General features: G+C 47.3%; 5 protein-coding genes across 10 annotated transcripts; all 5 read right to left on the bottom strand.

Annotated features, from left to right (window-relative positions):
- Positions 1 to 13392: 13392 nt before the first annotated feature.
- On the bottom strand, positions 13393 to 23236 carry CCR7 (C-C motif chemokine receptor 7). The gene is made up of 3 exons (XM_039697304.1): positions 23159 to 23236; positions 17939 to 17988; positions 13393 to 16641 (listed from the first exon to the last, which is right to left on the bottom strand). The coding sequence occupies exons 1-3, from the start codon at positions 23166 to 23168 to the stop codon at positions 15577 to 15579; spliced, it is 1125 nt and encodes a 374-aa protein (XP_039553238.1). The 5' UTR covers positions 23169 to 23236; the 3' UTR covers positions 13393 to 15576.
- A 7167-nt stretch (positions 23237 to 30403) lies between these two features.
- On the bottom strand, positions 30404 to 46005 carry SMARCE1 (SWI/SNF related, matrix associated, actin dependent regulator of chromatin, subfamily e, member 1). Of its 4 annotated transcripts, none has more exons than XM_039697300.1 (11): positions 45910 to 46005; positions 45131 to 45181; positions 44569 to 44612; positions 41564 to 41668; positions 39231 to 39311; positions 37997 to 38128; positions 36326 to 36497; positions 34486 to 34658; positions 33386 to 33487; positions 32648 to 32858; positions 30404 to 31913 (listed from the first exon to the last, which is right to left on the bottom strand). In XM_039697300.1, exons 2-11 carry the CDS (start codon positions 45135 to 45137, stop codon positions 31705 to 31707), a joined length of 1236 nt encoding a protein of 411 aa, XP_039553234.1. In that variant the 5' UTR covers positions 45138 to 45181; positions 45910 to 46005; the 3' UTR covers positions 30404 to 31704. The 4 variants fall into 4 exon arrangements, with proteins under 4 accessions (XP_039553234.1, XP_039553232.1, XP_039553233.1 ...); XM_039697298.1 differs by having other exon boundaries at positions 30404 to 31916; positions 45910 to 45997; XM_039697299.1 differs by lacking the exon at positions 45910 to 46005 and adding an exon at positions 45590 to 45870 and having other exon boundaries at positions 30404 to 31916.
- Positions 46006 to 48981: 2976 nt separating this feature from the next.
- On the bottom strand, positions 48982 to 55595 carry KRT222 (keratin 222). 2 transcript variants are annotated; one of them, XM_039697296.1, is made up of 6 exons: positions 55487 to 55595; positions 53731 to 53859; positions 52804 to 53024; positions 52472 to 52548; positions 52191 to 52296; positions 48982 to 50858 (listed from the first exon to the last, which is right to left on the bottom strand). In XM_039697296.1, exons 1-6 carry the CDS (start codon positions 55580 to 55582, stop codon positions 50645 to 50647), a joined length of 843 nt encoding a protein of 280 aa, XP_039553230.1. In that variant the 5' UTR covers positions 55583 to 55595; the 3' UTR covers positions 48982 to 50644. The 2 variants fall into 2 exon arrangements, with proteins under 2 accessions (XP_039553230.1, XP_039553231.1); XM_039697297.1 differs by having other exon boundaries at positions 55405 to 55533.
- A 1959-nt stretch (positions 55596 to 57554) lies between these two features.
- LOC120496630 (keratin, type I cytoskeletal 12-like) lies at positions 57555 to 60986 on the bottom strand. Of its 2 annotated transcripts, none has more exons than XM_039697264.1 (8): positions 60354 to 60986; positions 59932 to 60014; positions 59555 to 59711; positions 59120 to 59281; positions 58896 to 59021; positions 58224 to 58441; positions 57879 to 57961; positions 57555 to 57670 (listed from the first exon to the last, which is right to left on the bottom strand). In XM_039697264.1, the coding sequence occupies exons 1-8, from the start codon at positions 60984 to 60986 to the stop codon at positions 57573 to 57575; spliced, it is 1560 nt and encodes a 519-aa protein (XP_039553198.1). In that variant the 3' UTR covers positions 57555 to 57572. The 2 variants fall into 2 exon arrangements, with proteins under 2 accessions (XP_039553198.1, XP_039553199.1); XM_039697265.1 differs by having other exon boundaries at positions 58230 to 58441.
- A 1805-nt stretch (positions 60987 to 62791) lies between these two features.
- LOC120496633 (keratin, type I cytoskeletal 20-like) lies at positions 62792 to 68326 on the bottom strand. Its single transcript, XM_039697269.1, has 8 exons — positions 67904 to 68326; positions 67063 to 67145; positions 66701 to 66857; positions 66036 to 66197; positions 65829 to 65954; positions 65443 to 65663; positions 64826 to 64860; positions 62792 to 62959 (listed from the first exon to the last, which is right to left on the bottom strand). The coding sequence occupies exons 1-8, from the start codon at positions 68324 to 68326 to the stop codon at positions 62862 to 62864; spliced, it is 1305 nt and encodes a 434-aa protein (XP_039553203.1). The 3' UTR covers positions 62792 to 62861.
- Positions 68327 to 68552: the final 226 nt, after the last annotated feature.

Raw genomic sequence — 68552 nt, 5'->3', positions numbered from 1 at the left:
AATGCCAGGGCAGGAACGAGCCAGGGGCGTGGGCAGGGCTGAGCACGGCTCCAGGTCTGTGCCTGCACACGCCGGGCGCTGCCAGGGGAAAACCACTGACGTCAAGGACACAGGATGGGGCCCTGCATGGCACAGCACCTGGGGGCTCCTGCTGCTGCTCCCACCAGGAGTTACCTGGCTGTGAGAAAACGCCAGTTCTGGAGGGAGCTGTGTGACACTGGCTGTTGAGGATGTGCCAAAAAGCTCATCCTGGCATCCCCAGGCTCCCTGCCCCAAGGGGATGTTGATGCTCAGCACTGTCCTGAGGAAGTGTCCCCCAGGATGAACGCCTTGGATTTCCCTGGGGGGTTTCCCAGAGGTTTAAAGCAAGCACAGCTCTCCACTGCCTGCATCTGTAGGTGCATTTTGCCTCAGAACCTCAAAGAGTTAGAGACTGAGCTCTTCTCTCCTTAGCCACAAGCCCTTTTCCCTGCAGCAGCTTTGGATGGATCATTTCCAGTGAGGAAACCTCACATGTGGAGTACCTGCCTCCCAATTGCTGTGGGAAGGCAGGAAAAGGCAGCACGGGTTGTCCCACGTGGCATCATCCTCTGTCAGAAGCTGGGACGTCATTGTCCAAAACTTTCCTCAGAAAAATGCTTTCAGGATCCACCCCGGGCCCAGCCATGAGCCATTTCTCACTGATGTCATGTTCAGTGAATCACAAAGCCTCTGGCTCCCCACCACAGACGTATTTCAGCCTGTGCCAAGTGACACCATCCCCTTGCGGAGTCACCAGAGCCCCCCGGAGCCAGCAGAGCCCTGGGGACCCTCAGCTGGGTGGTTTGAGGGGGGTTTGCAAACTGGGGGTTCCCAGGAACCAGAGGATCTCCCCAGTGCCTGCTCCAGGCCCCTGACAGGGTGTGAGGGGTGTGCAGGCACAGCCCCTGGAGCCATCCGGGTGGGAAGGGTTTCCAGGGGAGCAGCAGCACTCCTGCTGCTGTGGGGGAGCCCCTGGGAGCTCTTTCTCCATCCTCTGGTCTCCAGGCACTGCCAGAACACCTCAGACCCCTCCAAAGAGCACGTTAGCCGTGGATCAGGGAGCACTTCCACACTCCTGCTGTACGTGACCAGTGACACAGGGCTCTGGAGATGCTGCCTGAAAAAACCCCACACTTGGAGCCCTTCCAGCAACTATCAGCACTAAATCCCAGGGATTTTTGGAGGAGGCTGTCCTGGTCACTCCCAGGCTGAGCTGCTGGGCAGCAGGACTTGCCCAACCCAGTAAGCCAGCAGCAGTTTCATCATTAAATCCATAAGCTGGCTCAGACTCACTGGCCACTGGCTATTCCAGGGGAGCTGTGTGCTGGGAGAAGCCTCCAGAGCTCCTCAGCAATGGGGGGCTCTCCTAGAGGAGAAAGTCAGGAGGAGAAAATCAGGAGGGAAAACCCTGGAGGAGAAAATCAGGAGGAGAAATCCTGGAGGGGAAATCCAGGATGAGAAACCCTGGAGGAGAAAATCAGGAGGAGAAATCCTGGAGGGGAAATTGCATCAGGAAATCCAGGAGGAGAAACCCTGGAGGAGAAAATCAGGAGGAGAAATCCTGGAGGGGAAAATCAGCAGGAGAAATCCTGGAGGGGAAATCCTGGAGGTGTTTGTGTTTGTGTGCACCCACGGATAACAGAGGCTTCTCCTCTGCAGAGTGAGATCCTCAGGGGTTTGTTTCCCATCAGTGCAAGGCTGGGCTGTTCCTGCTGCTCCTGCTGTAAGGAAACCTGGCCCTGAATCCTGCTGGCAGCTGGGCTGACGGTGCAGGTGCACAGGTGGGGATGGGGTGAGATGGAGCCATCACACCTGTCCTTGTTTGCGCTCCAGTGACCTCTCAGCAGAAGCATTTCTGCACACCCTGACAGCTCGGCGATGGGAGAGACATTAACCTCTGAACTACAGCTGCTGACAGCTCCCAAACAAATAACCCTGGTGAAGTTCTCTTCTCCGGGCTGGCGAGTTGCTGGAGGTTTCAGGGTGGTGGAAGAAGAAAAGGGAATGAAGCTCAGCTCTTCTCACCCTGCCTGCTCTCTCCCTCCCACCTCTGAGCTGTGCTTTTAACCAACACCACCATTCTTTCCTTTTTCAGGAGTGAGACTCCTGCAACCCCAGGGCATGGAACCGTGAAACAGCTTTTGTCCTGGAGCTGGCGTCTCTGTTATCAAGGTGAACCCAAGGAGAACAATTGCTTTCCACACTCACTTTTCCCCTCCACAATCAGCTCTGTTTGCTCTAGCTGCGGTGCCCCACACCAGCACTGATAGGGATTGGCAATTCAGGGGAATTGCTCCCATATTTGTCCAACGGAAAAACCGTAAACCCTGCGAGGAGGGAAGGGAGAGGGTTCTGGGCACAGCCAGAATGTTAATTACAGCTCCAGCTGCTAATTGCGGGGGTGAGGAGGAACGAGCAGGGACGGCAGGAAGGGGAAAGGTAGAGCCAAGGTGTGCTGAGGGCCCCCGGATGGGTGCAGCAACAAAGGGCTGGAGAAGAATAGGCTGATTATTCTGGGTTTACTGGGATAAAGTGGGCAAGGATGGTGAGGATCATTCAGTGCTGGAGGGCTGCCAGGGCCTGTGAGTGGGACAGGGAAGTGCTGAGGGCTGCAGCTCCCCCCCTGCAGCCCTGCAGGGACAGGCACATGCACGTTTCCATCTCACAATGCCTCAGCCCCACTGAAATCCGCAGCAGCCTTTGAGGGACTGAGGATCAAGCACTCTCCCAGCAGCTGTTCCTAGATTTTTCCTGGGAGAAGAGCTTGGGACAAGCTCTCAGGATCCATTTTCCCCACTCAATCCCACACTGGCCGTGCACAAAGTGCTTCTTGGGAAGCGACACCTTCCCTCGGATCCCTGCAGCCCGGGCATCACTGCACGGGGAGCCGCAAGGTGTGACTGCAGCCCGGGGGAGTGGGCTGCACACTCCAGGGGACCCCCGGCAGTGGGAGCACGCCTGGTGGCTGCAGGCAGTGCCAAGGGCTGACTCACAGCTGCTGACACTTGTCACGCTGCAAGCATTTTGGTATTTATGGAGGCTGTTTCCAGCCGCAGTGCGGGCACAGCGGGGCCAAAGGCTCCCGCCTTCCCCGCCCTCGGCCCAGCCCGGCTGCTGAAGGCTGCAGGGAGGGAAGGGCACTGGATCCCCCTCGGCCTCAGGCCAGCCAGGGAAGAGGCAGCTTTGTCCTGGCCACAGCTCTCCTGTGAGTCCATCCACTGCTGTCCCACACGGTCCCCAGTTCTTCCTTTGCAGCCTTTGCCCTTTGCCCAGGGATGCAAAGGGCTCTCCCGGTGGGATGGTAAGGCCATGGCATGGGAAAATCTGGGAAAGCTGCTGGAAGAGTGCTTGATCCTCAGTCCCTTAAAGGTTGCTGCGGATTTCAGTGGGGCTGAGCCATTGTGAGGTGGAAACGTGCATGTGCCTGTCCCTGCAGGGCTGCAGGGAGGGAGCTGCACTTCCCTGTCCCACTCACAGGCCCTGGCAGCCCTCCAGCACTGAGTGATCCTTGCCTATCTCACCATCCTTGCCCACTTTATCAATAATAACAAACAAACAAACAAACAAATTATTATTATTAATAATAATAATAACAACAACAATAACAATAATAGTAATAGTAATGGTAATAATAATAGCCCCATATAACCTGATAGCAGGGACATTCCATAGCCAAGAACCAGCGCCCTGAAACCCCTCCAGGGGACAAAAACGAAGTGGTGTCTCTTTATCAAATAGTTGTTTTGGGGAAGCCAGTGCTCCATCCCTTTGCAGCCCTTGCCCTGCTATTGTCCGAGGTGCAGGAAAAGGAAGGAGCGGAGCCTCCCGCGGTTCCTTCCTGCTCCGGCAGCCCCCGGGACCACCGCGATGCCAACTTCCACAGGACCGCACTCCCTGCCAGGCGAAGGAGGGGAAGCTGCTAATGGGCGCTAATGGAGCTGCGAGGATCCTCCCGGGAGGCAGAGAGGTTCACTGGCACTTCCAGGGCTGCCCTGGCATCCCTCGGGGTGACAGCTTCCACAGGTTAGGGCACAGGAAGATTTGTAGCTCCAGGCAAACCACGGAGGCAGGTGGGTTGGGAGATGTGAGGCTGCAGAGGGTTTTGGGGGTCTCACCTCTGCCTCAGCAGCATCCCATTTCCGCCAGGTAACACCGGCATCCTCCTCCGAGGAGCTCTGAGGTGAAGGAAATACTGCCGGGGCTGGATCCTGAGCACAGGGATGAGCCTGACCCAGTGCCAGGAGTGCCACACCGGCCTCTTTCATTCTTATTTTTGCCATTAGGAACTTTCAGGACTTTTCTCACGACAAAAAAAAAAAACCAAAAAAACGCGCCGTGGGAAAACAGAACAAAGCAGAAAGAATTTGCAAGAACAAGACGGTTTTGCCCCTGGTTTTTGCTGCTTTCCTGAGTGTTTGTGGGTTGGCACTCGTGCTCCCTCTGCCTCTCCCGGGGGATCACCCGCGGTGTCCGGGCACGAGGAAGGGATCAGCTCCGGGAGGAAGGGATCAGCTCTGGGAGGAAGGGATCAGCTCCGGGAGGAAGGGATCAGCTCCGGGAGGAAGGGATCAGCTCCGGGAGGAAGGGATCAGCTCCAAGAGGAAGGGATCAGCTCCGGGAGGAAGGGATCAGCTCCCCGAGGAAGGGATCAGCTCTGGGAGGAAGGGATCAGCTCCAAGAGGAAGGGATCAGCTCCGGGAGGAAGGGATCAGCTCCAAGAGGAAGGGATCAGCTCCAAGAGGAAGGGATCAGCTCCCAGACCGTCCCCGCTGCAGTGCCCTTCCCCTGCTCCGCAGGTCATGCTCTATTTATCGGCTCATTTCCATACCCGAGTGCTGCAGTGCTGCTTCCTCCAGCCCTGCAAATCCAGTGCCAGCAAATGGGGACCGGGGGGGAGCTCGTGACACTGGGAGCAGCTCTGCTCACAGCCCGAGCATCACCCTGGGCTCGCTTCTCTCCCTCTGTGCCACGCACTGGGAGCTTGGCTCCCGTCTCCAAAGGGCCCTGAGACCCCCAAGAGGTGCCAGAGTGATAAAATGTGTGGTTCTCCTGCCTGGTTTCCAGCTGGGCTTTGCCACTGTGTTGCTCAAGGTTTGGAGGAGTGGGAATTGTGCTGGGTGGCACTGACAGAGGCACCAGGGTTCACCTGGTGTGAGGCTGTGCTGGAAGGAGAAGCTGCCAGCTGCAGCCAGGAATGGTTTTTGTGGATTTTCTGGGCATCACCTGCTCCCTGTGGCAGTGATGAGAAGGGAAGTGGGAACAGCATCTGCTAGGGAGGCACGAGCACATCTGAGCACCAAACTGAGCTTTTAGACCCTTAATGAAAACACTGAAGGGCACCAGCTGCTCCCCGTGGCCCTGACTGACACTGCACACAGCTCTGAGACATTGAGAAACTTTCCTGGGAGGTGACACAGGGCAGAAAAACCACACAAGGTTAATTGAGGCTCGATCCTGGTGGCATCTGCAGCTCCTGCACCCTGCTGCAGTTCCACTCCTGCATCCTGCTGCAGTTCCACTCCTGCAGCACTGCCCCGCAGTGACAATGTGTTGATAAAATCACAGCTGGAATCACACCATGGCACAGTCTGGGCTGCAAGGAGCCTCAACGCCCACCTTGTCCATGGGCAGGGGCTCCAGCCTGGCCTTGGGCACTGCCAGGGATGGGGCAGCCGCATCTGCTCTGGGCACCTGTGCCAGGGATGGTTCTGCTGGTGGCTCGGGGGGTCTCCGGTTCTCCCAGTGGCTGTATTGGCTCAGGGGGTCTCTGGTGGGCCCGGTTCTCCTGGTAGATGCGGTGACTCGGGGGGGGTCTCTGGTTCTCCCGGTGGATCTGGTGGTTTGGGGGTCTCCGGTTCTCCCAGTGGCTGTATTGGCTCAGGGGGTCTCTGGTGGGCCCGGTTCTCCTGGTAGATGCGGTGACTCGGGGGGGGTCTCTGGTTCTCCCGGTGGATCTGGTGGTTTGGGGGTCTCCGGTTCTCCCAGTGGCTGTATTGGCTCAGGGGGTCTCTGGTGGGCCCGGTTCTCCTGGTAGATGCGGTGACTCGGGGGGGGTCTCTGGTTCTCCCGGTGGATCTGGTGGCTGTGGTGGCTCAGGGGGGTCTCCGCTGGGTCCGGTTCTCCCACTGGGTCTGGTGGCTCAGGGGTTCTCTGGTTCTCCCGGTTCTCCCGGTGGATCCGGTGTCTCGAGGGTCTCTGGTTCTCCTGGTGGCTGTGGTGGCTCGGGGGGGGTCGGGGGTCTCCGTTGGGTCCGGCTCTCCTGGTGGATCCGGTGGCTCGGGGGGCGTCTCCGGTTCTCTCGGTGGTTCCAGTGGCTGGGGCGGTCTCCGATTCTCCCGGTGGCTGTGTGGGCTGGGGTGGGGGGGTCTCCGGTTCTCCCGGTTCTCCCGGTGGATCCGGTGGCTGGGGGGCTGTCTCCGGTTCTCCCGGTGACTGTATTGGCTATGGGGGGGTCTCCGGTGGGCCCGGTTCTCCCAGTGGATGGGGTAGCTCGGGGGTCTCCGGTTCTCCCGGTGTCTCGGGGGGGGTCTCGGGCTCTCCCGGTGCATCCGGCGGTCTCCGGTTCCCCCCAGCGGCGGCGGGAGCCGCGCGGGGCTCGGGGCCGCCAGGGGGCGCTGCAGGGGCACGGGAGTGCGCGCGCGCAGGTGAGGGGGGGACAGGAGGGGACAGGAGGGGACAGGAGAGCACGGGGAGAACGGCTGGGGACAGGCAGGGACAGGCGAGGACAGGTGGGGACAGCTGGGGACAGGTGAGGGCAGGTGAGGACAGGTGGGGACACGTGGGGACAGTTGGGGACAGGAGAGCGCAGGGACAGTTGGGGACAGGTGGGGACAGGTGAGCGGGGGGCAGGAGGGGACAGGTGAGCACAGCAGGGAGGCAGGTGAGGGTTCCCGTGCTGCGCCGTGCAGGGGACACACACGGACACATTTCAGGGGAAAAAAAACGCCCAAACCTGAAATGTTCTGTAAGGGGGTGTGGGAACTTTTCCTTGAAAACAGATTTGCTGTCCCCCAGTGTTTGTTTCCATCGGCTCTGAGGGGGTGGGCTCTGGGCTCTGGGCTCTGGCCCCCGCAGATAAAAGCTGGAGGCATAGGTGGGGAGAGCGGGGTTGTTTTTGTTCCTCTGTCTTGTGCAGAAGCCACAAGAAAGGTTGGTTGGTTGGGGTTTTTTTCCCTTTCTATGCAAACAAGGGGGAAAAGACAAAACGCGGGTGGATAAACTGTGTGGAGCTAGGGAGGTTTCAGTTTGCAGGGAGTGGGTTTGGGGGGAAATGGGGGGGTTCAGCTGTTCCTCACACATACAGGAGGGGCTGGGAGAGTGGCTGAGGGGTTTGGGCACCCCCTGGAAACCGAGCCTGAAATCAGCATGTTTCTGCACTAAAAACTGTTAATTTTCATGTGCATCTTTGCTGATGAAGACAGAATCAGGGAATATCCTGAGTTGGAAGGGACCCTCAAGGATCATCCACTCCAGATCTTGTCCCTGCACAGGCACCCCAACAATCCCACTGTGTGCTGAGAGTGCTGTCCAAGCACTCGTGGAGCTGTGCCAGCCTTGGGCTATGACCATTCCTGGGGAGTGTTCAGTGCCTGAGCACCCTCTGGGATAAGAACCTTTCCCAAAATCCAACCTAAACCCCCCTGGCACAGCTCCAGCTGCTCCCTCTGGTCACCAGAGCAGAGATCAGAGCTGCCCACCAGGAGGATGCTGAAGAGCCCAGTGCCCTTCCCTTCCCTTCCCTTCCCTTCCCTTCCCTTCCCTTCCCTTCCCTGTCCTCCCCCACCCTCACAGCCCCTTTGGATGCTCTCAAATGACTCGAGATCTTTATTTTTTTACCCAGGAATGACTCCAGAGCAGTTTGTGTGCAGGGTGGGGTTTCAGGGTGGCAGAACCTCCCGGCAGAGGAGCCATTTACTGTCAGGGTTTCTGTCCCAGCCTCTTCACCTCGGTGCAGAATTCACACCTCTGCAACGTTCCTTGTCACCTGAATAACGGTGAGAAGCCTTCGAGTCACTCATGGCTGAGGTGACAGTGTTTTTTTTTCTCGGTTCAGCTACAAATTCAGAAGCTGAAGCCACCAGTTTTTGTGTGGTGAGACACTGAAAAGCACAAGGAGGCCTCGTGGGGAGGAGGGTGTGTGTAGAGCTTGCAAAAAGCATCTTCTGCTGCCTGACAAATCCCATTTTCCAGGCTGGGATTTTTCCAGAGCAGCTGCACTGGAGTTTCTCCACGGGGTCCCACGTGGTAGGAGGTGGCTGGAAAAGGCCATTTGTGCTTTTCAGGGTTTTCTAGGAAATTTGGGCACAAAGCCAGCGGAAGGTGAGCTGTGGGGGATGTCATTTTTTGGGAGGAAACAGCACGGAGTTCAGCACTGAGAATGGATTATTGAAGTCCCATGGAAGAGGGAAAAGTCAAGAGAATCAAAACCATTTAAAACCACTTCCAACAGATTTAAATGAAACCAAAGGAGAGCAACTCCACTTTTTATCCTGATTGCTGACAGGGATTCCATGTGGTATCAGCGGCACGATCTGAACCCACTCCTTCACTTCAGGGAAAGTTTTCCCGAGTTTTTCCCGAGTCCTGGCTCGGAGGGCAGGTGTGTGTGGATCATTTCCCAGCCGTTCCCACACGGTGTCAGCAGCTCTCCAGGAGAGCTCCTGGTGGGGAGCTCAGCTGGGAGCCCTCTGCAGGAACAGGGAACTCCTGACCCAAGGCCAGAGGAGACCATGTCCCTGCTGTCCCCTGTCCCAGCTTTCTGTCTCTGCTGGCTGCAGGCAAAGGGGGATGGTGACCACGGACTCATCCTGGACGTGCTGTGGGTCACTCAGAGCCTGTCTGGGCTGTCCTGTCTTTCCTGAGGTCACTCAGGCCCTGAGGAGGGGAGCAGCACTTTGGGAGGCTCTTTCTGTGCTGGGCTTTTCCTATAATCTCTATTTTTTTTTTTGTTTCAGAAGTATTTCCATCCCATGGTGTGTTTCAGGCCATGTGCCATGACCACCCCTTGGCTGCAGGAGGAAATTCCCTGGCAGGAAAGGCTCTTTCTGTACTGGTGATTGTAGAGGGGGCTCCTTTCCCTGCTGGAGCTCAGGAGCAGGTCCTTGGTGGGGTGGGAGATGTGCCAGAAGTCCCTTGGGAGGAGCAGCTTTTGTGCAGAGCTGGTGTCTCACTGGAGCATCACCTCCATGCCCTGGGGCAGCTGGGACAGGACCTGTGGCACTGTGGGGCTGCTCCTGGTGCCTCAGGTTTTAGTTTTTGTGTTTTTCAGGCTCTGTGCTGCTTTAGTGTGTGGGTCTGTGCTTCATATTGAGGGATGGTGAGCTCTCTGCACAGAGTGGGGAGACAGAACAATTCCTTCTCCAGCTGGGGACAAAATGATCCAAATCTCAGGCCCAAGAGCCTGAGACAACGTGGGCTGAAGAGAGAAAAACAAGAAGGATGGGATTTCATGGAGCTGTAATTGGATAATTGAGTCCTCTGTGCAAATGGAGCAGAACTTATAAAAGTGAGAGACCTTGTGACCAGTGGGCATTTTGTGACCTTTTTGGTTCATTTTGTGACCATTTTGGGTTCACCTGAGCTGTACCCCTGGCTGGGCTCTTGTGCTGCCCAAGGTGGATCTGTTGAGGCCTCCTAATAAATCCCTGCTTTACTCTTGAGCCCTGCCCAGTCTCTGTTCCAGCCCAGCCTTCCCAAGGCACCACTCCCCATCCTGAGTTCCTCCCACCCAAACCATTCCGTGATTCCATGATGACCTCCCCTGGCCCGGCAGCCCCACCTGGGCAGTGCCTGGACCAGGCAGCCCCGTGGAGGAGGCAGGAGGCTCTGGCAGCTTTTTCAGGGCTTGTTTGTGCTCTTGGGGAGAGCTTTTCTGCCCGTTGTTCTCTGCAGCTCCACAGCAGCCTCACGCCTCGGGCAGCGCTGGCACAGGAGGGGAGGGTGTGGGGGCCTGCAGGAGCTGCTGCCAACACAGCTGGATGAGTCTTGTACAGCTCTGGTGCCTTCCCAGGCCTGCTGGAAGCCTCCAGAGCCTGGTGGGAGCCACGTCTGTGGGGGCCCAGCCCTGCTGTGCTCCCCTCTGCGCACAGCCCAGGGGTGACGCCTGAGCAGGAGCTTGGTCCCCACCTGTGTCCCCCTGGCGAGGCAGAACCAGGAGCTGCAAAAGTGTGAAACTCTTCAAAGGGACTCGTGCAACACAGCCCAGGAGCTGAGCCTGGGTTAGTCATCCATAAAGGGCTTTGTTTTTTAACTCTCCCACTCCCCGCCCTGGCACGGGGGTTGAAGCTCTTCCGCGCTGCTTGGTGTGGTCAAAACTTAGGAAAAAACAGATTATCTCCCAGGGAATCAGTCAACTCTGCCCTGAAAACAGGAGTTTCTCTCTGTGCAGCCCCAGCAGCTGGGTTTTGCCCCAGTGGGGTTGGATTCTGCTGAAGCCAGGGCTGCTGGGACACGTGTGTGTGCTGCTGAGCTCCAGGTGGAGGTGGGACCTTCCCTGCTGAGGAGACAAAGCCGTGGGGAAAACCTGCAGGACCCAGCAACTGCAGCTGCTGAGAGAAGTTCTGATTTCAGTCCACAGCACACACAGACTCCAAATCCTGGAAGGCCTTTTTGTCTATTTGACTGGAAATTACTTGGTCTTTTCCTCTCCTGCAGGATGATTCTGGACATCAGTGTTGTCCTTCAGTCACAGAAATTTCCCAATAAAGCCCCTGATTTCTTGACAATAATTTTTGTGCCAGCACTCAGCAGCACAGAAAGGAAAGTAGCTTGGTTTTTTTTTTTTTTTTTAAAGACAATTGATTTAAAAACAAAGCAGCAGGAAGGGAAGTTTCAGTTCCTGCACATGAGGAGCTTCAGGGGCTCAGCAGTGACAAATGCCTGGGCTGGCTCTGCAGCTGCCCTGCACGTGGAGCCGAAGGCTCCTTATCTGTTCAGACCTGAATAAGGTTTGTACAACAAGCTGGGGCAGTGACAGGTGGTGATTGAACACCAACACTTGACTCTCTGCTGGTTTGGTATCAATCCTCTGCTCTGCAGAGCTGGGGTCTTAGTGAAAGTGAAAAAAAAAAACTTTCATTTTGGGCAGGTCAGTGGCTGCCACAGCTGGGCTTGAAATCTGCAGATTTCTGCTAAATCTGAACGTGTGAGATTGTGCTCATTTCAGCCAGGGGCTGTGAGGGCTCCCTCGTGTGGGATGAGCACAGAGCCAGGGATATTCTGCCTGGTTTTAGGGCCTGGGGAAGAGGCAGGATGGGCTGGGCTCTGTGAGGAGGAGGGCTGGGGACACGACCCCCACTGGATTGTGCTGCTGTCACTGAGTGCAGCACAATCTGCTGATTATCTGGTTAATTTTCCTTATATCTCTACTGCATGTTCTTGTCCTCTTCTTGGTGCCAACAGTTGGCTCTGAGCTGATCCTGCCACCTTCTAATCCATAAAAATTCCTGGTCAGACTCTTTGATTCACTTGCTTTGAGGTCATGAAGCTGCTTGGGGTGACACCAACAAAGGGCAGGTGACGTCTCAGCTGCCTCAGTTTCCCCAGATCTCTTTTACAGTGGCCCAGGGATGGATGAAACCCCACAGTGGGATGGATAAAATCTTCCCCACACCTCCCCACTGTGCCCCAGGCCAGGCAGCTCTGCCAACAAGGACAGTTGGCTGTGCTCCCCTGAGATGTGACACCTCCACCCCCAGAACAGGAGTTTGGGGTTTTTTTTCCCTACCAAAGAAGCCTTGAGGAGGAAGCCATGGCCTGCTCTCAGCTATTCTGCCTGGTGCAGTGTGCCCCCACCCTTCCCCATCACCCACGGGCATTATTTTTAGGGTTTGTTTACCTCACTGGGCTCCAGCTCATTCTTTTTTAGGGTGACAAGGACTTCCCTCACGCAGCTGCCCAGGTGGCACACGAGAAACCACAGCCCTGCCTGGAGAACTTTCCTCTTCTCTAATGAGGGCCAGGTTTTTTATTGGCTTTTTAAAGAAGATTTGGAGCTGTGGAAGGAAATAGGCAGCTCTTGCTGGTGAAAGGTACTAAAATAGGTTAAATCCATCCAAGCAATACACTCTTTTTTTTTTTGGTAGCACATTCTGTGTGACTTGGCTGCAGTACTAGGCAGCTCTTGCTGGTGAAAGGTACTAAAATAGGTTAAATCCATCCAAGCAATACACTCTTTTTTTTTTGGTGGCACGTTCTGTGTGACTTGGCTGCAGTATTTGTGGCCCAAGTTGTGATTTTGTGTGGTTGCTTGGTGGGTTAAGTTTTACTGGTTTAAGTTAGGGCTTCAAGATAGAGTCTGCTTTCTTAATCAAGAAAGTTCCTGAACATTAAGAGTTTGGCTCACAGTCACCTCAGAGGAGCAGGGGAATGGTTAAGGTGCTGTGGCTCTCTGCAGATCTCCAGTTCTTGCTCCAAAACTGATCAACCTTGTGCACAAACGAGCTCTTGGGGCTGCTGAGGACCTCGCTGTGGTGAGACCCAGTGTTTGTTTAAGGATCCCTGGGTCTGAGGTTCTGCATCTTAAGCTGTCTTGTGCTGCTGTTGAGATGCTTCTTGAGCCTCTGGGCCAGATGCTGAAACTCACCTTGTCCTTTCTCTTTTGGGAGAAAACGTGAGACTTTCAGCACTCAGTGAAAGCAGAAATGAGCCTTAGCCCCGGCGCTCGGTGTCAGGCTTCTGTCTCCTCGTGTTCTTTGAGCTTTCCTCTTTGACTCCGTGGTTACAATTACAAGGCACTTTTTGTGAAGGATATGGGTCCCCCCTCGCTCCCCCCTGTGTGCTTTGGGGCACAAATTAACTGGGGAGGCCAGGCAGGAGCGCTGTGGTCATTGTTTTCCTTGCAGTTCCCACTCTCACCCTGGATGTGGCTGGGGGTTATGGTGCCCAGAGCTGCTGCCTCTCCCCTGAGCAATTCCCACAGGAATGTGGTGGTTTATTACTGTATTTTAATTAAATGTGAACAATAAAATGCTACAGCTCAAAGAATTTTCACTTAAAGGTTGGTGAGTGGCCGTTAGGTAAATCCAGCTGTGGAGCAGCATCAAGACATGTGGGTTAATAGTTAAAATAAAATCTCCTTAATGGGCTGCTGACTTGTTTCTTTTGTAATCCATCTGCTGACTTGTTTCTTTTATAATCCATCAGCAGATGAAGTAAAACAACATTTTTCTATTTCATTTATTTTCCACGCTCTCTTTCCTGCAGGGCAGCACTGGTATGAAGCTGAGCTGATCAAACAGCTCCTGGGAGGACAGGAGGATTGACAAGGACTGGACAAGGATGGAGAAAACACAAAGGAAAACCAGAAGTATTTTGTTTAAATCGTTATAATTTATTTTTCTCAAATAGCAACATACAGTCCGTTTTTAGATATCAGTGGGGAACCACAGGTTGGGATCTTAGGCCAACGTTAACATGACTCACCTAAATGAGATGCAAATTTGTTCTGTCCGTTAAATTTAAGCAGGGAAAGCCAGGCACTCTGACATCAGCCCTGCCTCACTGAGGCACAGCTGCAGCTGTCCCAGAGGTGCCTCTGCATCTCATTTCTGAGGTGTGTGATCCCTTTTGGAATTCATCTGGTCTGTAAGGACCTGAAGACTCCTTCATTTGCAGGAGGGGAATGGCTTTTGTCACAGGACACAAGTGCAGCTCCATGTGCTGGTGGAGCAGTGTCTTGGGTGGGATAAGGGGAATGGTTCTGCATGAAAAGGTTCCATGGAGGCAGAGTGTTCTCAGGGTACATTCATGAACAGATTGAACTTTGTGTAAAGCAGCTTGACATATTGAATATACATTAACAATATATTGTTACTGATGAGGGGAACTGCAAATACCCTGTGCTGGGGGTGTCCCTGGCTCTGGCCAAGACCATGATAGCTGTGTCTTGCCCAAATAAGGATGAGAAAGAAACCAAGGGCAAATAGCTCTTCAGTGTCTGTTATCACCCCTTGTTTCATGTGACAGAGAAGCAGCACTTCTGTACAGTTACCTGGGCACTGTAAATGAAAATGAGTTCAACAGTTGAGCACAGATAGGTAACACAAAGCAGGATCCTCTCTTTCCAAATCCCAGCCCCTGATAAAAATCCCATACACCAGAGGTCAATGGTTTATGGAGAATTTATTTCGATTTGGTGGCAGCCAGGTAAATAACTGGCAGTGCTGTCTCAGACCCAGCCAGTGAATTCTGTCTTGGAAGTTTAACCCTCAATTCTCTAAAGCAATGCTCTCCAACCCATGAACCAGGGAGTTCTCTGTGCCACTCCTGATGGATCCATGTGTTGAAGAAAAGGACAAATGTCTGTTTAGTGAGTGTTTTGCTGCTCGTGGCTCTGTGTGTTCAGGGGAACATGGACACATCTCCCCTGGGAGCAGCTCCAGGCTGAGACCTCTCTCCACTGGCGATGGCTCTGGGAGAGCTGGGTGCTGTGGGATCTGAGCACAGGACAAGGACAGGGACAGGAGCACAGGACAAGGACAGGGACAGCTGCACAGGCCAGGCAGCAGCTCCTCCCAGCTGGTGCTCAGCTGTCCCACGTCAGCGGTTCCCAGAGCGTTCATCTGTCATCAGGAATCTTCGCTCTTCCTGTAAAAGCACCCACTGGAATTGCAGTCTGGGCTCCTCCAAGGCCTGGTTTTCCATGACAACAGTCTGCTGTTCAGCTGCTGTGGCCTGGCAGAGGTGGGACAGTGCTCAGATCAAACCTCAGCGAGCCGTGTCTTTGTTGGTGCCGACAGCACTGATGCAAAACACGCCCCAGTAGCTTATGAGTGAAATCCAGCTCTGACTTCAAAGGCAGCTGAAGTCCTGCTGGAAGGGCTGGGCAGGGAGGAGAAAACCCACATTCATATTTATCTCAAGGTCAGCAGGTGATAGCCCAGAAAGAGGATACAGGCAGAAGTAAAGTAGAATTTGTACTTTTCCTGACAGAGCTACGAGTGGCTACAATGTTATAAAAAGTAATTGAAATTATGGCTAGAGTTTGTATGGATTTTGCATTAGCTGTGGTCATGTCTCACGTTTCATGGGGGAAGGCAGAGCAGTTGTGTGCTCGGGTACTCCACAGCTGGGTTTGTGTGTTGGATCCAGCCCGAGGCTGCGGGTTGGCCTCGGACTGACTCAGCAAGGGCATTTCTGTGAGGTTGCAGAGCTGTTGTCTCGTTAAAAGCAACATCCAAAGCAAGGGTGATGCTCCCAGACAGTTCTGCTGCACCAACGTCTGTTTTCTCTTGGTGCTTGTCGCTTTTCGGGTAAATGTTCTGTTTTGAGCATTTCTCATTTTGACAGGGAAAGACTAAACTGAAGGTGAAATGACAGGAGGAATTGCAGGCTCACCACCTCTCCCTTGCTTTGCTGTTAGTGACAGCTCTGTTGTAAAGTCTCTCCACCCATGGGATATTGGCCAGCAGCCCTTGCTGCTTGAAACAGGAGGAGGCTTCTGGATTTCCCCCTCGACTTCTCTGCAGTGTAGCAGTCCTTGCTCTGCCAGGAGTTCAGACCAGAGAGAACGTCCAGAACCATTTCAGCTCCACCGAGGCGTGCCCGGAGCTGGGCTCAGGGGGAGAAGGTGGTGGTGGTCTCTGTCTCCATGGCGAAGGAGGTCCTCTTGCTGTCGCGGCAGGTGGTGAGCCGCAAGAGGCGCTCCTGGCTCAGGCAGCCCAGCTCCTTCAGCAGCTTGAAGAGGTCCGTGCGGAATTTGACGCCGATGAAGGCGTAGAGGAAGGGGTTGAGGCAGCATCGGAAGCAGGCCAGGGTGTAGGTCACGTCATCTGCCACGTCCAGCTTCTTGCTCTCCTCACATGAGCTGGTCTGGTTGAAGACTGAGATGGTCTTGACCAGCATGACGCCGTTGTAGGGCAGCTGGAAGACGACAAAGACGATGACCACGGCGATGATGACCTTGATGGCTTTGTTCTTCTCAAAGTTGCGGGCCTGGAGCAACGTTTTGATGATGATGAGGTAGCAGAAAGACATGACCAGCAGGGGAATTAAGAAGCCGAACACCATTTGGGACACTTTGATGCCGGTGTTGAAGGTCTGCAAGTCATTAGCAAAGACGGAACACCGGGAATTGCTCCCTGAGTTGTTCACACCACTGTGAACCAGCTCAGGGATGGAGAGGATGAAGGCCAGGAGCCAGATGAGGCTGCAGGTCAGCTTGCTGATGAATATCATGCGGGGGCGCAGGCGATGGGCTGAGGCTGCCTGGACGATGGCGAAGTACCTGTCGATGCTGATGGACAGGAGGAGCAGCATCCCGCTGAAGAAACTCATTTTGCAGATGCAGTAGACAGCTTTGCAGGCAAAGTTCCCAAAAAGCCAGCTTGTGGCCGCGCTCGTGGCCCAGAAGGGAAGGGTCAGCAGGAAGAGGATGTCTGCCACAGCCAGGTTCAGCAGGTAGATGTCTGTCATGGTCTTCAGCCTCTTGAAGTAGATGTAGGTGAGCACGACCAGCCCGTTCCCCAGCAGCCCCGTGAAGCAGATGATGCTGTACATGGCTGGGAGGAAGGCAGCACGGAAGTTCCGGACCTCCTCCTTCTCACACAGGGACTCAAACATGCCGTAGTCAATGGTGCTGTTGGAGTCGTAGTAATCAGTGACATTGTCCCCGGCACAGAACTAGAACAGGAAAGAGAAGCAGAGTGTGTTGGGACAAGGACTGTGTGGCTGTGCAAGGAAAGGAGCCTGGAGAGAAGTCCCAGGGAGTTCCCAAGTTCTGTCTCATACCAACATCACAAACAGAGCTGACACAACCTCGTGGCTGAAAGTGTTTCCTATAAATATGTGAGGTTTGGGGCTTTTTTGGGGGGCTCCAAGTGGGAATTCCACCAGAAACGTTTTGTGCTCAGCCAAAGTAACATCTGCAAGCCCTCAGATGTGTGGCAGCTTTCCAGAGTGACCCACCTCCAGCTGCGTGTGCACAGCCAGCTGTCAGATAAACTGTGAGAAACAAAACATCCTAGAGCTAAATGGAAAATCAACGAAGGTGCTGGTGAGCCCGTGAGGAAGCGCAGTGAGTGCAGCAGGAAGCTGTTTCCGTGTCAGGCCGGCATCTCATTCAGGCCCTCGATTTCAGTTCTGATTATTCTTGTTTCATCTTCCTACACTGCCATAACCTGCGGGGCAGACAGAGCCTGCGGTATCTGTGCCCTGCTTTTTGTCACTTATTAATCTCCAGAACCTTCTCCCCATCGCTCAGACATGAAAGGTTTCCCCTGGATACCCCCACCCTTTATCGGAGAGCATCTCGGTGCTCTCCATCTCAGCAGGTTTGGCTTTCACCACATCCTGCTGGGTTGCCAGCAGTGAAAGGGAAAAGCAGGGGCTGCTCGGCTCTGTCCCAGGGAGCCCCACAGGCTGGGGGTGGCCACTGCAGCCAGGAGACCTCGGGCACCAGGACCAGCCCCTGGGGTTGGGAGCAGGTCATGGCACAGCTCCGTGCTTGGGGTCCTCCTTGCTGGGCCAGGGCACTCTGAGCACCAGGCAGGGGAAGATGATGAACTCTTCCTCCTTGGCTGCATCCTTCTCCAGCTCTGGGCTTGATCAGAGCCCAGCACCTTGACCAGGAATTTGTAGGGAGCAGGAACCAGCTGCTTCCTGTGGTCAATGTGGTGCACTCCTGTCTGCCCTGGAAATGCTCATTTGGGTCTCATTTTGTAGACTCACACAGCCCAGGCCATCTGAAATTCACTCCGTTTTTCACCATTTTTCTCGGCTTGGTTTTGTTTCTCTTGTTTGTTTTTCTGTAGCTGGGCTCTGCTCTCACCTCCCACCTCCCACAGCTGGATCCTGGGGTGAGCAGCTGAGTCCCCGCACATTTCTGGGACTGTGGGTGGCTGCCCTGAGTTTTTGAGATCTCCCTTTACCCACAGCACAAAGCAGCTGGATTTCAACAATGTTGTTGAAAACATCTTACCTGAAAAACCAACGGCAGGCTGAAAACAAGGGTGACCTTTAGCTGCTTGCCTAGGGAAGAAGGAGATGTGTTAGTGGCTGAGTGGGGGTTTCCACATGGTTCTTACTTTGAAAAGTAGTGGGTAATGCTGTCCATGGCACTGTGAACCCTGCAGAACCCTCACCACTGAGGAAACCAGAAGCTGGAAAGATGCCAGGGAGATAACCCAGGGTCATGAGCGTTGCTGTCAGAGCACTGGAGGAGTCTCAGCAGTCTGGCCCCTTTGGCTTCACAGATCCATGGAACACTTTGGGTTGGGAGGGGTCTCTAAAGGTCATTCAGTCCAACCCCCTGCAGTGAGCAGGGATGTCTTCACCCAGCCCAGGCTGCCCAGGACCCTGTGCAGTGAAGGCTGAGAGCTGAGGACTCTAAACTCAGGCACTGTGCACTCTTATTTTGATTTTATTTTGATTTTATCCTTTACTTTTCCCTGCAGGCAGCCAGCAGCTTTTTCCCTGGTGTCTGAGCAGTGAGGGTGCAGCCTCATCCATGCAAATGCCCAGCTGTGAGGGCCATAAATCTGTGGCAGCTGTGCCCGTGTGGTGCCTGGGCTGTGGAGAGGAGCGCTCAGCTCCCCGTGGGACAGACAGAACTGGAACTGGCTGAAATTTATTGCTTGTCTCTAAATGTCAAGAATTGGCTTCTGCTGCCTTGGGATGTGGAAATATAGGATGCTGACAGCTGGGAGGAAAAACTGAATTTAGAGCCAGGTATGATGGTGGTGAGAGCAATCTCAGCCGAGCAGCGCTTCCTGCTGTGGTTAGCAGGGCAGGGGCCAGGGAAAGCTTTCTCCTCACTGGTTTTACAGCTCGTACCAGCAGCTGCCTCAGGCAGCTGCTGCTGAAAGCTGCTCAGGTGGAAGGTGGCAGTGAGACAGCCCCGAGCTCCACTCTGGTGTGAGGAGGAGATGTGTCCCTCCCTGAGGGTGCCTTGGCCCAGGATGTCCCTCCAGGCACTGGGTGGTCCCTGCAGCCCCTCACTCCCTGTGGGTTTCTGCTCTGGGGGTGCTCAGCAAGGGGACACCTTTGGCTTTCAGCTGCCTGCTCCTCCTAGAACTGTGCCTTGCTCCTCATGGCCCGGTTGTTCATGAATGTGGCTGATTCCTGTGCTTAGTGTCTGCTGGACTCAGCTCTGCTTGGTTTCAGTTCTGTGCCAGGCTCCTGCTCGTGGTGTGCTGCACTAGGATGATGAACTTCCACTACAGCAACTGCACCAAGTCCCTGTGGACTTGCAACAGCCTCACTAATATCAGATAATTACCTGTGAGTGGGGATGTTTTTAGTGCCTGAGGGTGATGTGTGGGGCAGAGAGATCCTCAGCCTGGGAAATTCATAGTGCTCATCCCCAGGCCTGTGTGAGTGCCTCCCCTGAGGTCTCCTAGAAGCTCTGTCTCACTTTCCCCCCTTATTTTCATCTTTGATGCTCATGCAGCTGTGTGCTCAGTTGTGTTCATCCTCTCTTTTCCTTCTCCAAACCCTCCTGGGGATGTCTGAGGGGTTCCCATGGGTCCCCTTAGTGCAGGTGACTCAGGAATGGAGGCATGCAAGGCAGGGACTGAGGGTGAAGCTTCTTCTGCTCTCTCCAACCAGTCACTTTCCCTCTGACCAGTCCCAGGATGCAGGAAGAGGTTTGGTGTCTGCCATGGTGTCACCTCTTCAAACTGCTACCCCTCATTTGGTATATGACACAGAAAATACTCCAAAAGCCCCAAGGACTGGGACTCACTAGGTGGCTTTAAGCAAGCTGTTACTCCCTTCCTGCCTGGGATACAGAGTCCCTGTCTCTGCAAAAACCACAGCATCCTTCATCATTCTGCTGCACCTTTGAGGTAGCTAGCCTGGTTTCCCTGGGACTGCTGGGGCTCCTGGCTGCCTGTGGATGGGTGATGAGTACCTGTGCTGGAAACTCAGCCCCACCAGGAAATTGCCCTGTGGCAGAGAAGAACCACCCTCATTCCATGGAGGAAAAGCACCCATGTAAACCAGACTCCAGCAGCCCTCTGTGGCTTGGTTTGCAGACTCCAGGTCCAGCCCTGATTTCACCTGACCAGCCCCAGCCCTGGTGAGGGCTCCTTTGCTCTGTTCTGTTTTCTTATCACCCTGTGACAGTCTAGAAAAACAGGACTGAGAACGTGACTCAACCAACTCCTGAAACAGTTCAGCCCATATCATTCCTTTGAAGATCATCATAGGTTTCTTTTCTCTCCCCCTTCTCAGTTGCTGTTTCAACTGTCTTAAATGTCAAATGACTTTTCAATATGAAGAAAGCCCGTGCTGTTTCTGCCCCTCTTCTGTGCCCCCACCTCAGATTACACATTTGCAAAAGCACAACCAGAGAGGCCCTGCTGCCTCCTGCTCCCTCTGTGCCAGTTTGAGCATGTTTGTGTCACTGGTTTCAGTCAGACTGGACAGGGCTTGCATGTCCCCAACTTGTCTTGTGGTCTGGGGCAGTGGGCAGAAGCAATTATCATGACACGATCCTTGCTCTGAAGTTTATCAGGAGTTTAGGTACATTTCTTTACTTTTTCTTTCCTTTTTACACCTCCTGGCAGTTGGCTGCTGTGGGTATTTTCTTAAAGTTTTTAAAAGTTTTGTTCCTCAAAATTTTGAGGAAAAAAAAAAACCCTCTCAAAAGTCCCTGCAGCCAGTTGAACTAGAAACCTCATTTATAAATATACACCAAAAGCCCACCACAGCAAGTGAGTCAGCCTGGCCCTACAGCCCCGTGGCAGCCCCGGTGTGTCTCAGCCTGGGAGGTGCTGCTTTGAGGCCATTCCTGTCCTGGAGGACCTGGAAACAGCTGGAAAGGGGAATTCCTCCATGGGAGTGAAGGAAGGAAGGGGTCTGTTCCTGACAGGGCATGGGAATCCCTCAGTTTTACACTCTGCCTCCACAGACTAAGCCCAAGGGGGGATTCATCCCTTGACAGATGTTGAGCTGTTCGGGATCTCTCAATAGCAAAGAGAAAGAAACAGATGTTTTTAAGCCCAGTTCAGGTGCCTGGGGTGGGCACCTGGGGCACAGCTCAGGCCATGCTGGGGCACAAGGGGGTGAGTTTGGACAGGCAGATCCCTCCCAGCTCATCTGGATCTCCCTCAGCACCAGCTGCTAAAAGTGAGCAAGGCAAGAGCAGCTGCAGGAGCAGAGAATCCCATCAGGTGCACCCAGAAAGGCCTCTGACAGTGCAAGAATTTGGTGTCAGGACATCTGCCTGGAAGAGGAGGGAGACACAGCCCCGAGGGTGATTAATCAGATCACACAAATGACCAGGGCAGCTCCTGAGGGTCTGGCTGCTGCTGCAGCTGAGGGATGAGGAGAGCAGAGCAGGAGCTGGGAATGATTTAAGGATGAGATTCAGGAGGGCAAAGCAGGAGCTGGGAATGCTTTAGGGATTCAGGAGAGAAAAGCAGGAGCTGGGAATGATTTAGGGATTCAGGAGAGCAAAGCAGGAGCTGGGAATGCTTTAGGGATAAGATTCAGGAGAGCAAAGCAGGAGCTGGGAATGCTTTAGGGATCAGATTCAGGAGGGCAAAGCAGGAGTTTGCTTTAGGGAGCACTGGCAAAGCTGAGCAAACCTGCTCTGGCCAAACCCTCGTGGTGAATGAATTTTTTTTGGCCACCTGGGATTGCAAAGCAAAAGTTCTGGCCTCAGCACACGTGCAGGCAGTGATTAACGTGCTCTCTGTATGTTACACATGTACCAGCTTCTGGTGCCCCTTCTCCAGCAGCACAGGAGGCTTTTGGGGGAAGAACCAGATATTTCTGAGAAAAGTTAATCATACTTAAGTGATCTAATGACTATTGGCAGTTACCAGCCATAACTGGCAGAGGAAAGGCACTGTCATCTCAGGAGTGAGTGGAGCCAGTGAAACTCAGTCATGCTCTTATTTCGTGTGTTCACTGATCTATCACAGAAAAAAGTTAATGATTATCAACCTCTACTCCTTTCAGGAAACTGTGAATCAAAAGACGAGATAAGCAGAGAGAAGCAAATAAAAAATTTCCTGCAGAAGTGAGCCAGGTGTGTTTTAAAGAAAGCACCGCAGTGGTGTGTCTTCCAGGAAAATGAAATATTCCTCTGAAACGCAATAGTAGAACAAAAAACCCAAAGCAGGAACATTATCATAATCTGGTCAGGTCCTCATTAACTCTTTCTTTTCCCTGTCCTGATTAACCTTTCCCAGGAGCTGAGTTCAGCTGCCCCCAGACACTGAACCCCTTGGAACAAGCAGCCCACAAAGCACCCACAGGATGATGCAGAGTTTAAACAAGAAGAATGATGTGTGGTGGGCAGGTGCACTTTGGTGTTTGTTTGGATGCAGGGATTCCAAAATCCAGGAATTTCCTAAGCCACTGATTGCCAGAGGCTCTGAGGAGAAAGAAAACTCCCTTGACTCATTCACTGCTCCTGCCTGGAGGATCCTGGAGGACCTTCCCCCTCTTTTCCCTGCATCTCCATCTCTGGAGCATCCTGCATCCCTGGAGCATCCCCAGATCCTCCTTTATTCCCCAGAACTTCTTGCATCCATCCTCCCGACCATCTCCAGAACCTCCTGCATCTCCAATGCATCCTGCTTCCCCCAGTGCTCCTGCAGATATTTTAAAATAGAAATAACTTGCAAAAGACTGGATGGACTTCATGAACGATCTCAGCTCTTCTCCAAATTCCTCAATTGATTCACTGAATTAAAATGTTGCCAGGGAGCGTGTTCTCTCTCTCTCTCTCTCTTTTTTTTTTTTTTTTTTTTAAAGAACACAGAAGAAAAAGTGTGAATTATGCAAGATTCCATTTGCTTGAGAACAAAAAGAATTAAAATGTTGCCAGGGAGCGTGTTCTCTCTCTCTCTCTCTCTTTTTTTATTTTTTTCTTTTTTTTTTTTAATTAAGAACACAGAAGAAAAGGTGTGAATTATGCAAGATTCCATTTGCTTCAGAACAAAAAGGCCCCTTAAAATTGCCTCCCAACCTCTTTTTGGTATTTGTTTCTGAAGTGATTTGAGGTTTTTGAGCTTCTAAAATAGAAGCATGCTTTTTTTTTAATAATAAAAATGAGGAAGATGAAAGTCTTTTATGTTGTCTAAATACTCTAATAGAAGTGCTCCACTCCTGTGTCACAGGACAGGGACTGGGCATCATTAATAAAGCTGAAGACACAGCCCAAGGCTGCAGCCCAGGTACTCACCCCCATCCATGGTGTGGTTCCAGAGGATCCAGTCACAGAGGTAAGGAGAGCATCACCCACCCCAGCACTGCCTCCCCAGCTCCTGCCAGGGACCCTCCTCGGGGAACTCTGCTTTTATACTTCCTGCACCCCTGTGAGCAGCTCACAGCCACCCTGATGTCACTGTAGACCCTCCTCCTCCTCCTCCTCCTCCTCTTGTGTTCAGGGCTGTGCTGAGCTCTCGGGGTGCTCAGGTGCTGCCTCGGGGTGTTCTGCACACCCAGAGCTGTCACTGACACTTGGGGAAGTGCAGAGGGCTCTGCTTTTGGGCTGACACATGAGGAATGGTCTGTGGTGAAGGAAACAGGGGAAGGAGGGTCTTTCTTATCTCCCCACTCCAGCAAATCCTGCTTCACCTGTGGAGCCCTTAGTGATGGAGGGAACAGAGCATCCCATCCCATCCCATCCCATCCCATCCCATCCCATCCCATCCCATCCCATCCCCAGACCTGGAAAGGTGTCCAGGATGAAAATCTCAGTGCACAGGACTGCCCATGGCCAACAGCCCATTGTCCTCCTCCCTCCCCACGCTGTCATCAGCTCGGTGACTTCCCCCCTTTCTCCTTCTGGGTATTTTTGTCTTCCCCAAAAGGCTCTGCACTGTCAGTGTCATGCCTTCCCCCAAGGCAAAGCAGTGGTTTTGTTTTGTGGGTGTCAGGGCTTTGCTCTTGAAACAGACCTTTCAGACAGAAATGTCTCCAGCTCCTCACAATCTCTCTTTTTCCCTGAGCCAGGGTCCTCTAGAACTGATGCCTTTGGCATCTTGTCCTCTCTGTCTTATGCTATGTCAGCGCTGTTACTGCAGCCAGGTGGAAAAATCGGGCACAACAGGATGGAATCCCAGCTCAAATTAAATATACATGAAGCTGAGGGTCATTTTGAGGCTCCTGTGTGCTGTCTTAGGTCCTTTTTGAAGACTCAGATCCAATTTCAGACCCTCCCTGGACACGGTCCCAGCCTGACTCCAAATCCTTCCCAGTGCTGGTGTGGTTCTGAGCCCATTCTGGGGTGCTCAGGGAACAGCTGGGGTACTCAGGATCAGGATTTTGGGGTTTTTGGGGGCAGGAGAGCTGTGACAGTTTTCCTCTGCTCTCTCTGAGTGCGCGGCACCGACTCCTCCGCGCCTCGCCCGGCGCTTTATCTCAGCCAGCAGGTGCTGTTCACATCTCTGCAGCTATTTATTGCTCTGTTTGCCTTTGCTCGTCAGGTATCCAGGCAGGTACGCTGCCTCGAGAGCTCTATCTCATAACCACTTCCTCCAAAAGGGACCTGAGATGAAAGACTTCCCTTGGGTAGCGGCAGAATACCCGGAATCAAGGGGTGTAACAGAGGCTTCACACGAGGTCACAGCTCTGCCTGGCGAGCTGTGGATGTGCAGGGGGGCCCCTCGAGGTGCTCTGTGCTCCCCCTGCTCCAGGGAGAGGCAGCAGGCAGAGCTCTGGTGGATCCATCCCCATGTCCACGCTGGCTGAAGCCAAAGAGAGAGGGGAGGCAGGCAGGTGGTTTGCAGATTGTTTTCTGCACGTGGTCCCAAGATTCAGCTTCAAAGTTTTGGTACGTGCCAAGTTCTGTGGTGTTAGAGTCCATTCAAGCAAACTGTTTTTCTTAAAAAGAGTGGGAATATTTAAAATGGGAATGTTTTAAGTGGGAATATTTAAAATAAACTATTTGTGTATGACACCGAACTTCTTGTACAGTCATGTTTTATACCCAGGGAGTTCTCAGAACATTTATTAAATCTTTGCTTAATTTGATTGTGTATATTTGGAGCCTATTGCCTGAGTGATTCCATCTCTTTGACACATTGCCTGAACTTGGGTGCCCCATGAGCTGCTCTTCACAAAACTGTGATCCAAACTCAGACAGTGCCAGGCCTGAGCTGGGCCCGTGGAAGCCATTGCACTGTGCTACTAGAACCTATTTGTTATTCCAAAGTTAATTAACTGCATAAAAATAATCAAATTACCAGACATTCCAGTCTCTGGGTGCCTTTGTTCCCTTCCAGCACCCGGGAGAGTGGAGGTCAGTGATTTAAACCTGCTGCCCAGGCTGCAGCAGGAGCTGGGTGCCAGCTTTCAGCCATAAACTTCTCTAAGAAAATGCAGCTCCTGATAAATTCCACAGGAAGTAGCTCAGGGAGATTTTGGTTCAGTTCTCATTGGTTCCACTTGAACTGAAATATTGAGCTGAACTGAATTGAACTGTGCAATCCTGAATTGTCCTGATGTTAAATTGCAACTCACTCAGCAGTGGAACATCACAAGGAAGTCAGCTCTGAGTTTCCCATCCCTGGCCTGTGTGTAAAACTGGAATTCCTGTGGGATGTCCAGGAATTCAACACAGTCTCACAGACATCCTGAGGTGGGAAAGATCCCAGAGCTCCAGGAGAGGATTCCCAGGGACCACGTCCAGGCTGGGGGACCTTGGAAATCAGAACTCAGGGCTTTGCCCAAGGAGATGGAATTCTGCCTGATAGAAGCACAACATGGGATGTTCTGAGATCCTGGATTCAAAACCTTTTCATATTTTCCACCGGTTTTGCTTCAGCTGATTTGGGATGGAAGCACCAGCTCTGTCCCCCTGTTCCACCCTTGGGCTGCCATGAGCCATGGAAGGTTTGTCCCCATGGCTGGAGGAAGCCAGGGGTGCCCAGACAGAAGCGTTGCTGAGTTCAGGGTGGCCCTTTCCCAGCTGTACTTCCCAGTCACATCCCTGAAGTGACATCAGGGAGGGACCCTGACGTCTGTCCTGCTGCTCCCTCTGCCTGGCAATGCCAACCTGGGGTGCCTGGGATCTCCCAGCCCCTGCCCAGACCCCTCCTCTGACGTTTGGGGACATCCAGGGGGGGTTGTGGTGGAAGTCAGCAGGGTCACTCCAGGGGGGTGCTGACGTTGTTGTTCCTCAGGCAAATATAAAATAGCAGAAGTGAAATCATGAGTAAATTCCTGACCTTCAGAGTGGCACCAAGCTGGGATTCCTCACCCAGCAGAGTTCTTTGAGCAGGTGTGGGGGGTGCCCTGAGAAACGTCTCATGATTTTGATCTCGCCACCAGGTTATTAACAGATCCTTATCTCCCAGAGGGAGGAAGCAATCTGTGCAGTGCCAGGCTCTGATTGGGATGCACAGCTGCCCGTGGTGTTGGCCACAGCAAAGAAAGGCACACCCAGTGTCACCAGGAATTCACCTGCTTTGTGCCCACATCATGTCCTAGGTGATGGCCTGGCTCTCCAGGTCTTTTATTGAGGAAAAAGAAAAGATTTACCAAACTGGCATCTGCCCTGCACTAAACAGGTGGACATCAGTGAGAATTTCTTCATGGGCAGGGTGGTCAGGCTTGGAAGGGGCTGTCCAGGGAGGTGCTGGAGTTCCCATCCCTGGAAGGGTTCAGGGAACACTTGGATGTGGCATTCAGTGTTCTGGTCGGGTTGGTGAGGTGGGGATCAGTCACAGGTTGGACTTGGTGGCCTTGGAGGTCTTTTCCAACCTAAATGATTCTATGATTCTATTCCATGAAAGCAGCACCAGCTGTGTCTAGAGATGGTTTGTGCAAAGTGCTGGGCAATTCCCACAGGATATCAAACACTAGTGAGCAGTGAATCATTTAGAGATGTAACAAGATGTGGTTTAGGGAGATAAAGGGCTATTGATTAAAGAGATAAAGCATCGTGACCCTTAAAAATAATTGGGAGTTGAAGTGTCCCTGACCATCCAGGAAACATCACTCCTGTGAGCTGTGTTCCCTTGTTCAAAAGGTGGAAGGTTTAACACCAATCTGCTTCTGCCTTTGGATGAAAACTGGATCTAGAAACTGGAAATAATCCCATCAGCGTTTGCTCCAAGAAGAGCTCATCCAGCCCTCTCATTTACAGATCTGGCATTTCTCATCCCTGAGGTTAAAAAGATTGTAATAAACCCATGATAATGTGATTTTTCACTTGGTTTCTGTTGTTGTTACTGTCACTCTTTCTGGTTTGCCTTTCCCCACCCTGAAACTGGTGCCAGAACGAAAATGGCTTTTTCTTGACTTTTTAACAGAGTAGGGTAATAAAAGCAGATTTCAACTGGTTGTTGACAGAAATTACTGACTTCTGGAGTCACAAGTGAAGCTTTACGTGATGACTTACAACAAAATAAGACACCAGCCTGATACGCGCGAAACCACTTCAAAAAACCCCTCGAAGATTGTGGAAAAAAACGTCAAAGTGAAAGAAGGGAACTGAGAGCACAAACAGCAAGACAGACCTGAAGCAGGAGCTGGGCTGTCAGATTCAAGTGCCTGATGCCACTTGGTCATCAGGTCCTGCTGGGAGAGGTTTGCCAGTCACTGCCAGTAGCACTCTGCATGCACAGGGGATTTCAAATCCAGAGATGCAAGCTCTGGGTTCAAAGCCTTCAGCAGGTATTGCAACTCCTTGGAGGCACGAAAAGTCTTGGCTGTAACAGTCCAGGATGAAACTGGAACTTGCTGGGTGCCTGCCTGGGAGAACACGTGGAGTTCCAGCCTCTCTGAGTAGCTGCATGATCAACCTCCACTTCTGCAGTGCAGCACCTGCAGCTCATACCCAGGAGCCTGGAGAGCTCAAAGCTGCAGGTGAGTGACCTGTGAGCACCTCACCCAGATTTGGCAACCTGGTACAGATGCCTCACACTGTGAGTTGGAACAATTGCATCTCACTCAGAGCGGGTGCAACCAGCAGCTCTCAGGGTGAGGGGAGTTGAACCTTCTTATTTTGTTGTAAATCATCATGTAAAGCTTCACTTGGGCCTCCAGAAGTCAGTAATTTCTGTCAAGCCCTGAGCATGAGCTGCCACACCTGCTGCTGGCACTGACAATCCTGTACAAGAAAAGCACTGCTCACGTTTACAGCCAAGGCTGGGGCTGTGTGTCCTTCGGGCAGGTGCATGGGGACTCCTGGTGGCAGTGCCTGCTGCAGCTCACACATCTCTGCCAGCACATAACCTGCCCCAATTCCATCTCCAGTCGGCCACCAGGGGTGTTTTCCCCCAGTATTCCAGCACTTGGGACTGCTGGGAACACTTATCAGTTAAGGGGATGAAGGGAGGTCACACAGGAGCAAGGACACCACAGCACCGTTTTGATGGTGGGGGGGGTTTGGATTGGTGGCTGACCAATTGTGCTTTGAGTAGCTTTTGATAAACTGAGGGAAAAATTCCAAAATAGCTTTTTCAAAAAGACTGAACAGCAAAGCCTGCCTGGCTGGAGGTTCAGGGCAAAACCTGGGGCAGGACAAGGAGAAACAAACCATCACCATCACTGGCTCTTTGGGACAGGCACAGAGGCTGCACTTGGAGCTGCAGGGAAATGGAAAAGCACATCCTGAGCAGAGCAAGGGTCTGACCTTGCTCCCTGTGTGCTGCCCACCCACACCTCCCCTTCTCAGCAGCCTCCTCACCCCAGTTTATCAGCACACAGGTGTGGATGTGGGCTGCCCCATCAGGGGCTCTGGCCCTGCTCCCCCAATCCTCCTGAGGTCAGGGGTTGTGTGCTCAGCACAAGGCTCTGAACAGGCTCTGGTTCCCTGACACACACGAGCTGCCCCAGCCACCCCTTTGTGCCAAGGTTTGTATTTGCTTTGATATTTTATTCCTGTAAAGCTCCTTTAATCTGTTTTATTTCTTTCTGTCACCAGCATAATCCTTTTGTGAGCAGCGTCTGCAGCTCGTTTGGCTCCAGGCAGAGCAACTTGGCAAGACTTGTCCAGGTTATACACAGGTGATTTCTTACTATTTGTAAAAAACCCCTAACCTTGTTTGTTTCTCTCTTTTTTTTCTTCTCTGAAAGTTCAGCTACTACACAAACACGAGGCTTCTTTCTTTCTGGGAAGCCAAGCTCAGTCCTGTGTGTAGGTGAGGCCTTTGGAAGGGATTTGGGTGCATGAAGCTCTCGGGGGCCTGGGTTCTGGGTTCACTTTACCTGGTGAATCATTTCTGAAAAACATCACAAGATGCCTGGTTCATATTTTAACATCTAAATCCCTTTCAAAACTTACCCCTTGGGCCTGCTTTTTGCTATGTACCCGTTACTGTGTACCAGCTTTGTAGGTTAGAAGGTTTTTGGGGTGATAAAATCTAATAATTACATAAATGCAAAAAAAGAAACCCCAACAAACCCCCAAACCAACAAAAACCTTTGAGATCAGTTCTTTTTTTAACCCTAGCTTTTTAATAACTTTTACGGAGTGTGTTTTTGTGGTGAGATAAAAGCATATTTTTGACAACAACCCAACACAGACCAGAACCTTTGCCTGCAGAGCAAACCAGAAGCAGCACCATGGTGATGTCAGAGGTCACAATGCCTGAGTCAGACTCAAAACCCCCTGGTTTTTCTTGAAGAGAAAAACAAACTAAAGAAAACAACTCCCTCGCACGTTGCAAGGCTTGGATTTGCCTTTTTGCTTCAATCCCCTGGGGGTGTGAGGGACTCACCAGCTCCCAGCACCCCATGGGGGATGGCTGCACCTCAGACCCCAGAAGTGGGGAAAGGAAACAGCTCCAGCAGGACCAGCAGCAAAGCAGGAGGGCTCTTCCTCATGGGAGGAAAGGCTCCAGGCCCTGCTGGGGACCTGCAGGTGGCCACAGGGTCTGTCAAGAACATCCCACTGAGGACCTGTAGCACACAGGGCTCACCAGAAGTTGCTCTGAGGAAGGGCTGCTGCAGGTTTCTCCCGAGGCCTGTCCCTCTCCTTTGCTGGCTCCCTGATGCTCCTGAACCTTTTAGGCACCGCTGCCAAGCACCATGGGGCTGGTCAGTGCTCCAACGCTGCCCATGGGCATTCCTTCACGTTCTCATGTGCTTGGACAAGTTATTTCACTCGTGAAGACAACACCCACTCCTTCACGTACACACCCTGAGCTGCACACGCCCGTCTTTGCCAATAATTAGTTATTTACATACACCTTGAGAATTTGGAGCAGATGAAAAGCATCCCCGGCCTACAGAAGCCAGGGCTGCTGCAGATAAAAGCTGTTGCACAACAAGGGTTTGCAGCACCTCAGGTGTGGAACCCCACCTGGGCCCCACAGGGTTGAGGGAGGGAGGGGGGCTCCAGTCCAGCCAGCAGCTGGTGCTTTGTAAGAAATAAAAACCCGTGTGCTTATTTTCCTCTGGCTTGAGATGGAGAACAGCTGATGAAAGATCTGAACCAAACACTGGCACTACCTTAAAAGACAAGAACAGACCACTGTGAGTTTAAAAAAAAACCAAACATGTTGGATTTTATTATTTTTAGACCATTAAAAAAAAAGGATTTAAAAAACACCATCTGATAGACCCAATGCTCTGCAAATACACATCAGTTCATTGAAACATTATGTGTTCCCTCAGTTGTTAAGTCAAGAAGTGGCCCATGGCTGTTGCCACAACTCAGTGTATTTATTTGTGGGGTTTTGCTTATATAGGGCAAATTATGGCCTTTTCAGTACATTTGTAGAGTCTCCAGAGGTTCTGAAAGCTCATGACAAGCAAAATTACTATTTTTTACCATTTGTGCCATATCAGTGACTGTCTGCTCAGAGAACATGTGCGTGTCTAAACACTCTCCTGCTCTGTTCTGTGCCAGGTCTCTGGCTGAGACCACACCAGGGTCTCTTGGTAGCAAATAAAGGAGTTAATTGGGAAAGAAAAGCAAAAGCCTGTTGAAAAGAATCCTGCACCACAGAAAAAAAAAAATCCCTCATGATGTGTCATTTCCTGCAAGACTACACTGAGCCCTTTGGAACTGGATCTCCTGACATGCCACACACAGACCAAGAGCAAGCTTCCACCACAGCAGAGCAGCTACTCTAGAAAAACAAGTTACACCAAAAACCCCCAAAACCCCAGACTTCCAGCCTCACTCTGGAGCTGCCCCTGAGGACTGAGAGCTTTCTTTAAAAGCATGGACTGGGGAGGCTGCAGCAGAAATTGCCCTTGTTGCCATGCAGTGCAGCAGTTGTGGGGCACAAGGGACTTTGGAGTCGTTAGGTGAGGAGAGGCTCCAGGGGACACCCTGGGCAGGCACCAGATCTTTGCTCCACAGTAAGAACTGAATGTTTCAGCCACACTCCAGCCTCTCCAGAAAGCCAGTGCCACTGCCAGGAGCAGGTTCCTTGTGCAGTCAGGCCAGGACTGCAGCACAGGTGAGACACCTGTGCCACAAAGGGGCAGGAAGGGCCTTTGGGCAAAAGTGCCACCGTGTCCATGGCACCAGAAGAAAAGGAGAAGGCCTGATTTCTCATATAGAAACCAAAACCAATGGTGTCTTTCTAAGGAAGAAATACAAGTGATACAAGCACCTCTCCACACTGTGTTTAGACATATGAGGTTCCTTTTCTGCCTGCTGCAGGACACCCTGTACCTCTACAGGCCCCTTCACATTGCTACACTGATACCCTGGCATCCTTTGGAGACAAGTGACAGAGGCAGGGAAGGTACAACAGCCGCAGAGCACGTTCTGAAATCAAACAGTACTTCATTACAGAGACACAGGAGCCGAGTCAGTGACTGTTACTCTTTCTTCTCGCCCTCCTCGGCGCTGGGGTCTGCGGATGGCTCCTCCACGGTGGCGCTGTTGCTCTCCGAGCCGGTGTTGCTGTCGCTGGTTCCCTCCTCAGCTGTGCTGTCCACCCCTTCCTGCCCACTCTCCTTGTCCTCTGGGGTGGAGGTTCCTTCTTCACCGTTCTGCTGGTTCTCTGTGCTCTCTTCTGGGTGAGGCTCTTCTGGAAAAATGTATTTCTCAGTGTCATTTACATGCCAATATTTATTTAGATTGTGCAATTAGGGTTTAGGAAGAAAGAGAAGCTATAATACATCCGAGTATTCCATAGCAGTCACTACTGTCACTTAGAACATGCAGGGACAGGCACAGCTCAGGGATCTCTCAGTGCTGAGGACATATATGGTCCTGCCACAGCATCCTGATGTCAGCCACAGCTGCCTGACCTCAGAATTCCAGCCATAAGTAAGCCATGCTCCTTGTTAAAGCACAAGCACTGGAATTCAAACTCCTTGGCCCCTCTTTCCTTATGCTCCTGCTGTTGCAGCAGTGACTCACTGATGTGCTAGTCACTGGGACTCCTGAATCCAGCAGCATTTCTTACTGCCACTGTCCAGAGCACAAAGCAGCTAGAAAATTTGCCTGAGAGCTGCATAGGAAGCATTGCTGTTGCATCATCCTGGCTGGACACTGACATAAGGACAAGGAAACATCCCCAGTTGCTCCCATTTAACCAAAGTCTAACTTCAGGTTTAATGTTTTTCCTCCTGGGTACATCACACACAAAGCATGACATGGGGCTCTGTGGGATTTTATCCTCTCCTCTTTTAAAAATGAGTAATTTAATGAGAAGCAAGTAAATGCCTGTGTTCCCCAAAGCGAAGTGAACTGTTCTCCTCAGCCCTTTAATGTTGATCCTTGGAGGATTCTGCAGCAGATGTTCAGATGCATTACCTGTCTCCATTGGAGTGCTCTCCTCTTCCTTCTTCTCCTCCCCTTTGCTGGCTGCCTGCTCCTCCTCAGCTGCCAGGCTGTTCTGACTGCGCTCAGCTTGCTCAGCTGCTTCCTTTTCCCTTTCCTCCTGCCTCTTGCGAGCCTGTTCCTCAGCTTGAGCAATTTCAGCTGCAATTTTTTCCATATCCACTTCCACCTTCAAACTGCATAACTAGCAATTAAAAACAAAACAAAACAAAACAAAGGAAAACTTTAGCTCTTTTACTACCGCAGTTACCCTGAGAAATAAATGATCAGTAAACCCCAATGACAAGTTCATTATTTCTACACACAGCACAGTCCTTTTGATTTTACAAAGTTTATCTTGAAAGTAACTAGGGAGGGAGATAGAGTCATATAAAGAAAAAAAAAAGAGGAGAGGGAATAAATAAACAACCTAAAACTTGTTATTTGAGCACAGCCAAGGAGAGCAGTGTGCCCTCCACAGTGGCTTCAGGCCACCTTCCTCCAGCTGCTCTGAGTGAATACACCCAGCCCAGCCTGGAGGCACTTCTAAACTGTACTGGCCCAATGTGCCCCTAAAGGTCACTGAAGGAGCAGGAAATCATCCTGTGCTTTTTACCACCCACACCAGGGCACTGCCCCAGCAGCTGGGCAATCACTCAGAACTGAACAGAGAACTTGTACCACAGTGGAACCAGCAGCTTCCTCAGAGTAAGTGAGAAAAATGAGCTGTACCCTTTTAAGCTCGTTGTTGAAAGATTCTGTGCTTTCCAAAAACTTCCTCTTCTTTTCCTGGTGACGCTCCTCAATCTGCAGCAGCTCAGCTTCGAGCTTACGCTGGAAGTGAAACAAACAGCAAGAACCTCACTGTGCAGTCACCTAAAAACTGGGCAAAGGTACAGCTAAGCATACAAATTTTCATATGGGTTTATTTTTAAATATTGGTCTAATACGTAAACATCCTTCTGCCTGCCTCTGATACCCACTAGTTCAAAAATTCATACTGAAAAGTAGGAACAGTACATGGGTCTGTGCAGCAGTTAAGTATACTGTAAATGAAACATTGTCTACCTGAGGTGAAGATTCCAGAATCAAATCTGCACATTTTCTTTCCTATTCTGCACCCTGTGTATACGTATCTCACAGGCCTGTATATACACAGTTCACAGGTACAAACACAGTCTCCACATCAATTATGGTCTCTAACACAGAAAGACCACAATTCACAGGAAAGAAGGACAACCATCCCCTCCATCCTCCAGATCTTCTGTAATTAAAAAAACAACCCCAACAAATCTCTACCTAATTTTGGTCTCGCTTCACCCACACACACACTGGCCATGCTGAAAGGGTTCTTTTGGTAACATGAGTGTTTGGAAAACACAGGCATGTGGCCAAAGCTGGGTGAAACATGCACGTGTGACATCACCATATATTTTGTATAAATTTAATTTTCAGCAAAAAACATTAGAATAGGGACAATTTACTTCAAAAAAAAGAATCATTACAAACAAGATGAGTCGTCAGGTACCCAAAATCACAACACTACCAGTACTTATTAACCAGCAGACTTTAAAAACTGCATACAGAGGGCTGAGTATAATAATGAAGAACTATGGAACTAACACTTAGGACAAAACACAAAGAACAAAACAGCAGAGAAGGTGAAATCTCACATTCTGTAGCTCCCAAGAAACCCCAGGGATTAGCTCCTGGAGCACACAGAACATTGACACCCAGCAAGAACAGTCATGTAGGTGACCAAATAATCCAAAGACTTGGAGTCCAGCCCAACCCCACCGCATTTTAGCTGCATCCTCATCCTTTCTTTTTACCTGATGAACCATTAAGGACTGAACCTGGCGTTTGAGGACCTGCATCCTGGCTGTGGTGACCACGGAGCGCACGTCGGGCACGACGCTCTCGCTCAGGATCTCGCTGATGAGCCGGTGGTTCCTCTGGAACCGAGCCGTGGCCGTGTGCTTCATGGAGAACCCATCGTCGTAATCTGCAAGGAGTTCGAGGGGTAACTGCTTTGGTCCCACAAAATGAGAGCTGAAATGACTCTGTACCCAAATTACCACTCAAAAAATAAAATATCAGCCCTAAGACCTGTAGTTGTCATGTCACAAAGTTCACAGGAACACACACAGAGCATCAGGGAATTACAAAAGGAGACAAAGTGTGGCCAGGGCAGCATTTACCTGGCACAGCTCTGACAGCTGATTACACATGCATTTCCCACAGCTGAAATTGGGACTGACCTAGTTATTCACTCTGCTGCTTTCCACACTTCCACAGTAAGAGGGACTATTAATACACCAAATCAAAGACCCATTCCTGATTAATCATGTTTCCAGAACAAAATGCCAGCAGGATAGTGACTCCTCTATAAATAACCTTTGTAGCACAGATCAAAACCACTTATTTTTTTAAAACACTGAGAACTGAAAGCATGAAGCAGTGAGACACATTTACTCACCACTGGAAATTCACAGTCATGTATTAAGAGAATTTGATTATTTATTAGCAACTGCATTTCTCTAAAGAGAACACAGTTAAACAACAAGTATGAATTATCTCCCAGAACAACGCCACGTAGAAAAGTCCAGAGGTCTAATGTGTTTTACATTAAGTATTCCTACTGGAGATAGGAATATGATGGAATAGGAGTAGATGACTATCCCAACTATTCACAGAAATCTTAAGCTGAAAACCATGCCAGGAGATACTACCAAAGAAGAGAACTAGTTAAATGAAAGTTTATTTCCAAGTGTTATACTGTATCTCATTTAAACAAATTAAAAAAAGAGGTAATGGCTGGTTCTGCTCGAGTCTACTTTGCTCAGGTAGCACAGAACAGAATCTCAACTCTCCATGCTCCAGCTATTCCAGCATGAAATGTATTTACATAAATGTTGCAATTACCTCACACGGGGGAAAGTGCTGTTTGCTATGAGATTTATCTCAGGGGTGTGCTTTCACAAGGGGGAAGGAAAAAAAAGGGTGTAACTGAGCACATTTTTCCCCCTCAGGTTTCAACAAGTATTTGGTGATGAATTTAAAAGCAGCCATGAGGTGTGTGAGGCTGACTTTTCCCACTGGGTGGGGTGCATTTCCTTGCAGTCAAATAAACTTTCAGAATTTTCTCATCAACTTGTCAGCAGCAAGGGCACCTCACTTGCCAAACAATCTCAAATGACAGTTGTTGAACACATTCAAAGTTCAGGTGCTCTTAATCACACCAGAACTCTGCCTGTCAGATTTATGTGCTTCTGGTAATAAAGCACAACATTCCACCCAAGCCAGATTAAATCAGGCATCTAAACCTTTTCTAAAGCATGTGCTAAAGCCATTATGGAGCAGTAAGCAGACTGATTCGGTTTGAACTATTAAGCATTACTTCACACTTAATTAAGAAGGGCTGGAATAACTTTTGCCACAGGTGCCACCTTACTTTTGGGAACAAAGTCAGCTGTATGGAATAAGAAGTGGTAATGAAAACTGGCATTAAAGCACCAAAGCAGAAAGGAAGCCACGTGAGGCGCTGCGGAAGGTGCACACGGCCGGTTTTCTGGATCTCCACGGCCTGTCCTGCCACGAGTGTCCCACTGGGAGTGCACACAAGCTCCTTACCATCGAGTGTCCCACTGGGAGTGCACACAAGCTCCTTACCATCGGGATCCTCCGCGGGCTGGATGCTCATGTAGGGCTCTCCCTTCTCCATGCGCGACTGCCGCTGCCGGCTCTCCTCTTCCAGCGCCGCCTCGGCGCGGCTCTTGGCGTTGATGTAGGCCAGGTAGGCAGGGGAGTTGTGGTAGGCTTTCATGGACTCGTTGTACTCGATCTGAAAGGTGACCAACACGCTTTGATTGCACCACTGGGTGATTCCCACCTGGCCACAGCTGCGCTCTGTGGAACGCACAGGGCGGTCACACAGATAAAGCTGAATCTGAATCGTCTGGCTGAGATATAAATGATCAGATTCTCTCAGTCTTTCTTTTTTACAAATTAGAACTTCTATAGTCATTTGTGTTTTAAAAACACAGCTGGTTCTTAGGTATTTTTAGTATTATGATAGCTTTGTTTTCTGAGATTTCAAATTCAAACACCTCAGAACATTTAAGATCAAGTTCTGGTAAAATGAAATTAGCAAACACAAAATATTCTCAGTATTTCTCTGGAGTTCTAACTAAATCTGTGATTCTGATTTCTTCTCTTTCCTTATGCCAGTATGTCATGAACCACTTTCCAAAATCATTTAAGATTTGTCCATTCTTTGACCCATCCCTGCTCTGGGATGGCACAGAAAGCTGCAGCCAGACTCCTGTCTCCTCCTGGCAGCAGGACAGCAGCACTATTTTCACTTTCTTTGAAATACTTTTTCTCTTTGAATTGCTTCCTTTCATCTCGTTTTAAAAGATTTCGTACAGTGATTTGAGATATTTCCAATGAAAAAATGGATATAATCTATGATATTGTTAAAGGTACTTAAAATGCTTGTTTATGGTGAGGACCAGGATCCTTCTGCCTTGGCACAACAGAAACCAGCTGGCCCCTGCCCCAAGGAGCTTACAATCTAAACATCATTACCAAGGTAAAAATAGAACTCCTGGATTTTTTTTTCTCAGCTAAGAGCACTGAGCTTTGCAGTACTTCTCTATGTCCTTGGAATAAAACCAGCTGAGATTTGACCAGGTAGCCAGAGCCTCAGGTGCCTGCCAGGTGTAAGCACAACACATCAGCAGGACAATTCTCCTTTTGTACCTGAGAATCACAAGAACAGTCTTATACAGGTGCTCAACACTTACCAACCTAAACACGAGGCAGCTGTCATCTCTTGTCATTAAGATCAATAAAACCAAAACAAAAGCACAAGAAAAACCCTACAAGTGGTAGCATTTTCTATTAAGAAACAAAACATTAATGCCACAGCGTGGAGTTCCACCAGGAAAACCAAACCCCACGTGACTGGAAGTCTCTTAGGAACATGTTCATGACAACAGCAGTAGTTGCAGAGCACCAGTTTTGAAAGAGGATTTTGGTGTTGAGACAATCTTTTCAATACTGATGTTGTACAATCAAATCCATTCATTACACAGTTAAAATCGACACTCAATTATAAATACTTCATTTTGAATTAGGTCTAAAAACTGACCAGTCACAGTTGATGCACAGTTATTTAAAAAATCTAAGAGACGTGTCAGGACAAACTTCCATTTAAGTTACATACAGGGCTCTCGTGAATGCCTCAAACACCCCTGCATGGGGAAGATGAATTTTTCTTCTCAGACCAGTTCCTAGAAGAATCAGCTGTAATAAACATCCCAGATTTCTTCCATTTACCTTTTCAGCTTCATATTCATTCAAATACTCTTGCTTCTCTTCATCAGTGAGATCTCGCCACATTCCTCCAATAATCTTGCCAATTTCCCATAACTTCAAATCAGGATTGGACGCCTTCACTTGGTCCCAGACCTTAACAGAAACAGCTGGAGCTTTACTAATGATATCTAAATACTTCCAAATTAAACATTTTATATTGTCATCTCAGTGTTCTTTCTGGAATCACCATGAAAAACAGGATAAAGTTAGGAATGAGTCTGGCTAAACTATCTGGATTATTTTCTGGGGCAGGAAGTCAGTAGGAAGCCAGCTACTGAACCAGGCAATTGCTGAGTGGCTTTGGTCTCATGGGAATATTGCCTTTAACCCTCTCAATTCTCTTCTTAAATGAACATCGCTGCATCTCGGGGAAAAAAATGCTACTGAGTAAACACATCCAGCAGTAGATTATGACAAAGAGACTGAGCTTTTCAGATCAGAATGTAACATTTCACAATATTTCAGTCTTGCTGATCAATCTGAGTTCCAACAAGTTCTGACTCCACCAAAAAGGTTTCTAACTTTATAGGGAAAAAAAAGGAGAGCTGCCAGTGTAATTTCTTGCTGCGCCACTTGACTTTTTTTTTTTTTGTGTGTGTTGATGTTTTTTGGCCTAAGACAGACATGCTGGTAAAGATACTTTACCAGAAGTGGAAGAAATTCCTTCTGGCTCACCTGCTTCAGCCAGGCTGCCATGCCCTCCCCATGCCCCATCAGATTCCAGACTCCACAAGAGTCTCTCTCTCCTACTTTCTGTCAAACAGTTCTCAGAATAGCGAAGCAAACGTTGCCACGGGCTAGGGTGGTGAAGGAGAACATGCAAAGTCCACTCATTGCTACTCTTCAGTCCAGCTACAGCACTGCACCAAGCCCAGAAAACGCAAGGAATACTTCCTTTATATAAAAAAGTTCTGTCAGAAAGTCACAGGAACTTCTGAATGTGGCGGGGTGGATCCTTGTCAGCAGACAGTGGTAGGAATTAGCATTTTAGCAATTCTCCCCCCAGAAATTGGCAACTGTGTGACCAGACTACTGCTGCCTTTGTTCTGCAGGGCAGACTCTGTACTTTACATCCCCTTAAGAGAGCGCAGGCTGTTAGGAGTCAACGTTTAGAAGCTGAAACTAAGATCATAGCAATTAATTGTTAGCACAAACGAACACTGACTTTATTACTGATGGACACTGTAATACCCACCTTCCGGCTGTACCTCATGTAGGGCATCAGGGGCTTGTCTGGGGGTTTGGGGGGCTTTGGAATGGTAATACCAGAGGAAGCCTATAAAAGAATGGGATAAATCCATTCGTTAATGGGATCGCTGAACAGTTTCTACACGCACTAGTTTTGGAAAACACTTGTGCATTCACACACCCCCACCAAGAGAAGCAAGCAACATCACCAGAAAAATCACCCAGTCTGTAAGTGAACAAGCACTAGCTAGAGCTGGTCCTCACAGGAATGATTTCCAATGTAAGTTTGTCCTTTTCTCTGAAAGTTTACAGAGCAGTAACTAGATAAATCCTCAAAAGGGCTCCATGTTTTTAAAACTGAACTACATAGCTTAGGAACTGACATGGAAACACTAATCCCAGCAGGCTGTTTTTTCTCACTTCTGATGACTAATTTATTTTATCTGTTTTGACAAATTTAATGTGGCTACCATACAGGTGAAAAAAGATATGAAGAAAGTTTAAAAACAATAAGTTACAGACATTATCAAATAATTTTAGTAATTATTTTTCTGTAAAATTTGTCAGTGGTAATTTGGAGCCAATTAACACTCTTTATGAAAACAACTCTATGCAGCTAAAAGGTAAATATGTGCTCTACTTGTAGCCAAGCTCTAATGAATTGTCCCAATTAGCCTGGAACGTGCTCCTGTGCCCTGTCTTCTTTGGCTTTATGCTGCCAGACACTGTGCTGGCACCACACAAAAGGCTACTGAGCTTGAATGCTGCTGCTGGAAAGCTGCTGGGTCTCCTTGCATCCCTTCAACCCACAGAACATCTGACAGGGCTTGCTCCTAAAGCAGTACAAAGACATCACAGCCCCTGTCAACTGCAGGGTCTGAAACCCTCCAGCACTTCCGCATGCCAGGAGTTCTATTAAGTGGTAGTATTTACATGAAAATACAAAGCAGGTTCAAGATCTTTCAGGGCTGTGGCCTGTAGATCAATATTTGGGTGTAGCCCAGAAGGCTCACGTTCACTACTGTTTTCCTCCTGATAGGATTATTTATTTTTTTTTTTGTTTGCTGAATTTATGGAGCTCTATGAACAATGCATACAGAACTGTGTATAAATAATGTGCATGAGGTATATGCATTACCAAAATGTATACATAGATACACATACAGATGGGTTGGAAAAACATTAACGGAAACTGTTTAATGCTTTTAAATTAAGAGGGGTTTAAAGACACCATCCATATACTGGGATATGCATGGCAGAGCAGGCTGTGTATGCTTGTGACATACAGAAACAATGGAAGTTCTCAGACAAAACCTGACTTAGTCTTGTAGAAGCAAAGTATCCATTTGGACAGTCAATTCCAGCTTTTAGGGAAGGTCCTTTCTGTAAATACTTAAAAAATTAGATGAACTTCATATATTAAGTTTGAAAGAAGGTTTGTGAGAGGCATAAAAAGACTACACTTCTTCAAAAGCACCATATATTTGGTCCTTGAGAAATCTTTGTATCACCTTCCAAACTGATTAGAAGTTTTGAGGTACAAAGTTCTACATGGAAAAATCTTAAAGTTGTGAGATATTTAAGAAAATATCTGGGATTTAGTCTGTTTCTGTTGTGTTATCAAAGTGTTCTATTTCCACTGTCTATTTTTGTTTCCTAACTGCATACAATGCTAGGACTTGATTCATGTTTGAAAGCAGCTGTCACCTCCCTCATCACTTGTCTCCATCTCACTTTGTTTACTCCATGAAAAATGAATGTAACATCCATTTCCCACACACTGACACATATACGAGCTGAGAAGATTCTACTTTATTATCAACATCACACTTTTGTTGAAAAATTAATGACTGAACTTGGTACTGTGCAGTTATTACCAGACTAAGATTAGAAAGAAAAATAAAGGGCTGTACCTCTTGCATGGCTCAACAGGATGATGCAACGACTACTAATGATCTCCAGCTTGCAAAATGTTCTTCCTTATTTTTGTACCAATGAACCTCAGCAAAAAGAGCAGTTCCCTCCCTCCAAAACTTCATACCCAGCTACAGAAGCTTTCCTATGCATGCAGTGGTCACTGAAGACCAAAGTCTGTCTTTTTGGATGTCTGCATCATACACCATTACCAGTTTTCCCTATCGAGTAAAAACCCATTTTCCTGCAAAAGGTTTCAGAGTGAAGGGGAAGGGGGGGAAGGTGAGGAATAAGAATCAGAAGTTGTTATTTGGTTTTTTTTTATAAAGAAGTGGCAGCAGCCAAGACTCCGAAGAACCTAACCCTAAAGCCATTTCTGGTCAGCTCCTGGTGCTTGCTGGAGGATGTAATAGTTGATTCTCCTACCGTGACCCGGCTGTTGGTGCCCGGGTTCCCTCCCAGCCTGTAGTTGTTGTAGGCCAGATGGCTGTATGGATTGTATCCCACAAACCCTGGGGTGCTGGGCATTTGCTGATGGAAACAAATGAGACAAAAACACGAATGAGAAATGAGCTCAAACGAGGAGAACACAGAAATGAAAATGAACTGCAATATGGCATGCAAAAGCAACCAGAATTCAAACAAGCAATGAGGTGTAGCAGTTGGTGTCTTCCCAACACACACAACTTACTCCAGTATAAACCTAGTAAGGAAAGAGGACTTTTAAGCAAATGTGTCACTACAAATTTCTGTCTGAAATTGGTGATTTTATTTCTATTAACTGTGTAACTCATTTGAACAAGTACTCTGTAAATTCAGGTCATGGCTAATAAAGTTTTCCAACACAAGCCACCAAGGAATTCAGAAGACTCTTTTCTCCCAAGGGTGAAAACTGGGCAACACAGCACTCAGTGATGGGGCAGAAATCCCCAGTACCCACGTTTATTACACCAATGAAAATCCCTGCCTGCTTTTCTTCCCAGAATTCTGCCTTCCCAACAAATAGAGCAGGGGAGGAAAACTCTCAAAGCACCATTTGTGCTCCACTGCCAGTGGCTGAAGACAATTCCCAGAGACATCCCTCTGTTATAAGGCAGGCTGTAGACTGACAGAGCTGAGGAACTCTACATCTGCAGCAAGACCTGTAAGTTAAAAACTTTAAACTAGTTTGAACAGATCACCAAATCCAAGATAATTCAGAAGTTAATCAATACATCTTCATTCATTCATGAAAGTGGTTTGATTTGTTCCCACCTCATTCACACAGAAAAAAAAAAATCTTGATTCTTTGCATTCCCTTCTCACTTAGCAATGGACATTCAAGTTTCATCAAGTTACCTGTATTCTCCTCCTCAAATAAATTTATTTTTTCCATTATCTCCCCCTTTCCCAGTCAGATTTCGTTGGAAAAAAAGATCAACTATGGTAGTTATGATTAGTTAATGGTAGTTGTGATTAAGTTCTGACTGTGGTGGTTCTATGATCCCATGAGGATTCACAAGAGCCTGGAGTATTTCCAGACATTTAAATCTCATTCCCACAGTGTCCCACTCTCCAGCAGCCCTATTAAACATTCCAAGAAGTCTTTCACGGGGACTTGCTGACTGGACCTGCTCCAGAGTACAATTATAAAAATGTGACAAGTAAGTTCAGGACTCTAAGAACCAAAGTATGACACGTACAAACACTGAACAGAAGTGTTTTAGGAGCTGACTGAAGTAACTAGGAAGGTTTCAGGTCAATGCAGAGACACTGCAGGAGTTTATTTCTAAACACACAGTGCAGAGGAAAATTATCCTTTAACAGTCAGTCTTCAACAGAGACTTTATTGCCAAGCTTTTTAACTCAGTCCCAGCAGCTGATGTGCTCATCTGTATGCCTGGCTCATGACACACATTCACTACTTCACAAGGCACTGTTTTAGTACAGTTTTTTGTATTACCATAACAACAGGCTTTGAATATGTTGAACTACACCTCTTCAATAAAACCAGGTGACAATTGTAATCTCCGTCTGCTTAATTCTTTATTTCTGCAAGACAGGATTTAAATGTTACCAGGAACTACCTTGCATCACATGGAGAATTTTTATTTCAGGTAGAGTACTGCAGTTTTGAGAATTACTGGGATTTTGTTGACTGCAGCACCTGGAACTGGCTGTGGAAGAACAAGCAAGGTTATTTGGCTACTTTGTGACTTGCATCAACAGAGCACAGACCATCACGTGAAGGACTGTATAAAATATAATACAAAATGAAAGATGCTTGTAAAACAGGCAGTGCACTTCACTGGTTGCAGTCCTGGCATGTGCTTCATGTATCCTCCTGAAGGACTGCACCACAGCAACATGAACCATTAAACATCTGTATCCATGCTATATCCCAAAGGAATCACATGTGTATGCACAGCTCTCGATGCAGGAATCCAGAGGTCAGAGTGGATCCATCATGTTCCTTCTAACAGATCTACTTTGCTGTGTGCAAAATGAAAACTCTGAGAAACTATGCAAATCAAGTTTTATTTATGTAAACTTATAAAAACATAACTTGTATTTATGTATTATATAAATTTTCAAGCCTCTTCCTGTAAAGTATGGCATAAAAAAAATTGAAGGATCACATTCCTTCTAACTTCCATCAGAGATCAAGGATACACTACTGGGTAACAGTTTTCCAATTCACTTTGAGAAAAGATGCTATAGTGAAATTTTTTTTGCCAATCTTCTGTACACAGGATTTGTCCTAAAATCCAAACTATCCACAAATGTGACCAAAGATCTGCATTTACTTTCAAACAGTTCCTGCCCACAGCACACTGGTACTGCAGCACCTTTGTACATCCAGGAATGTCACTGGGCAGGATTTAAAGCTCCTCTTCATGTTTTCCTCAGTGTCAGGGCATGCCACTTTACTAGAAAGTAAAATATTTCCCATGCCCTAGACTCCAAAATACCAGTGATTTCAAGGAATGCAAGACTGGCATCAGGAGCATTTCATTATTCTGACCTAATATAACAGGATGTTTCACAATCCTGCATTCCACTCAAATGCAAATAAAAAAAACCAGCTCAGTACAACTGAAACGTGGAAAAATGCACTGTCTGCCCATGATTTGGGCACAGGCTGAGCAGGACATTTTACAATCAAATATATGAGTGGATTCTTAACTATTCCAGTAGTGCTGCAACCCACTGTGAGTCATTTGAGACAAGTGACTGCTCACAGAAAATTCAGTGTCTGCGAGATCCAGCCTTAAGGGCAAAATAAGTTTGTTCAGCTTCTCTTTCCCAAACTTCCCAAGAAAGAATTCTATTAATTTAAACAGTTCATATCACATTGTGTTTCCCATACAGGAAGGCGATGCAACTCCACAATTATTGTTCTGGGAAGTTACTAAAGGCCTTGTGTTAATGAGAAAAATCACTATACTTACGGTTGCAGGAGCTGGGGTGGGAGGTGGGGCATAGGATGGCCTTTCTGTTAAGATATAAATGCAAGCACAGTTTTGTTTGGTTTTTTTTTTTTTAAATCTGAACGAATTCTTAAGGCATCTTCTACGGCCAACATTTTTAAATGATTTTACAAAAACAAACAAATTCTACTCTGCAAGACTTTGCGTTTTGCCATCAAACAGCAAAAAGCAACATTAGAAAAAAGAAAGAAAAACTGAAATCTCCCCATTACTCTAGTCCCAGGCTTTTATTCAAGCACAAGACTGAAGAATATGAAATTCATTTATATGCACAGCAATTACATGGAAGGAAAGCAAAAATGCAGTCCAACAGGATTCAGAAGCTGTGATATCTGGATTTCCTACAAAAACAATATGCCAGAAATCAGCCACAGCAGGATTTAAGGCCAAGAGTTTAGTCACTACACTTGCTAATTTCTTTTACTGCCAGGAATAATGGCATCATCTCACATACAGGTTCTGTGGAACCAGATCTGTAAAACATCAAAGTTAAAGAAAGAAAAATATTTTTAAAAAAACTTACTTGACATTTTGATAGTCAAATTTTCAGCCACCTGACATTATATTTGTACTTCTGCAAAACAAAAGAAGACCACGCTAGTAAGTGTTGTGCCTTTCCCCCCCACCAGACTGTTGACGCCTCGATTGTTATTGATATCAGTGATTATCAAAATTTGTCAATTTTGGAATACAGACAAAAGCATTTTCAGAAACCAAGGTGTTATCTCTTTGAAAAACTAATGGACTTTCCAAGGAATCTGGCCTTAAATAGAGCACACAGGTTTACGTCACCTTCATATTAAAGGTCTAAATAAATATATTTTGTGCTGTAAGGAATAAAAAGAACATATCCCGTTATTTTACACTCACTGTTTCAGAAATCTGATATTAACACATAAATACCAAATGATGTATTTCCTTTACAGGACACATAAAACAACCACCCAGCCCCACAGCTGCGGTCTGACAGGCAATGCTGAACCTTTTAGCACCGAGCCCGGCAGCGCGTCAAACACCGCTGTAACAAAGTGGTTTTTCGGCTTTTCTCTTCAAACCACGCCAGGGCAGCTGCAACCTCCTCCAGAATCCCCACCAACGACGTGCTCCGGGCTCGCACACGGGGCTGGCTCGGGGAGATCGAGCAGAGCCTGAGCGGGCCCAAGGCGGCCACCGGGGGAGTCCCTCGGCCCCACCGCTCCCTCCCCGGGCCCGAGGGCCCTCCCGAGCCCCGCAGCGCTGCCGGAGAGCGGCCGGGGCCGCCCCGAGCCCCCCGGCCAGCCCCGCCGGGCCCCCCGCACTCACCCGCTCGGCGCGGCCGCGCTCCCTTTGTTCCCACGGGCCGGGGCGGCGGCGACGGCGCCTGCGCACTCCGCTCCGCACTTTCGACACGCCGGCCCCGACCCATCGGGGACTCCGCACTCACTATGGCGGGGAGCCTGTTCGCTGCTCCGCGCCCCACCGAGGGGCCAGAGCAGTCCCCGCACGCTCCGGGACGGCGGCGATGCCAGGGGCCGTGGCGAATCTGCGGGATGCAACCCGAGCGCCGCGCGAGGGGCGGCCCCGCCCGCCATTAGCGGCACGGAGGCGCTGCTTCACGGGGCGTTAGCCGGGCTCCCGAGGCGCCCCAGACCCGCAATGCCCAACACCCCGCTCGTCCCTTTTCCCCGCGCCGGGAGCCCCGGTCACGGTGCCCCGAGTGCTGGCTGCCGCTGGCGAATCGGCGGCGCAGAACGGGCGCGCAGGGACAGCCTGTAGATGCTTCGTGCCCGCTGCGCTTTAGCGCCTTTTTCCCCTCACGGGCTGCGCGCTGTCCCTGAGGGGAGTTCGGCGCCTTTTTCCCCTCACGGGCTGCGCGCGGTCCCTGAGGGGAATTCGGCGCCTTTCCCCCTCACGGGCTGCGCGCTGTCCCTGAGGGGAGTTCGGCGCCTTTTCCCCCTCATGGGCTGCGCGCTGCCCCTGAGGGGAGTTCGGCGCCTTTTTCCCCTCATGGGCTGCGCGCGGTCCCTGAGGGGAGTTCGGCGCCTTTTTCCCCTCACGGGCTGCGCGCGGTCCCTGAGGGGAGTTCGGCGCCTTTTTTCCCTCACGCGCGGCCCCTGCAGCGCCCCAGTCCCCGGGCTGCTGTGAGGCCACGGAAAACGCTGCGGGGTCGTGTCCGAGCCCGAATAATATCCCATAAAAGCAGCCGTGGAGGCAGGTGAACCGTCCGTCAGTGCCGCGGGGTGCTGGTCGGTGCAGTGTGGTGCCGAAAGGGCTGTTTGGGATGGCGGCGGTTGAGTGGAGCACGATGAGCTCTGAGGGCAGCGGGAAGGTGCCGGTGTGTGCGAGAATGTCAGAGGAAGGGGATGGCTTTGAAGGCAGCGAGATGGACCCCGGATAATAAATATGATAATATATGATAATTGTCAACTAAATCAGCCTGACCAACTCAGAACACTCTGCTGCTGAATCAGACAGGATTATAAATTACCCAGTAGTCTGGGAGCGGTGAAATTGTCCAGAATTCCTTGCAGAAATCAGCAAAGGTATCACACATCGGTAAAACCCTCGCAAATATCAAACAAGGTGAAGCGTGTGGCTCTGAGGGTGTGAGGATTTTCAAACCTCAGCATTCAGCTTTAAGAGCCTTTTACACTGCAAATTATCAAGGTGGCTAAATTAAATATGAAAACTTTGGCAGTGAAACTTGAAAGTTTGATGTTGAATGTTTGACATCGAAGTGCTCTCACGTGGCCAGTAAGATGTATTTCTAGACATTCATGAGGGAGAATTTGGGTGGATCTGAAGGAAAGCCGAGGGGAATGGCACCTGCCTGACCCAAAAGGATGGTAGAAGGTGAAAAGAAGAAAAACTAACTGAACATGGCTTGCTGCAAGTTGGGTCCATTTTTCTTAATGCCTGCAGTTCCACTGGCTCAGTTTGTTTTCATGCTTAAATTCACTTATTTTCATGAACAAATAAAGACACAGGAGCTCTGCCCTCGTCTGCTTAGATTCTGCTGACTGTACCCACAATGGACATTTGTTGCCATGCAGCAGAATAATCTGTGACTTCAATTTGATATTAAAGCAAGAGTTGAAAAGATTCCTCAGCCAGCAAAATACATCACACTAGTTCACCAGCTTCACTTGGGCAGGAAAAGGTAAAGAAAAGGTGAGAAAATACTTGTAAGAGGTGAAAAATAACTTGTTTTCTCCCCTGCTTTTGACTAGGTTTCCCCCAAGTTTCATACATTCACTTCTGGTTTATTAATAACATGGTTGTTGATAGTGTAAATTGCATTTAGAGTTAAATTAAAAATTGAAAATTTGAAATATTTGCTAATTATTTTTAAATTTAACTTTACATTTTAAATTTTAATTATTTCAAATGTATTTATTTTTAAAAAGGAATTGTTTATTTTGGTGTTCAAGTACATTTATGGAAACTCACATTCCACATTAATAGTTCTAAATCACTATATGTTTTCAAAGTCATCAGTGTATTTCCTAATTTGTATTTCCTACTCAATTCCATCTTATGATAGTGAAAGGTTTTGCCAGGGTACACTTTTTAATATCCTCTACAATATATAAGTAGTTTTACTGATTTAATGGAATTGTTTATACTGCACCATGCTCACCAGGGGGGGTGTAAAAACTAATTCTTACCCAACTGTTTTAATTACCAGCAGTTTCATAAGCTCTGGAATGAGGACAGACATTCACTGGGAAGTAGATTGAGACAATAAAACTTGTTTTTACATCAGCCGTTTGCAGGTGCTGCTTGGCAGAGGCTCAGCTGGTCTGGATTTAATTAGAACCACAGAAATGAAGAATTCTCTGCCACAGTATTAAGCTTCAGTGTTAATTTTTTTTTAAAATTCAGCTTTAAAGTGACCTAAAAATGAGGGTGAAATGTTATTATTTTGGTGCCCATGTGGTGTTCATGCTGACACTTGTGGAAGTTCATTACTTTGTGAACAAAAGAGAGTTCTTTACATTTTGAGAGATGGAATTTGTGAATAATGCAAAAATAGATACTTGCTGAAAGAGGTGAAAATCTTAGTTAAAACCAGAATGCCCACTTGAACCAGGCCTAGAGGAGGAGAAGCTGCTGAAGTCAGTATCAGGAAAATACTGATAAATGTGAAGAAAACAGCCAGGGTGACTGGATTTACCAGGAAAAAAGAGTAAGTTTTGTAGCAGGAGGACACTCACATGCTGTGGTGAAGATTCTGAGGGATTCTCTGTCTTTCTAATTGCAGAGAGGATCTTAGAAAACAGTTGTTACAGTACTACAGATTTTCCTGTCTGCCACTTTTATTTTGCATTTTTCTTTTACTCATTTCAGCTTAAGGAGAAGACATTGACACACACAAAATATGCATAGACAAACTCCATTTTAATACTTTTTTATTGTAGTACTATCATTTACTTTGGTAAATTCGTATCCCTGTTTAAAGTGCCTTAAAGCAATTAAAACTTAGTTTAAATTCAAGTATTGTAAAATGTACAGAGTCTAAGCACAAAAAAAAGCTGCATAGTGAAAATACAGGAGCAGGCTGATACATTCAGGATGCCAAGTACTCAATGGTAACAACATCAGCTCATGATTCAGGTTAAGGATAATTAGCAAGTTTGATACAGTACAGACAGGACAGGGCAATATTGATGCATTGTTCTTACCATGAACAAAGGATGGAAGCATAAATTAACTCTGAAAGAATCTGCAGTATCACTTTTGTGCACATGCCATAAGTAATAAGGCAGATACTGACACTGACATCAATCCTTTACACGCTGCTGTAATCCAGCAAATCCTGTGTGTGCATTCTCCAGGCTCTGAGCAATCCCAGCGTCCCAGTGGGAACTGTGACATCCATCCTCTTCAGAATCCTCACAAACATTCTCAGCTTCAGACAATCTTGTTTGAGTCATTGTTTGAAATTTGTCCTGTAGGGTTTTAAAGGAGGATGGCTGTTCCGCTGTGCACCGGTGCAGGGTTTCTCTTGGGGCTTGTGTTTGCCCACAGCCACTTTGGGTAGGAGTGGGGGGTACTTAAGGGGTCTGGTTGAATTGTACATTGAATTTGTAGCCCTTATATTGCCCAGTCAATTTGAAGTAGTAACAGTTGTACCCTGGTGTAACAGTGACTTGTCACATGGACTAGATCAACAGCATCACTTACCTGTAGTGTTTGGCAGAAGAAGATATTTTAATGCACATTGTTATTATAAACAAAATTAATGGAATACCAGCATCCAAATGACTCCTCCCATTTGAACAATTAGAGAGTAATTTCATTTGCCTTGGCTAAGAGACTTGTAGTACAGGTGTGTGTGGACACATAAGAAAATTATTGATTTTTCAGGGGGAATTACTGCTTCAAAATCAGTTGAACAATATGGCTAAAATGTTACTGGATTGTAACAACACTTTTAAAATGGATGTATAAGGATGTAGAGGAAAGACATTTTTGCTCAGTTGTTGCCTGAAAAAAAGGAATTTAAAAATACTAGCCACTTTTAAAAGAAAACTCTTTGTTAATAGTTCATGTATTTTGAGAGTATTTTCATATGTAATTTTTGCTGTTAGAAAGTATTATTTTAAAATATATTTCTAGAAGTATGGCAGCTGTGATATAAATTATTGCAAGGATTCACCAGTCATTATATGAATGGAATATTGAATAATTAAGAGAAGCAAATAGGCTTTTCTCAGTTTTGGAAAGAGAAAACAAGTTCTCTTTTACAAAGGCAGAATATGTCAAACTATAAAGTTCTACTTTAATTTTTGTAATATTTGGTGAAATTCTACAAAACAACAACCATGAGAATATGAAAGGGCTGCACCCAGAGTATAAAACCATAGAAGTTGGGTTTCTTGGAATCAGAAGCCCCTTGCTGTTCACTCTTTCTTTTAAAGGACTTAAATGGTTTTCTTGTATTGATCCAATGCTTGGTACGATGCTGTGGTTGCAGCAGCCAGCAGCCGTGGGAGTCCATCTGCAGCTCACTTCCAGAGCCCGCGTGGATGCACTTGGAGGGAATTGGCTGAGGTTAAGGTTTGATGGATGGGATGCTGCAGGATCTCCTCATCACCAGCCTGACTTCGATGTCGGGGAGGGTTTTCTTTTTTGTGTGCAAACAGCCTTCCTCTGTGGCTGCCAGGTGGAGATCAAAACGCAAGGAAACGGACTTTTTCCTTAAGCGAGGGTTGTCCTTAAAGAAAGAGCCTTCCCATTCCTTAATAACTTCATCCACTTTTTCTGTCCTGAAACAATAAAGAAAATGTATTTATGATTTTTTAGGCTATATTAGTTACCTATCTTCAGAACTGCTTTTGAAACAGAGAGAGAAATGGCATCATAAAGAGTTGAGTTATTTTATATTATACTGAGATAGCAGTGGTGACTTTTTTTTTTTTTCCAGGTTCATTCTCTAAAGAAGCTAAATAAAGGGTGAGGGTTCATTATGTTCTTGTTTTTGTACTTTTAGGTAGACATGGCTACAAAACCACTGCTCCAAATACTTTAGGCAGTTTGTTTCCAAGGAGAAAGTTTGGAATCCAAGCTCAAAAATTTTGCAAGAAACCTCAGTACTGTAGTGGGCAGGACAGAATTCCTGCATCTGAAAACCTTCAGAATAGGGAGGAGAAAATCTAGTTTAGACTCAAACCTCAGAATGTGGAGCTATATTACATTAAAGAGAAAAAAGGGGAGAAGTAAAACAGGGAGAATTGAAAATTCAGCTGATCCAGGAATATTGAGGCACCCAAATCCTGTCAATTCAATTCTCTATGTGTGTGTCAGGATTCAGATCTGAAAGTCAGGCTCTGGGGCCTCCCCCAGCTGAGTACACTGCACCCAGCAGAGTAGCTCTGTGCAGATCTGAGTGTGTGATGAACAAAGCTCATGCACAAAAATAAATGTCACCTGTGGGGTGGGGTGGGGTGGTGGACCTTGTGATTACATTAATTTTTTCAGCAGCTGATTATGGTTCAGTGCTAGGAATGGCCCACTACAGTATGTTTAAAGGTAACATTAAATTAGTCTACACAAAAGCTTAAAGAGCAGGAGGGGGAAAAAAATGAGGCAATCCAATACTATTGAAGTAATTTCAGGTGAATAACACATCCTAACAGACTCACACATGCCTACTTGGGAGCCAGGCTCTCCCTCCCCTGTTTGGGGAAACGTAGGAGTTTCCAAGGAGCAAGTTGGAGCAGCTGAGCCTGAATTTATGTGCATAAATATGCCCCAGAGGGACTTCCCAAATGTGGTCTGGGCTCTTTGCTTTCAGCCTTAGTGAGATGAATTATTCATAGTTTCATTCTTAACAGAAATAGAAATTACAAATCAGAAGCACCAGAATGATATTGTTTGCTTATGAAGCCAATGCTAATAAAAAGAACTTATAAATGTAATGTATTGTTAAATATTGCCATTCAGTGCACCTTGAGGAGCTCTCACTGTCATTCTGAAGCTCCTGGGCTATGTGGGCACAGTATAACAGATACCAAATAACGGAAAATTCAAAGCTACTGAGACGTAAGCTCCACCCTTTCCTTCCAATTGTTATTTTGTGAAATTCCTGTTTATCTTACTGTACAGTGCCATGAGCTTCAGCACTTTCCTTCATGATATTTCCATCTAGGATTGCTTGTTTTGTCATCAGTTCCACCTTCTTTGGTTTGTGCTTCTTTACATCCTCTGTAAAAGAATATGCAGGTATACAGTGAGCATGCAGGGCAGCAAGGGCAGTACACAGGACCCGGAGGTATTTCCCATGCATTGGAAAAGGTCCTTTTTTAATATTCAGGAGTTTGTCAGTAGTTGTGAACCGTTAGGGCCAAAATCCCTTAAGGAGAAGGTACCTGAAACTCACCTGAAGGCAGCATAAAGGTGATCTTGCTAGTGCTGGGTTTTTTGTCATCCTTCTGGGCAGGTATTGAGCAACGGAACCTAAAAAAAAATAAAAAATTACAGGCATCTAGTAGTATTCAATTACTTTAATTCCTAACTGCTGCTCTGCCATGTGTGTGAGACACTGAGCTCCAGAAACTCCCCACGCAGCGAAGCTACCTTATGATGAAACCTTTCCTAAGATTTTATACGGTAAGTTTTTAATGTTTAGTTCATGTATTTACAATTCTGATTATTTGAGACCTTCAGAAATGGAAGGCAAATGTGAGATCTGTTTCTCTTAGCAGCGAGTACCTGCTCTCTTCTTGCTCCAGCAGACTGCGATACGTCGCTATCTCCTCCTCCAGCTTCATCCTCGTGTTCAGGAGAATTTCGTGCTCTCGAAGCTGTTTCTCAATTCCTCTTCTCACTTCCAACAGCTCTTTCTCCAAGCATTCAATCTCACCTTCCAGATTTTGTAGCTGCATGTGGTACTGCTGCTCCGTGGCCCGCAGCGAACGTTCCAAACCCTTTTCCTGTGAAATTTAAGTCATATTTTAAGGTTTGGAAAGTTTGTGTGCAAAGATGTTACAGACGTACATGGCTTCATTAACAAACTGTGTATTTTTACATCAGTTCTTGTAAGATTATTCTTTAAGAACAGGAGTAAAACTTTCAAAGTAATACTTTGGCTGAGAAATTTTCTAGTAAAATATGTGGTAATTTAAAATCAGATGAAAGTGTAACCGTGTCTTGCACAGCAATCCACTGCCTTGAGTTTACAGGTGTCTGATTTTACAGTTAAACAATGTCCAGCTCAGTGCTGTGTAAAGTGTCTGTGCTCTTGGAGCTTTTCTGTACTACTGAATTGAGCAGATGGCTGACATTTTATCACAAATGAATTGATAAATCTGGTCCACACATTAAAAAAAGGGTCATAAACATGCTGTGAATTGGTAAGGCTGAATGACCAGGAGCTTGGTGGGGGAGTATCATGCAAACATGTGCTTGGGACATGTGAAAACAGGACACCATGTGTGTCTGGAGAGGCAGATCCTGCTCCAGAGCAGGTGCTGGGTCAGTGCGTGAGCGAGGGCTCTGTGAGGAGCTGGAGCCACCCAAATGAGGAATTTCTGCAGTATGGTGGCTGTGACTGTCACAGAAACTGACTGTGGGATAGTTTACATCAAGGACAAGACTTCCTTTTTCTGTGAGATTTCAGGTTTCATTTCTGGCTCTTACCACAGCGTGGAGAGACTCGATTTCGACCTGCATGTGGTGCCACTGCCGCCGGGCTTCGCACAGTTCTGCCCTGGCTGCCTTTAGTGCTTCTGCATCTTTGTCCATTCTTTTACTTGTACCTTCTTCTGACTGCAGGGGACATACAAAAGAGAACAATGTTAAAAATATTAGAATAATGATAATAAATTGGCACATAAAAATAATCTGGTTGGAATTTTTGTTACAGTTGTATAAATGTGTAAAAGCTCACGGTGAGGGGGTAATATTTTCTGTACTGTGTAGAGGGAAAGCCCTTATCCCACTGTTTGATGGGAAGTGGTTGGCCACATCTCTATCCCTGGCACCTTTGTCCTAGAGGAATTCTCATACAAATTACCCAGTTGTGTTGAGACCTTACTCACCTCTGGAGTAAAGGGGCTTAGAGGAGGTGCAGATGGTTCAAGCTTCCAAGTTTGAATAAAGTGCTTTGATTTTAATGCATTTTTGATTTCAGGGTTTTGGAGTTTTTTTCCTTTTATCCTGTTAAAGGTAGATTTTTAAAACCACTCTTGATCATCTGTGGGGTCATTTTAGATTTAGATTTGTCTTTTATTTTGATAGTATGTTCCTGCATGTAACTTCCAGAGTCATTGTTTGGCTTACAGAAGTTCTTTTACTTTTTTGATTCTGAGTTTCCCTGCAAGTGATGAAGATGCCAGCCCTTGAAACAGCACTTGCCCTTTTGCATATTTTACTGTTTTATGCAGATTCTTATGATGACATTGACTCTTAAGAAAAAAATCTCTTTAATTCAGGTCTTATAAACTAAGGAAAATAAGGTTTTGTTCCCTTGTACATACTGACCTATTGCAACTTTACCAGATTATAAATTTTGTACATTTCTCCATTTGTCTCATCCACAAGTGATCTCCCCAACGTTCTTTGCTTCCCCTTTCTTGCCTGGGCACTGCAGAATTTGTGTGACAGGATCAAACCAATGTGCATTGGCTGCTTTGTGCCAACACCAAGATAAACTTGGCTTCCCTGTCGGGTGTGCAGCTGCCGTGTGTCTGGCACTGCTGCTGGATCAGCCAGGCTGCAGCAGCGTCTGGCCTGTCCTTAAAACAAACCTGCAATACCTGACTACAAGGTGGTAGAATACCTCATTCCCCCTGAATCTCTTTACATTTGATGGCTCAAAATTGTTTTGCCATTTGATTTCAGCTGGGTTTAGAGGTGTTTGTATGTAAATCCCTAACAGCAGCATAGTGTGTTGGTAACATTTAATCAAGCTGTATGAGAGAACAACTGATATTTGCTGAAGAGCAAAACATAGTTTTTACTGTGAGCAATAGAAAATAGTTCCTGCAGAGGTACAGTGTACTTTACTAGAGGGCTAAAAAATGGCAAAGATTGCCGTAGATAAAAGGATTCTCTTCAGGATTTTTTTTCCTCTGAGATAACTACATGGAGCTAGAGGTTACCCTCTTCCAGCCTATGTCATCATCCCTTAAATCCCAGCAATAGCCCGGCTGCAGGGACAGAAAAACATCCTGACGAATTACACAGCATTCGTTCAGCGTGAATCCATCCCCTTGACAAAATCTATTTCCGATTCTTCTAGTTCACATCTTACTGCGGTAAAATGCACGTCCCTTCCCCGAAAATCTGCTGCATTGAAAGGAATCACTGTACCTCATAGAGGCTGCGGGAGGAACTGTACGGCCAGGGAATGGCTCCGTACTCTGCAAGGTGTGTGGCTGTGAGGAGGCATTACCTGCGTCCTTGCTGAGCTGACGGCCTTTATCTGATCTCGGGTGATGAGCGATTCATACTTTGCCCTGATCTCTCGGCGGAGCCGAGCCGGCTCCATCCTCCTCCTCCTCCTCCTCCCATCCTCCCCGGCTCCCGGCTCCGCTGCCGGCGGCGCGGGGCTGCGGCCGCGGGGCCGTTAAAGCGGCAGCGGCCCATTTTGGGGAGCGCGGGGGGCTCAGGGCCTGGCAGCCCGTCCTGGCAGCAGCTTCACGCAGCAAAGGATAACACTAAAATAGCTATTTCTAAATCAGCGCTGAAATTAATATATCAATGTCTCAATGGTTTCTATTGCGCTGTAACTGTGGGGTTTTATAACCTCAGAAATGTGAGGGTAAGAGAGAGAAATCAAAGGATAAAGTTGCAGCTGCCCAGCATGAAGTGCTCTGGCAAGAGGACATGGAAAGACAGAGCCTCCCAGCAGCATAGCTGGGTGGCTGGCAGTGTCACTGGCAGGTGCCTCCACCATTGTTAGGATGTGACAGAATTTCCATCCCTGAAGGTGTTTGAGGCTCAGTGAGATGCAGCCTTGGGTGTCTGACCTGACCCACTATTAAGGATTGTCCCGTTTCAGAAACGAGCTGGGCTCCTGGGCATCCTCTTTTATGGGCAGAAACACAACAAGGAGGGAGAGGAACCAGCACTTCTGGTGATGAGTAGTGCTGGTGCAACTTGTGGTAAGGGCTTTGGCTCCTCTTCTGCAGAGGGCAAATTCTGGTGAATGTACATACACTTCAGACACCTCACTGCTGTCAGGAAAAGGGTCTGGGTTGTCTCTGATGGTGTTTCAGAACCTGTGCCAGGTGTTGGTGTGCTCAGTACACACAACACACAATGTATGTGGGGTTCTTTCCCCTTTCCTGACAGCTCCCAGGCAGGTCCAGCACAGGTTGTCTGGTGTGCTGTGCTTCTTCATCTCCTGCTCACTCTGTGATCCCAATGATCTTGTCTGCTAAGAATGGCTCTTACCTATTTCATTTTATCTCTTGCTTACTTTTTTTTTTTTTTCAGTAGTGCAAAATACCAGATATACAGTAAAAAAACTTGGCATTTCAATAGAAATTTAAAATTTAGCAAAGAGAGAAATGCATTTTCGGCTCTGAATGAGAATATACATCAATCAAAGGATGAAAAAGGCAATAAACTTTCACAAGACACACATCTTTTTAGAAGTCAAAGTATTGTTCCACTTAGAAGTCTCCTGGTGTAAAAAGGCTTCCCTGTTCTTGGCTGTGTCTGTTGGCACATGTGAAAGGATCCTGTGTTTGGATTTTCTTTTCCTTGGCTGACTGTCTTCCAGTTGACCTGGACTGAGATGGAAAGGTTTTGTTGTCCACTCTCTTTTCTACAAATGTCTCAATTATCCTTGTTCTGTGTAGTTCTAAACCCAAAATATCGTCAGTGTTTGCCATTGGTGGGATGAGAACAGTTACATAAGAAAACAATTAGGGATCCATCAGACAAACACAAGGTATTGCACTTGGGATGCTATGAACTACTGCTTTTTTTCTGTCTTTTTTTCAGGTGTGAAAGGAACACCTGTCTATGAGATTCCTGAAGGCTAAAGGTGTAACAGTTGCATCTTTCCTAGGATGTTCCTATGGAACTTTGAATTCTAGCTGCTTTCAGTGTTCATATTTTATTGCTGGCTCACCACACAGCTGGAGGGGGTCGTGGAGAATAAAGGGACAAATACCTTAAAGCTTGTTGAGTCCTGTTTATTAGGGATGAAAACTGGACAATGAGATTAGAACAGCAAAATTATTTAACCTATTGATTACTAAAGATATCTGATTAAATGTGTGCTTCTGGTTATTGAACAGAGATGTGATGATATTTTTAAAGAACACCATGGAAATCATACAGGTAATGCTGACAGAGTGAAGCAGGAAATGTATTGTATGTCTGCAAGGAATGAAAGTGCCAACTTTGTCTTATCTAAAAGATTCTGAGTACAAAGCCAAATGTTTTATCACTTCATACAAAAGAATAAAACTATTTATCCATTTTGGCTTGGAGCAAATGGATCCTTTGCCACATCAGATTGTGCCTCATATCTTCTCTTCAACTTCCTTAACGTGGGATGAAACAACTTTTCCATCTACCACTTCTTCAACAATTGTCTTGATCTTTCTAGTTTTGGTTGGATCTAAACATCATGAACAAAACAAAAAATATTTATCAGTGTGTTAAAAATGATAAACCAAAGCAGCACATGACCAGGTACCCCCTTTTCCTTTCCAGTTGGCTTCTGATTTTAATGAACTCTAGGATGTAGTTAAACAGGATAACATGTATTATTTGATTTGTAAGAATGATTTTAGAAGCAAAGTTTTATTCAATCAAGTCCTACCTACCTTGAGAAGAGTCCAGTGATTGTGTTTGAGATTTGGACCCTGTCAGGGATGAGCTTTCAAGTGTAAGTGCTTGTCCAGCACCCCTAAAAGGGAATCAGAGACAGGCACTATTGCAGGATGTTTGATAGGCTCAGGATAAATTCCCTTTCCATGGTGACATTGATAGGTTATTTAAACAGTGAGCAGAATGGCTCACTCTCCTCAGTCACAGTGATATTTCAGATCACTGTATGTGCCTTACCATCCTTGGAGAACGTTCCACTTATTTCACCTCTTTTTTCCTGGAAAGGATTTTGCTACAGAAAATGAACCCAAGGAGATATTTGGTGTCAACCAGTTCCTTACACAAACTCTCCATCCAGCAGGCGCCGGTAGGTTTCAATCTCCATTTCCAGACGAGTTTTGATGTCCAGGAGCTGTTGGTACTCGGCGTTCTGGCGCTCCATGTCAGCCCTGACCTGGAAAAGCTGGGACTCCAGGTTCCCGATCTGCATTTGGATTTGTGACAGCTGAGCGCAGTAACCACCTTCTGTTTCTGCTAAAGTGTCTTCCAGGGATTTTTTCTGTGTAAGGATATTAAATAATCTCTGGTTAAGGGAAAAAAATCTCTTAACAAAACCAACTGAAGTAGTTTAAGAGAGTGAGCACAGCTGCATTACTCAGGAGGTTTTATTTTCTTTCTGAAAACACCGGTTTGAAAACTGTCCCTTGTCACTTCCCTAAACGTGATGTACAAACTCATCTGCATTACTCAGGAGGTTTTATTTTCTTTCTGAAAACACCGGTTTGAAAACTGTCCCTTGTCACTTCCCTAAATGTGATATAAAAACTCATCTGCTTTGTGACATGCTCTGTGCAATCCAGTTATATATATTCCTGCTATTTAGGAACTAAAAGGATATAGGATTTAATGGGAAAGAAATGCAAATCCTCAATTCTATGGAATAGGATTAGGTCTAAAAAGACTTTTGAAGTTCTGAATTGGCTCTGAGCAGTCAGCAGCTTCCCAGAACGTACCATGGCGAGCTGAGACTGCAGCTCTATTTCCAAGCTCTGGAGAGTCCTTTTTAAATCTGTGATCTCGCTCTTTCCTGACTGGAGCTGCTCGGTATGAGTGGAGATTTCCCTTTTCAGCTCCCCGCTCTGAAATGACAAGGAAGAATGGGGTGTAATTTTCCTGTTCCAAGTACTGAACTCATTTCCCCATGCGTTTTGCTGGGTTTGCTCTCTCTGGTTGTTACTTTTTCATTGAACCACGCCTCGGCCTCTTTACGGTTTTGCTCGGCAATGACTTCGTACTGTCCCCTCATATCATTCAGAAGCTTGGTCAGGTCAGTCCCTGGAGCAGCGTCCATTTCCACACTGACTTGGCCAAATTCACTGCTTTGGATGCCCTGAAGCTCCTGGAGAGATTGAAAATAAAGAGAGGGTTCTGTTAATGAAAGACAAAATAGTTATACCAAAATATATGTAAAGAAATATATGCGATATAAATTCTGTTTCAACAAGGATCTGTGGATTGTTTGTCACACTCTTTCACTTAGCAAACTCAAAAAATAACAGCAAACAAAACCTGTAATGAAACCCAGGAACTTCCACTAGCTTAAATAAGGGAGTAATTTGATGTTTCACAATTTCATGTGTCTTGTTATGAATTCACAAAGGAAAAAAATTACCTCTTCATGATTCTTCTTGAGATAAGCCAGTTCTTCATTCAGGCTTTCAATCTGCATCTCCAGATCTGCCCTGGTCATGGTCAGCTCATCCAGGACTCTGCGCAGACCATTGATGTCAGCCTCCACGCTCTGCCGAAGAGCCACTTCATTCTCATATCTATGCATAAAGGCATTAAATATTATTTTTTACATGGCCAGTGAGGTCAAATGCAAACTATTAATATGTTTTATTTTAGCTTTAATTTGAAAACTTAATACACATAATTATTATAATACTGTTTAATAATTATACTTACAAGTATTCTACAAGGAAAGAGACTTTTAGTACTAAAGTATTTCTTCCTTAAGGAGTTTTTATAGCATTAAGATATCCTTACTTCAGTCTGAAGTCATCAGCAGCCAGTCTGGCATTATCAACCTGCAGAATGATCCTTGCGTTGTCGATGGTTGCATTGATGATCTAGAGTACAAAGAGTATTCAGAGAAATTCATTACAGCCCAAAGACTTCATGGCTTTGTAATGGCTTTAAACTTTGTGTTCTACAGGGGTTTGTAGAACTGCATTCCGTCACTGCCTTCTCCTTTATTCAGATTAGAAAATCACTGTGTGACACAGCTACAGAACTGCTTTAATGCACAGGAAAAATTCACCACATCACCAGTGCAAGGTGACAGAGGTCACTGCAAGTGCCAGTACCAAAGGATAAATGTGCTCTTGGTTTCTGAAAGAAATTTGCTGTTTTCATTAATACTACTGAGTTACAAATATAAAGATACATTAAATACATTGCTTTGCTACCTTGTTTCGAAGATCTTCAATGAGGGGGTAGAATTTACTGTAGTCATTCCCAGATCCAGGGGTGCCGGTGCCAGGGCCATTTTTCTCATACCATTCACGGATTTTGCGCTCCAGCTCGGTGTTGGCATCCTCCAGAGATCTCACTTTGTCCAGATATGCAGCCAGACGGTCATTGAGGTTCTGCATAGTCTCTTTTTTTGAGCCAGAAAGAATGCCACCATCCCCAGCACCAGCAGGGCCAAACCCACCTCCAAAACCAGTCCCTAAGCCACCACCAAAGCCACTTCCAAAAGCAGCACCTGAACTGCTGCCAAAACCACTTCCCAAACCTCCCCCAAACCCACTGCCTAAGCCACTTCCATAGCCCCCACCCAAACCACCTCCATAGCTTCCACCAAAGCCACTGCTTAAGCTGCTCCCAAGTCCTGCACCTGAGCTGCCCCCAAAGCCAGAGCTTGAACCCAGCAGAGAAGCTGCTCCAAACCCTCCACCAGATCCCCCACCAAAGCCAAGCCCGCTGCCACCAAAGCCTCCTCCAGCACTGGAACTGGACATCCTCAGAGATCCCCCTCCAAACCCGCTCCGAGAGGAGAACTGCCGGGACCCGCCGCCTGTGCGCACGGAGAGGGCCATGGTGCTCGAGGTGCCTGATCTGCCCAGGAGGACACAGCAGAGAGCAGGGCAGGGCAGGGGCAGGGTCAGCTTTATAGAGACAGCAGTGGGTGTTTCAGGAGGAGTCCCCACCTCCTGGGGAGAGCTTTCACTCTCTCTCCCTCCTCTTTGGAGGGGATGTCAGTTTAGTATGTTCTGACCAACCGAAATGATATGTGCCAAACAAAATTGCCAATGGGAGTGGAAATCTGGTGCCCTCCAGGTATTTGTATGAGGGGAAATGGGTGGAGTGGAGCTGAGACATCAAGATTGTGTTCTGCCATGTGCAATGGAGCATAAAATGTTCCTTTCGCATTTAAATCCCACCTAAATAATTGTTTTGTCGTTGCAGATGCAGTGCTTCCTGCACTTGGGGCTGTTCTTGCAGGAGTTTGCTGAGTCAGCAGAGTGATCCCTTTGATCCCTACTTCTCAGCCCGTGTGGCAGGAATGTCTTTCTTTTCATAATGCCCTTCAGTCAGGAGCCTTTGCTGGATTAGTGCTCCTGGATGCTTGATCAGAAGTAAGAAAAGTGACCTTCAGGTCCAAGGGCACATGGATGTTCAGTGAGCTACAGGGTGATAATTTATATGAAAATATAAATATACCAAATAGGATTTGGAATTGGGTTTATGCCCTAACCCTTTCATCACTGAAATACCTCAGACTAATATGCTTATAGTCGTATATATAGCATATAAGAATTTGTACTTGGGAGCTGGGAACTGACCATTCTGTCTACTGAATAGTTTTCTGTTATCTCAAAATAAGAAATCGGATTTCTGTATTTGGTGCTCTTCAGAATACAAATCTAAAGATCAAATGCAGCGCTTCTGGGTGCAGGTTTGGGCATGGGAACCCTCTCAAGCCAGTATATTTTTCTTTTGAAGTCATTTTAATAAATGAAAAATAATTTTTCCTTTGTCCTGGCTTAATTATATCATTGGATTTGTCAACTGAAATGTGTTAATTTTTGATTTATCCGCACTCAGGAGCATGGGGTGCTTTTGGGGCAGAAAAGAGCGGAAGATCAAAGGTGTAAGAAAAGCATTTGTGTGGAAATGAGCTGATAGCCTGGCCTCAGTGACTCGGGGCAGTGAAAGCAGAGGATTAGTTCTTTGGCAGCTGTTTATGTACACTACAGCTCTGGACAGGTGAGGTTTCATAGGGAAGAGCTTTGTGTGTTTATGTTCTCAAGAGGAAAATGTAAACTCCAGGGACTGAGAATCCAGGTGTGGCACAGGGGCCTCCCTATGGGACACGGAACATTATTGGCACAGAAAGCATTGAGAGAGTGGGAGATAATTGCAAATATATTTTTATCCATAAAATATCTTGGCTTGCCGTAGTCCCTGGTGACATAATCATTCACAGAATGTGCAAAATATCAAATAGGCTTCTTCAATTTATTTTTTCATGTTCATATATTATGAAAAGCAAATTGATACTTCTTATTATCTGAAAATCAGGTTTTAATGAAGTGAAACTACTTTATGTTTGAGTGGGAGTTCACATTCAGAAAAGGTGTGCTGAATTGATGCCTTAATGCATTTTAAAAACCTAATACTTCCATTTTTATCTGTGTTGGAAGCAATTATACATTCATACCAGGCTGATTTGATTTTTTTCCATCAGGTACTCAGTCACTATATAAGTAAACCTAAAGTCTTCTATGTTGTGACTTACAGATTTTTATTAACTCTCCCCCACAAAACAACAATGACAACAACAGATTTGAGATTTTGGCATTTTTTAATCCTTCTGGGGTTTAGGGTGAATTAGATCAGATTCTTTATAAACCTTTTCGTTTTGGCATCAGCTCCAGGGAACTCAGAGGCATCTTTTCTGCTGGTGCCATTTACATCTTCTCTTCAACCTCTCTGACCTCAGAGGAGACAACCTTGCCATCAACCACCTCCTCAACTATTGTCTTGATCTTCTTAAACTTACTTGATTCTGTTAAGGAAATTGAAAAGAAAAGTAATTTAATGCAGGGTAATATTGCTGCAGTAGTAGAAGTCGATGAGGAAATATCAAAAACCATTTTCATAGGTCCTTGAGATAAACTTTTGCAGTGTGTGGGGTGTGGCTTCTCTTTTGGATATTGAGTATTTTGCCCATAGACTGTAGTGGATACTGGATTTAATAACTCTATCACTCTTGATAGTTTTGCTTCAGTTTAGCACAGACTTGTAGACCTAAAACCTTGGAATAGACTTACACCAAACTGGAGATTTTTGCTATGAAACTGGATATTATTTGGAAATCTCAGTCTCCCTGTGCAGCTAGCAGGGAGAAGCAGATGCTTCTGCAATTCTCCAGAGGGGAATTCAGTAACTCTCTGCTGTTCTCTTGGCTCTCTGAGGACTCACAGAATCACAGAATGGGTAAGGGTCTGTGATTTTATAGTGGGCATCTGAATTGTATATATAAACCCAGGTTTGTATAGTCCTCATAGGGTAACCAAACAGTTTATTGCCTTCTTGATGTGAGATTCTGCTGCCTGATTATTTGCTCCAAAGCTGTTGTTTTATATCATGCTACTTCATTCCATAACATTTCAACAAGCCACCATCAAAACAGAAGGAAGTTGGTGGGACATACCTTTTTCATTCTCTACTGGCATCTCTTCTAAATACCTGTTCAAATTGTAAATTAGAAAATGTAAATATATGGCATCTCATGTATTGAACATCCTTGTGCATTTCCTATGAGTTTGATCAGGATAACTAATCCCCTTTCATCAAGACATTGGCTCAGAAGATAACTCAGTAAAATGAGTTCTCTCAGTTGAAGTGAAATTTGCTAAGTGTAAGCTGTAGGTACAGTTAATCTGCAGACCCATCTCTGCAATGCCAGGACTTCAGGTCACACAGGTACACCCCATCTAGTTCCTGAGCCAGAACAGCTGAACAGGTAGAATCTGGGGGGAATTTCCATTTTTTGCTTAACCCACGCAGACAAGTTGATCAAAAACTGCATTACAGGTGTTCCTGGCATGTGAACATCTACCCAACTCCCAGCTCAAGGAGTGACAGTCTGTAGGCTGGGAGAGCCACCTCAACATTCCACAGCAGCTTCAGCAGCCCAGCCTGAACGGCAGCCAGCTCTGATTCTGTGGTTGAGAACTGTACAACGTGCTTCTCCACCCCAAAGCAGTTGGAGAGAGGCAGATTTGACACCAAACCCAAACCAACACACAGAGCCATGTGTGTGCTCACCCGCTTTCCTCTCCCTCCAGCAGCCGGCGGTACGTGGCGATCTCCATCTCCAGGCGGGTCTTGACATCCAGCAGGATGCTGTACTCACTGTTCTGAGCCTCCATGTCAGCCCGGAGCTGCCTCAGCTGAGCCTCCAGGCTGGCAATTGCTCCCTGTATCTGGTCAAGCTGGTAACTGTACCGTGCTTCTGTTTCAGCCAGAGTGCCTTCCAGGCTCTGTCTCTATAGTGCATGAGAAGAATAGTGACATATTATTCACAGGATACATTTTTCAAAATATCATTTTGATTGTAAAGCCCCTTATTACTCTATTTATCTTTTTATCTTCTATTTTTTACACCTCTGTGTAAGTCTGTGCTATCCACAGTCCTCATTTTGCATTTTTGTTATTTACCATGGTCAGCAGGGACTGTAATTCCAGCTCCAGGTTCTGGAAGATCTGTCTCCGTTCCGTGATCTCTTTCCTTTGCACCTCCAGCCTCTCAACATTGAGGGCAACTTCCTGGTTCAGTTCTGCTGTCTGGAATGGAGAACGGAGCTACTTCATTCCATAACATTTCAACAAGCCACCATCAAAACAGAAGGAAGTTGGTGGGACATACCTTTTTCATTCTCTACTGGCATCTCTTCTAAATACCTGTTCAAATTGTAAATTAGAAAATGTAAATATATGGCATCTCATGTATTGAACATCCTTGTGCATTTCCTATGAGTTTGATCAGGATAACTAATCCCCTTTCATCAAGACATTGGCTCAGAAGATAACTCAGTAAAATGAGTTCTCTCAGTTGAAGTGAAATTTGCTAAGTGTAAGCTGTAGGTACAGTTAATCTGCAGACCCATCTCTGCAATGCCAGGACTTCAGGTCACACAGGTACACCCCATCTAGTTCCTGAGCCAGAACAGCTGAACAGGTAGAATCTGGGGGGAATTTCCATTTTTTGCTTAACCCACGCAGACAAGTTGATAAAAAACTGCATTACAGGTGTTCCTGGCATGTGAACATCTACCCAACTCCCAGCTCAAGGAGTGACAGTCTGTAGGCTGGGAGAGCCACCTCAACATTCCACAGCAGCTTCAGCAGCCCAGCCTGAACGGCAGCCAGCTCTGATTCTGTGGTTGAGAACTGGACAACGTGCTTCTCCACCCCAAAGCAGTTGGAGAGAGGCAGATTTGACACCAAACCCAAACCAACACACAGAGCCATGTGTGTGCTCACCCGCTTTCCTCTCCCTCCAGCAGCCGGCGGTACGTGGCGATCTCCATCTCCAGGCGGGTCTTGACATCCAGCAGGATGCTGTACTCACTGTTCTGAGCCTCCATGTCAGCCCGGAGCTGCCTCAGCTGAGCCTCCAGGCTGGCAATTGCTCCCTGTATCTGGTCAAGCTGGTAACTGTACCGTGCTTCTGTTTCAGCCAGAGTGCCTTCCAGGCTCTGTCTCTATAGTGCATGAGAAGAATAGTGACATATTATTCAGAAGATACATTTTTCAAAATATCATTTTGATTGTAAAGCCCCTCTATTTATCTTTTTATCCTCTATTTATTACACCTCTGTGTAACTCTGTGCTATCCACAGTCCTCATTTTGCATTTTTGTTATTTACCATGGTCAGCAGGGACTGTAATTCCAGCTCCAGGTTCTGGAAGATCTGTCTCCGTTCCGTGATCTCTTTCCTTTGCACCTCCAGCCTCTCAACATTGAGGGCAACTTCCTGGTTCAGTTCTGCTGTCTGGAATGGAGAACGGAGGGACTGTGACCTGCAGCCAGGCATGAACGAGGTTCTTGCTGGTGTTTAAGCACTTGACTTTACCTGCTTTTCAAAATGTTCTTTGGCTTCTTGGCGGTTCTTTTCTGCCATTTCTTCATATTGCTTTCTCATGTTCTCCATGATAGCTGCGAGATCAATGCCGGGAGCGGCATCCACGGCCACGTTGACAGAGCCGCCCGCCTCTCTGCGCAGCCTGTCACAGTCCTGCAGCAACGGGACTGTGTTAGCACCAGCTGCAGGAGCTGTCCCTCCTGCACGGGACACCAACTCAGCATCTACACACACAGGACTAATCCTCAGTAGTACCTAGGGGCAGGACGACTTAATCACCTTGTAAGTACTGTTTACTGCACCTGATCTTGGAACAGTTCACCTACTTGATAGCAATAAATGTTGTGTCATAGATAAATGTATCATAAAAATGAATTCCTCAAAGCTCAATCTGTGGAATGAGGGCAGAAGTCATGGCTCCCATTTGTGTACTTTCTGGGATAGCAATTCCTGAACCATAAACTTTTCTTAGAGAAAACCTTTACTCCTTCATTCCTGGAATGGAGGAGTGTTCATCCTTTGATCCCTAACAGCTTGAATGTATTTTAGGGTCACACATGGTTATGCTGCTTCCAGGAAGGATAGAAATGCTTCCTAGTGAGGTTGGTGTATGCCACTCCAAGCCCCTCTCCCTGGCAGTGGTCAGCTGCTCTCACCTCCTCGTGGTTCTTCCTAAGGAAAACAAGTTCCTCGGTTATGTTCTCAATCTGGGACTCCAGGTCAGCTTTGGTCAGGGTCAGGTCGTCACGGACACGGAGCAGTCCGGTGATGTCACTCTCCACACTCTGCCTGAGCAGGTGCTCGTTCTCAAACCTGTACAACACAGTGCCTTTTGTCATCATTGGAATGCAACAGTTTGGAGTAAACGTTAGAATCAGTAACTGCCACAGTCATTGTGAAATTTTCATTAAAATTAAAGTTGGGAAATGTTCACTTCTTGGCACCAATTCCAGTAAGTGGAAGCTTTCCTAAATAAGAGGAATGTGAAAGAGAATTGATATGAAATCATGGAACTTACTTCAGCCTAAAGTCATCAGCAGCCAGCTTGGCATTGTCGATCTGCAGGACAAGTCTGGAATTTTCCATCTGGGCAGCAGAAATCTAAAGGGAATGGTGGACAAGCAATGAAACTTTGCACAGAAATTCACACTTGATCCTGGGAATGAATACTCTAAGTGGGCTTCATCCTCCTTCACTTCAGCTGTCTGTTGGTCAGCTGGCTTTAAGCTAACTTCCATCTGAAGTGCATGAAAGGAATTTGGAATGTCCAAAAGACAAATTGTCCTGCCATAAAATAAGTGCATCGAATAGTTAGGATGAACTGCTCTCTGAAGGGATCTGCTTTTAAATGTTGGGAAGTAGAACCAATTAAAAAAAAAAAAGACAGAAGGAAGTGCTGGAAACATGATTTGACAAACCCGTCAGTTGATTGTTGGGAATATTTCATTGTTTTCTGTAGTAATTTACTGTTTTAAGTAGTGGTCTTTAATTTTTTTCTGAGTGCTTGCCCTTCTTTTCTAATAAACCACTTTGAAATAGACTGTTGTTAAACTATATTTAAATACCTAGATTACCATTAGTACTTTCTCTAATTAAAGCCACCTAAGGCAAATGTCATAGAACTAGTTAATTTGAGTCACAGATTTTTCAGGTATGAGATTACTCACAACTTCAGGCATATATCTGGTATTACAAACGATCTAAAATCTGTCACTAATATGTAGCTGATCAAAAATAAACTTTTTCTTCCCAGCTAGGCCAATTACAATTTAGAAAAGTTCATTTTCTACAACAGCTTATTCTCCATCTCACTGATAATTGCAATTTCTGTATTTATGGAGGGCTCTGTGCTCTCTTACCTTATTTCGGAGTTCATCAATTGTTTTGAAGTAGGAGCTGTAGTCCTGCCCTACACTTACGGTGTTCTTCTCGTACCATTCCCTGATCTGCTTCTCAATCAGGGAGTTTGACTTCTCCAGCGAGCGCACCCTCTCCAGGTAGGCAGCCAAGCGATCGTTCAGGTTCTGCATCGTTGATTTTTCATTGCCAGCCAGCAGCACATCGCTCCCAGTGATGCTGAGCTGGAGGCTCCCTCCGAGGCCTTGGCCAGAGCTGCTGCTGGTTGATATGCGGGTGCCATAGCCCCCGGCCCCCCCATAGACACTGGGGGCCTGGATCTTCTGGATGGACATTTTCCTGGCGGTCAGACTGCTGACACTGGGAGCAGAGGGCTGGACGCGGCTGCTCGTGCTCCACTGGGTGCTGCGGGTGGAGAATGCCATTTGTGCCCTTTGTCTTCTGGACTGGAGCAGGTAAATCAGCGCAGATAGAGACGCCAGCGAGGAGCTGAGTGTGCACTGTGCACCTTTATACAGGTCCAAGAGGAAGCACAGTGCTGGAAACCCCACCTATGTTGACGCAGAGTGTCGCTGGTATCAGCACAAAGAGCACACAGGATATTGCCCCCCCCTCCCCATAATTTGAAGGGGTTCTCATCTGGTCGTCTGT

Source organism: Passer montanus, unplaced genomic scaffold (genome assembly GCF_014805655.1).
Source record: "Passer montanus isolate IOZ18808 unplaced genomic scaffold, ASM1480565v1 scaffold117, whole genome shotgun sequence".
NCBI classification, from domain to species: Eukaryota; Metazoa; Chordata; class Aves; order Passeriformes; family Passeridae; genus Passer; species Passer montanus.
Note: the sequence above shows the minus strand (reverse complement) of the source record. Positions and strands in the feature narration are given on the sequence as shown.

Bases quoted from the DNA above. Each gene is read 5' to 3' on its own strand.
- CCR7 (XM_039697304.1), bottom strand. The intron at 16,642-17,938 runs GTAAGATGTTTT...TTCCTGTTCTAG, and splicing joins GCCTGCCGTTGGTTTTTCAG to TTCTGTGCCGGGGACAATGT.
- SMARCE1 (XM_039697298.1), bottom strand. The intron at 38,129-39,230 runs GTGGGTATTACA...GTTTCTGTTAAG, and splicing joins ACATGAGGTACAGCCGGAAG to GTCTGGGACCAAGTGAAGGC. The intron at 33,488-34,485 runs GTAAAAAGAAAG...TTTCACTTCCAG, and splicing joins AGTCCTTAATGGTTCATCAG to CGTAAGCTCGAAGCTGAGCT.
- KRT222 (XM_039697296.1), bottom strand. From the start codon at position 55,582: ATGGAGCCGGCTCGGCTCCGCCGAGAGATCAGGGCAAAGTATGAATCG. The intron at 53,860-55,486 runs GTAATGCCTCCT...TGTCCCCTGCAG, and splicing joins TCAGCTCAGCAAGGACGCAG to TCAGAAGAAGGTACAAGTAA. The intron at 52,297-52,471 runs GTGAGTTTCAGG...ATTCTTTTACAG, and splicing joins CACCTTTATGCTGCCTTCAG to AGGATGTAAAGAAGCACAAA.
- LOC120496630 (XM_039697264.1), bottom strand. From the start codon at position 60,986: ATGGCCCTCTCCGTGCGCACAGGCGGCGGGTCCCGGCAGTTCTCCTCT. The intron at 59,282-59,554 runs GTAATTTTTTTC...CAATCTCTCCAG, and splicing joins TCAAGAAGAATCATGAAGAG to GAGCTTCAGGGCATCCAAAG. The intron at 58,442-58,895 runs GTACGTTCTGGG...ATCCTTACACAG, and splicing joins TGCAGTCTCAGCTCGCCATG to AAAAAATCCCTGGAAGACAC.
- LOC120496633 (XM_039697269.1), bottom strand. From the start codon at position 68,326: ATGGCATTCTCCACCCGCAGCACCCAGTGGAGCACGAGCAGCCGCGTC. The intron at 67,146-67,903 runs GTAAGAGAGCAC...CATTCCCTTTAG, and splicing joins TTGATGAACTCCGAAATAAG to ATTTCTGCTGCCCAGATGGA. The intron at 66,198-66,700 runs GTGAGAGCAGCT...CCGTTGCTGCAG, and splicing joins TTAGGAAGAACCACGAGGAG to GACTGTGACAGGCTGCGCAG.